Genomic DNA, 72,089 nt, shown 5'->3' with positions numbered 1-72,089 from the left:
AAGTTGCATGCAATATGACATAATTATGCACGGGACAAACTATTGAACGGGACAAACTTAAATTGACCTAAAAGTCAATTACAGGAAGTAGTTGGATACTATTCATGATATATACGTATGGTGAAGTTAAGCTTGGCACTGTGTTTAGGGTTCACAGTTACTATACCTCCGATCCGATGCATTTTATAGGTATAGATTAAACGTCCCCTATCATACGTATCACATACTAGTATCTGCTATAACTTGTACGAACTGAGAGTGAGGAGGCTCAGAAGTCAAAACATAATAAGTCTAAATATTGAAATTGCTGCCGTCTAAAAGTTCACAGGTTAGCAGCCTTTCTTGTTACTGTCTATGTGGTGCTTATATATAAACATTGTATCACTTCTCAGTAGCTAGATAGAGTTGTAGCTTTTCATCAAATTAAGCAGCAGCTTAAAGTGTTGCTTTGAAATGCAATGATTGCCACTTTATTTGAACTTAAAACAAAAGAGGTGTGCCTTCAGGGGTAGGGTTTGAACGGAGGAATTTAACATAGAAAGCAATGGGACCATGACTTAGTCGTGTCCTTCCTATAAATTTGCGAAAGAAACTCATTTTGTATTTTATCATTTAGCAGATTACTGTCAACAGTTTCAGAAAAGGTATCAATCAAAGGCATTGAAATTCTAGTTTGAACCACATTTTTGGTGTCTTAAGAAGAAAGTAGTTATAAAAGACAGAAAATACACGTCAAGTCTAAACAGTAAGTATACAATTAAGCTGTATTCTAGTATTTTAAAGTTGCATGCAATATGACATAATTATGCACGGGACAAACTATTGAACGGGACAAACTTAAATTGACCTAAAAGTCAATTACAGGAAGTAGTTGGATACTATTCATGATATATACGTATGGTGAAGTTAAGCTTGGCACTGTGTTTAGGGTTCACAGTTACTATACCTCCGATCCGATGCATTTTATAGGTATAGATTAAACGTCCCCTATCATACGTATCACATACTAGTATCTGCTATAACTTGTACGAACTGAGAGTGAGGAGGCTCAGAAGTCAAAACATAATAAGTCTAAATATTGAAATTGCTGCCGTCTAAAAGTTCACAGGTTAGCAGCCTTTCTTGTTACTGTCTATGTGGTGCTTATATATAAACATTGTATCACTTCTCAGTAGCTAGATAGAGTTGTAGCTTTTCATCAAATTAAGCAGCAGCTTAAAGTGTTGCTTTGAAATGCAATGATTGCCACTTTATTTGAACTTAAAACAAAAGAGGTGTGCCTTCAGGGGTAGGGTTTGAACGGAGGAATTTAACATAGAAAGCAATGGGACCATGAATTAGTCGTGTCCTTCCTATAAATTTGCGAAAGAAACTCATTTTGTATTTTATCATTTAGCAGATTACTGTCAACAGTTTCAGAAAAGGTATCAATCAAAGGCATTGAAATTCTAGTTTGAACCACATTTTTGGTGTCTTAAGAAGAAAGTAGTTATAAAAGACAGAAAATACACGTCAAGTCTAAACAGTAAGTATACAATTAAGCTGTATTCTAGTATTTTAAAGTTGCATGCAATATGACATAATTATGCACGGGACAAACTATTGAACGGGACAAACTTAAATTGACCTAAAAGTCAATTACAGGAAGTAGTTGGATACTATTCATGATATATACGTATGGTGAAGTTAAGCTTGGCACTGTGTTTAGGGTTCACAGTTACTATACCTCCGATCCGATGCATTTTATAGGTATAGATTAAACGTCCCCTATCATACGTATCACATACTAGTATCTGCTATAACTTGTACGAACTGAGAGTGAGGAGGCTCAGAAGTCAAAACATAATAAGTCTAAATATTGAAATTGCTGCCGTCTAAAAGTTCACAGGTTAGCAGCCTTTCTTGTTACTGTCTATGTGGTGCTTATATATAAACATTGTATCACTTCTCAGTAGCTAGATAGAGTTGTAGCTTTTCATCAAATTAAGCAGCAGCTTAAAGTGTTGCTTTGAAATGCAATGATTGCCACTTTATTTGAACTTAAAACAAAAGAGGTGTGCCTTCAGGGGTAGGGTTTGAACGGAGGATTTTAACATAGAAAGCAATGGGACCATGAATTAGTCGTGTCCTTCCTATAAATTTGCGAAAGAAACTCATTTTGTATTTTATCATTTAGCAGATTACTGTCAACAGTTTCAGAAAAGGTATCAATCAAAGGCATTGAAATTCTAGTTTGAACCACATTTTTGGTGTCTTAAGAAGAAAGTAGTTATAAAAGACAGAAAATACACGTCAAGTCTAAACAGTAAGTATACAATTAAGCTGTATTCTAGTATTTTAAAGTTGCATGCAATATGACATAATTATGCACGGGACAAACTATTGAACGGGACAAACTTAAATTGACCTAAAAGTCAATTACAGGAAGTAGTTGGATACTATTCATGATATATACGTATGGTGAAGTTAAGCTTGGCACTGTGTTTAGGGTTCACAGTTACTATACCTCCGATCCGATGCATTTTATAGGTATAGATTAAACGTCCCCTATCATACGTATCACATACTAGTATCTGCTATAACTTGTACGAACTGAGAGTGAGGAGGCTCAGAAGTCAAAACATAATAAGTCTAAATATTGAAATTGCTGCCGTCTAAAAGTTCACAGGTTAGCAGCCTTTCTTGTTACTGTCTATGTGGTGCTTATATATAAACATTGTATCACTTCTCAGTAGCTAGATAGAGTTGTAGCTTTTCATCAAATTAAGCAGCAGCTTAAAGTGTTGCTTTGAAATGCAATGATTGCCACTTTATTTGAACTTAAAACAAAAGAGGTGTGCCTTCAGGGGTAGGGTTTGAACGGAGGAATTTAACATAGAAAGCAATGGGACCATGAATTAGTCGTGTCCTTCCTATAAATTTGCGAAAGAAACTCATTTTGTATTTTATCATTTAGCAGATTACTGTCAACAGTTTCAGAAAAGGTATCAATCAAAGGCATTGAAATTCTAGTTTGAACCACATTTTTGGTGTCTTAAGAAGAAAGTAGTTATAAAAGACAGAAAATACACGTCAAGTCTAAACAGTAAGTATACAATTAATCTAGTATTTTAAAGTTGCATGCAATATGACATAATTATGCACGGGACAAACTATTGAACGGGACAAACTTAAATTGACCTAAAAGTCAATTACAGGAAGTAGTTGGATACTATTCATGATATATACGTATGGTGAAGTTAAGCTTGGCACTGTGTTTAGGGTTCACAGTTACTATACCTCCGATCCGATGCATTTTATAGGTATAGATTAAACGTCCCCTATCATACGTATCACATACTAGTATCTGCTATAACTTGTACGAACTGAGAGTGAGGAGGCTCAGAAGTCAAAACATAATAAGTCTAAATATTGAAATTGCTGCCGTCTAAAAGTTCACAGGTTAGCAGCCTTTCTTGTTACTGTCTATGTGGTGCTTATATATAAACATTGTATCACTTCTCAGTAGCTAGATAGAGTTGTAGCTTTTCATCAAATTAAGCAGCAGCTTAAAGTGTTGCTTTGAAATGCAATGATTGCCACTTTATTTGAACTTAAAACAAAAGAGGTGTGCCTTCAGGGGTAGGGTTTGAACGGAGGAATTTAACATAGAAAGCAATGGGACCATGAATTAGTCGTGTCCTTCCTATAAATTTGCGAAAGAAACTCATTTTGTATTTTATCATTTAGCAGATTACTGTCAACAGTTTCAGAAAAGGTATCAATCAAAGGCATTGAAATTCTAGTTTGAACCACATTTTTGGTGTCTTAAGAAGAAAGTAGTTATAAAAGACAGAAAATACACGTCAAGTCTAAACAGTAAGTATACAATTAAGCTGTATTCTAGTATTTTAAAGTTGCATGCAATATGACATAATTATGCACGGGACAAACTATTGAACGGGACAAACTTAAATTGACCTAAAAGTCAATTACAGGAAGTAGTTGGATACTATTCATGATATATACGTATGGTGAAGTTAAGCTTGGCACTGTGTTTAGGGTTCACAGTTACTATACCTCCGATCCGATGCATTTTATAGGTATAGATTAAACGTCCCCTATCATACGTATCACATACTAGTATCTGCTATAACTTGTACGAACTGAGAGTGAGGAGGCTCAGAAGTCAAAACATAATAAGTCTAAATATTGAAATTGCTGCCGTCTAAAAGTTCACAGGTTAGCAGCCTTTCTTGTTACTGTCTATGTGGTGCTTATATATAAACATTGTATCACTTCTCAGTAGCTAGATAGAGTTGTAGCTTTTCATCAAATTAAGCAGCAGCTTAAAGTGTTGCTTTGAAATGCAATGATTGCCACTTTATTTGAACTTAAAACAAAAGAGGTGTGCCTTCAGGGGTAGGGTTTGAACGGAGGAATTTAACATAGAAAGCAATGGGACCATGAATTAGTCGTGTCCTTCCTATAAATTTGCGAAAGAAACTCATTTTGTATTTTATCATTTAGCAGATTACTGTCAACAGTTTCAGAAAAGGTATCAATCAAAGGCATTGAAATTCTAGTTTGAACCACATTTTTGGTGTCTTAAGAAGAAAGTAGTTATAAAAGACAGAAAATACACGTCAAGTCTAAACAGTAAGTATACAATTAAGCTGTATTCTAGTATTTTAAAGTTGCATGCAATATGACATAATTATGCACGGGACAAACTATTGAACGGGACAAACTTAAATTGACCTAAAAGTCAATTACAGGAAGTAGTTGGATACTATTCATGATATATACGTATGGTGAAGTTAAGCTTGGCACTGTGTTTAGGGTTCACAGTTACTATACCTCCGATCCGATGCATTTTATAGGTATAGATTAAACGTCCCCTATCATACGTATCACATACTAGTATCTGCTATAACTTGTACGAACTGAGAGTGAGGAGGCTCAGAAGTCAAAACATAATAAGTCTAAATATTGAAATTGCTGCCGTCTAAAAGTTCACAGGTTAGCAGCCTTTCTTGTTACTGTCTATGTGGTGCTTATATATAAACATTGTATCACTTCTCAGTAGCTAGATAGAGTTGTAGCTTTTCATCAAATTAAGCAGCAGCTTAAAGTGTTGCTTTGAAATGCAATGATTGCCACTTTATTTGAACTTAAAACAAAAGAGGTGTGCCTTCAGGGGTAGGGTTTGAACGGAGGAATTTAACATAGAAAGCAATGGGACCATGAATTAGTCGTGTCCTTCCTATAAATTTGCGAAAGAAACTCATTTTGTATTTTATCATTTAGCAGATTACTGTCAACAGTTTCAGAAAAGGTATCAATCAAAGGCATTGAAATTCTAGTTTGAACCACATTTTTGGTGTCTTAAGAACAAAGTAGTTATAAAAGACAGAAAATACACGTCAAGTCTAAACAGTAAGTATACAATTAAGCTGTATTCTAGTATTTTAAAGTTGCATGCAATATGACATAATTATGCACGGGACAAACTATTGAACGGGACAAACTTAAATTGACCTAAAAGTCAATTACAGGAAGTAGTTGGATACTATTCATGATATATACGTATGGTGAAGTTAAGCTTGGCACTGTGTTTAGGGTTCACAGTTACTATACCTCCGATCCGATGCATTTTATAGGTATAGATTAAACGTCCCCTATCATACGTATCACATACTAGTATCTGCTATAACTTGTACGAACTGAGAGTGAGGAGGCTCAGAAGTCAAAACATAATAAGTCTAAATATTGAAATTGCTGCCGTCTAAAAGTTCACAGGTTAGCAGCCTTTCTTGTTACTGTCTATGTGGTGCTTATATATAAACATTGTATCACTTCTCAGTAGCTAGATAGAGTTGTAGCTTTTCATCAAATTAAGCAGCAGCTTAAAGTGTTGCTTTGAAATGCAATGATTGCCACTTTATTTGAACTTAAAACAAAAGAGGTGTGCCTTCAGGGGTAGGGTTTGAACGGAGGAATTTAACATAGAAAGCAATGGGACCATGAATTAGTCGTGTCCTTCCTATAAATTTGCGAAAGAAACTCATTTTGTATTTTATCATTTAGCAGATTACTGTCAACAGTTTCAGAAAAGGTATCAATCAAAGGCATTGAAATTCTAGTTTGAACCACATTTTTGGTGTCTTAAGAAGAAAGTAGTTATAAAAGACAGAAAATACACGTCAAGTCTAAACAGTAAGTATACAATTAAGCTGTATTCTAGTATTTTAAAGTTGCATGCAATATGACATAATTATGCACGGGACAAACTATTGAACGGGACAAACTTAAATTGACCTAAAAGTCAATTACAGGAAGTAGTTGGATACTATTCATGATATATAAGTATGGTGAAGTTAAGCTTGGCACTGTGTTTAGGGTTCACAGTTACTATACCTCCGATCCGATGCATTTTATAGGTATAGATTAAACGTCCCCTATCATACGTATCACATACTAGTATCTGCTATAACTTGTACGAACTGAGAGTGAGGAGGCTCAGAAGTCAAAACATAATAAGTCTAAATATTGAAATTGCTGCCGTCTAAAAGTTCACAGGTTAGCAGCCTTTCTTGTTACTGTCTATGTGGTGCTTATATATAAACATTGTATCACTTCTCAGTAGCTAGATAGAGTTGTAGCTTTTCATCAAATTAAGCAGCAGCTTAAAGTGTTGCTTTGAAATGCAATGATTGCCACTTTATTTGAACTTAAAACAAAAGAGGTGTGCCTTCAGGGGTAGGGTTTGAACGGAGGAATTTAACATAGAAAGCAATGGGACCATGAATTAGTCGTGTCCTTCCTATAAATTTGCGAAAGAAACTCATTTTGTATTTTATCATTTAGCAGATTACTGTCAACAGTTTCAGAAAAGGTATCAATCAAAGGCATTGAAATTCTAGTTTGAACCACATTTTTGGTGTCTTAAGAAGAAAGTAGTTATAAAAGACAGAAAATACACGTCAAGTCTAAACAGTAAGTATACAATTAAGCTGTATTCTAGTATTTTAAAGTTGCATGCAATATGACATAATTATGCACGGGACAAACTATTGAACGGGACAAACTTAAATTGACCTAAAAGTCAATTACAGGAAGTAGTTGGATACTATTCATGATATATACGTATGGTGAAGTTAAGCTTGGCACTGTGTTTAGGGTTCACAGTTACTATACCTCCGATCCGATGCATTTTATAGGTATAGATTAAACGTCCCCTATCATACGTATCACATACTAGTATCTGCTATAACTTGTACGAACTGAGAGTGAGGAGGCTCAGAAGTCAAAACATAATAAGTCTAAATATTGAAATTGCTGCCGTCTAAAAGTTCACAGGTTAGCAGCCTTTCTTGTTACTGTCTATGTGGTGCTTATATATAAACATTGTATCACTTCTCAGTAGCTAGATAGAGTTGTAGCTTTTCATCAAATTAAGCAGCAGCTTAAAGTGTTGCTTTGAAATGCAATGATTGCCACTTTATTTGAACTTAAAACAAAAGAGGTGTGCCTTCAGGGGTAGGGTTTGAACGGAGGAATTTAACATAGAAAGCAATGGGACCATGAATTAGTCGTGTCCTTCCTATAAATTTGCGAAAGAAACTCATTTTGTATTTTATCATTTAGCAGATTACTGTCAACAGTTTCAGAAAAGGTATCAATCAAAGGCATTGAAATTCTAGTTTGAACCACATTTTTGGTGTCTTAAGAAGAAAGTAGTTATAAAAGACAGAAAATACACGTCAAGTCTAAACAGTAAGTATACAATTAAGCTGTATTCTAGTATTTTAAAGTTGCATGCAATATGACATAATTATGCACGGGACAAACTATTGAACGGGACAAACTTAAATTGACCTAAAAGTCAATTACAGGAAGTAGTTGGATACTATTCATGATATATACGTATGGTGAAGTTAAGCTTGGCACTGTGTTTAGGGTTCACAGTTACTATACCTCCGATCCGATGCATTTTATAGGTATAGATTAAACGTCCCCTATCATACGTATCACATACTAGTATCTGCTATAACTTGTACGAACTGAGAGTGAGGAGGCTCAGAAGTCAAAACATAATAAGTCTAAATATTGAAATTGCTGCCGTCTAAAAGTTCACAGGTTAGCAGCCTTTCTTGTTACTGTCTATGTGGTGCTTATATATAAACATTGTATCACTTCTCAGTAGCTAGATAGAGTTGTAGCTTTTCATCAAATTAAGCAGCAGCTTAAAGTGTTGCTTTGAAATGCAATGATTGCCACTTTATTTGAACTTAAAACAAAAGAGGTGTGCCTTCAGGGGTAGGGTTTGAACGGAGGAATTTAACATAGAAAGCAATGGGACCATGAATTAGTCGTGTCCTTCCTATAAATTTGCGAAAGAAACTCATTTTGTATTTTATCATTTAGCAGATTACTGTCAACAGTTTCAGAAAAGGTATCAATCAAAGGCATTGAAATTCTAGTTTGAACCACATTTTTGGTGTCTTAAGAAGAAAGTAGTTATAAAAGACAGAAAATACACGTCAAGTCTAAACAGTAAGTATACAATTAAGCTGTATTCTAGTATTTTAAAGTTGCATGCAATATGACATAATTATGCACGGGACAAACTATTGAACGGGACAAACTTAAATTGACCTAAAAGTCAATTACAGGAAGTAGTTGGATACTATTCATGATATATACGTATGGTGAAGTTAAGCTTGGCACTGTGTTTAGGGTTCACAGTTACTATACCTCCGATCCGATGCATTTTATAGGTATAGATTAAACGTCCCCTATCATACGTATCACATACTAGTATCTGCTATAACTTGTACGAACTGAGAGTGAGGAGGCTCAGAAGTCAAAACATAATAAGTCTAAATATTGAAATTGCTGCCGTCTAAAAGTTCACAGGTTAGCAGCCTTTCTTGTTACTGTCTATGTGGTGCTTATATATAAACATTGTATCACTTCTCAGTAGCTAGATAGAGTTGTAGCTTTTCATCAAATTAAGCAGCAGCTTAAAGTGTTGCTTTGAAATGCAATGATTGCCACTTTATTTGAACTTAAAACAAAAGAGGTGTGCCTTCAGGGGTAGGGTTTGAACGGAGGAATTTAACATAGAAAGCAATGGGACCATGAATTAGTCGTGTCCTTCCTATAAATTTGCGAAAGAAACTCATTTTGTATTTTATCATTTAGCAGATTACTGTCAACAGTTTCAGAAAAGGTATCAATCAAAGGCATTGAAATTCTAGTTTGAACCACATTTTTGGTGTCTTAAGAAGAAAGTAGTTATAAAAGACAGAAAATACACGTCAAGTCTAAACAGTAAGTATACAATTAAGCTGTATTCTAGTATTTTAAAGTTGCATGCAATATGACATAATTATGCACGGGACAAACTATTGAACGGGACAAACTTAAATTGACCTAAAAGTCAATTACAGGAAGTAGTTGGATACTATTCATGATATATACGTATGGTGAAGTTAAGCTTGGCACTGTGTTTAGGGTTCACAGTTACTATACCTCCGATCCGATGCATTTTATAGGTATAGATTAAACGTCCCCTATCATACGTATCACATACTAGTATCTGCTATAACTTGTACGAACTGAGAGTGAGGAGGCTCAGAAGTCAAAACATAATAAGTCTAAATATTGAAATTGCTGCCGTCTAAAAGTTCACAGGTTAGCAGCCTTTCTTGTTACTGTCTATGTGGTGCTTATATATAAACATTGTATCACTTCTCAGTAGCTAGATAGAGTTGTAGCTTTTCATCAAATTAAGCAGCAGCTTAAAGTGTTGCTTTGAAATGCAATGATTGCCACTTTATTTGAACTTAAAACAAAAGAGGTGTGCCTTCAGGGGTAGGGTTTGAACGGAGGAATTTAACATAGAAAGCAATGGGACCATGAATTAGTCGTGTCCTTCCTATAAATTTGCGAAAGAAACTCATTTTGTATTTTATCATTTAGCAGATTACTGTCAACAGTTTCAGAAAAGGTATCAATCAAAGGCATTGAAATTCTAGTTTGAACCACATTTTTGGTGTCTTAAGAACAAAGTAGTTATAAAAGACAGAAAATACACGTCAAGTGTAAACAGTAAGTATACAATTAAGCTGTATTCTAGTATTTTAAAGTTGCATGCAATATGACATAATTATGCACGGGACAAACTATTGAACGGGACAAACTTAAATTGACCTAAAAGTCAATTACAGGAAGTAGTTGGATACTATTCATGATATATACGTATGGTGAAGTTAAGCTTGGCACTGTGTTTAGGGTTCACAGTTACTATACCTCCGATCCGATGCATTTTATAGGTATAGATTAAACGTCCCCTATCATACGTATCACATACTAGTATCTGCTATAACTTGTACGAACTGAGAGTGAGGAGGCTCAGAAGTCAAAACATAATAAGTCTAAATATTGAAATTGCTGCCGTCTAAAAGTTCACAGGTTAGCAGCCTTTCTTGTTACTGTCTATGTGGTGCTTATATATAAACATTGTATCACTTCTCAGTAGCTAGATAGAGTTGTAGCTTTTCATCAAATTAAGCAGCAGCTTAAAGTGTTGCTTTGAAATGCAATGATTGCCACTTTATTTGAACTTAAAACAAAAGAGGTGTGCCTTCAGGGGTAGGGTTTGAACGGAGGAATTTAACATAAAAAGCAATGGGACCATGAATTAGTCGTGTCCTTCCTATAAATTTGCGAAAGAAACTCATTTTGTATTTTATCATTTAGCAGATAACTGTCAACAGTTTCAGAAAAGGTATCAATCAAAGGCATTGAAATTCTAGTTTGAACCACATTTTTGGTGTCTTAAGAAGAAAGTAGTTATAAAAGACAGAAAATACACGTCAAGTCTAAACAGTAAGTATACAATTAAGCTGTATTCTAGTATTTTAAAGTTGCATGCAATATGACATAATTATGCACGGGACAAACTATTGAACGGGACAAACTTAAATTGACCTAAAAGTCAATTACAGGAAGTAGTTGGATACTATTCATGATATATACGTATGGTGAAGTTAAGCTTGGCACTGTGTTTAGGGTTCACAGTTACTATACCTCCGATCCGATGCATTTTATAGGTATAGATTAAACGTCCCCTATCATACGTATCACATACTAGTATCTGCTATAACTTGTACGAACTGAGAGTGAGGAGGCTCAGAAGTCAAAACATAATAAGTCTAAATATTGAAATTGCTGCCGTCTAAAAGTTCACAGGTTAGCAGCCTTTCTTGTTACTGTCTATGTGGTGCTTATATATAAACATTGTATCACTTCTCAGTAGCTAGATAGAGTTGTAGCTTTTCATCAAATTAAGCAGCAGCTTAAAGTGTTGCTTTGAAATGCAATGATTGCCACTTTATTTGAACTTAAAACAAAAGAGGTGTGCCTTCAGGGGTAGGGTTTGAACGGAGGAATTTAACATAGAAAGCAATGGGACCATGAATTAGTCGTGTCCTTCCTATAAATTTGCGAAAGAAACTCATTTTGTATTTTATCATTTAGCAGATTACTGTCAACAGTTTCAGAAAAGGTATCAATCAAAGGCATTGAAATTCTAGTTTGAACCACATTTTTGGTGTCTTAAGAACAAAGTAGTTATAAAAGACAGAAAATACACGTCAAGTCTAAACAGTAAGTATACAATTAAGCTGTATTCTAGTATTTTAAAGTTGCATGCAATATGACATAATTATGCACGGGACAAACTATTGAACGGGACAAACTTAAATTGACCTAAAAGTCAATTACAGGAAGTAGTTGGATACTATTCATGATATATACGTATGGTGAAGTTAAGCTTGGCACTGTGTTTAGGGTTCACAGTTACTATACCTCCGATCCGATGCATTTTATAGGTATAGATTAAACGTCCCCTATCATACGTATCACATACTAGTATCTGCTATAACTTGTACGAACTGAGAGTGAGGAGGCTCAGAAGTCAAAACATAATAAGTCTAAATATTGAAATTGCTGCCGTCTAAAAGTTCACAGGTTAGCAGCCTTTCTTGTTACTGTCTATGTGGTGCTTATATATAAACATTGTATCACTTCTCAGTAGCTAGATAGAGTTGTAGCTTTTCATCAAATTAAGCAGCAGCTTAAAGTGTTGCTTTGAAATGCAATGATTGCCACTTTATTTGAACTTAAAACAAAAGAGGTGTGCCTTCAGGGGTAGGGTTTGAACGGAGGAATTTAACATAGAAAGCAATGGGACCATGAATTAGTCGTGTCCTTCCTATAAATTTGCGAAAGAAACTCATTTTGTATTTTATCATTTAGCAGATTACTGTCAACAGTTTCAGAAAAGGTATCAATCAAAGGCATTGAAATTCTAGTTTGAACCACATTTTTGGTGTCTTAAGAACAAAGTAGTTATAAAAGACAGAAAATACACGTCAAGTCTAAACAGTAAGTATACAATTAAGCTGTATTCTAGTATTTTAAAGTTGCATGCAATATGACATAATTATGCACGGGACAAACTATTGAACGGGACAAACTTAAATTGACCTAAAAGTCAATTACAGGAAGTAGTTGGATACTATTCATGATATATACGTATGGTGAAGTTAAGCTTGGCACTGTGTTTAGGGTTCACAGTTACTATACCTCCGATCCGATGCATTTTATAGGTATAGATTAAACGTCCCCTATCATACGTATCACATACTAGTATCTGCTATAACTTGTACGAACTGAGAGTGAGGAGGCTCAGAAGTCAAAACATAATAAGTCTAAATATTGAAATTGCTGCCGTCTAAAAGTTCACAGGTTAGCAGCCTTTCTTGTTACTGTCTATGTGGTGCTTATATATAAACATTGTATCACTTCTCAGTAGCTAGATAGAGTTGTAGCTTTTCATCAAATTAAGCAGCAGCTTAAAGTGTTGCTTTGAAATGCAATGATTGCCACTTTATTTGAACTTAAAACAAAAGAGGTGTGCCTTCAGGGGTAGGGTTTGAACGGAGGAATTTAACATAGAAAGCAATGGGACCATGAATTAGTCGTGTCCTTCCTATAAATTTGCGAAAGAAACTCATTTTGTATTTTATCATTTAGCAGATTACTGTCAACAGTTTCAGAAAAGGTATCAATCAAAGGCATTGAAATTCTAGTTTGAACCACATTTTTGGTGTCTTAAGAAGAAAGTAGTTATAAAAGACAGAAAATACACGTCAAGTCTAAACAGTAAGTATACAATTAAGCTGTATTCTAGTATTTTAAAGTTGCATGCAATATGACATAATTATGCACGGGACAAACTATTGAACGGGACAAACTTAAATTGACCTAAAAGTCAATTACAGGAAGTAGTTGGATACTATTCATGATATATACGTATGGTGAAGTTAAGCTTGGCACTGTGTTTAGGGTTCACAGTTACTATACCTCCGATCCGATGCATTTTATAGGTATAGATGAAACGTCCCCTATCATACGTATCACATACTAGTATCTGCTATAACTTGTACGAACTGAGAGTGAGGAGGCTCAGAAGTCAAAACATAATAAGTCTAAATATTGAAATTGCTGCCGTCTAAAAGTTCACAGGTTAGCAGCCTTTCTTGTTACTGTCTATGTGGTGCTTATATATAAACATTGTATCACTTCTCAGTAGCTAGATAGAGTTGTAGCTTTTCATCAAATTAAGCAGCAGCTTAAAGTGTTGCTTTGAAATGCAATGATTGCCACTTTATTTGAACTTAAAACAAAAGAGGTGTGCCTTCAGGGGTAGGGTTTGAACGGAGGAATTTAACATAGAAAGCAATGGGACCATGAATTAGTCGTGTCCTTCCTATAAATTTGCGAAAGAAACTCATTTTGTATTTTATCATTTAGCAGATTACTGTCAACAGTTTCAGAAAAGGTATCAATCAAAGGCATTGAAATTCTAGTTTGAACCACATTTTTGGTGTCTTAAGAAGAAAGTAGTTATAAAAGACAGAAAATACACGTCAAGTCTAAACAGTAAGTATACAATTAAGCTGTATTCTAGTATTTTAAAGTTGCATGCAATATGACATAATTATGCACGGGACAAACTATTGAACGGGACAAACTTAAATTGACCTAAAAGTCAATTACAGGAAGTAGTTGGATACTATTCATGATATATACGTATGGTGAAGTTAAGCTTGGCACTGTGTTTAGGGTTCACAGTTACTATACCTCCGATCCGATGCATTTTATAGGTATAGATTAAACGTCCCCTATCATACGTATCACATACTAGTATCTGCTATAACTTGTACGAACTGAGAGTGAGGAGGCTCAGAAGTCAAAACATAATAAGTCTAAATATTGAAATTGCTGCCGTCTAAAAGTTCACAGGTTAGCAGCCTTTCTTGTTACTGTCTATGTGGTGCTTATATATAAACATTGTATCACTTCTCAGTAGCTAGATAGAGTTGTAGCTTTTCATCAAATTAAGCAGCAGCTTAAAGTGTTGCTTTGAAATGCAATGATTGCCACTTTATTTGAACTTAAAACAAAAGAGGTGTGCCTTCAGGGGTAGGGTTTGAACGGAGGAATTTAACATAGAAAGCAATGGGACCATGAATTAGTCGTGTCCTTCCTATAAATTTGCGAAAGAAACTCATTTTGTATTTTATCATTTAGCAGATTACTGTCAACAGTTTCAGAAAAGGTATCAATCAAAGGCATTGAAATTCTAGTTTGAACCACATTTTTGGTGTCTTAAGAAGAAAGTAGTTATAAAAGACAGAAAATACACGTCAAGTCTAAACAGTAAGTATACAATTAAGCTGTATTCTAGTATTTTAAAGTTGCATGCAATATGACATAATTATGCACGGGACAAACTATTGAACGGGACAAACTTAAATTGACCTAAAAGTCAATTACAGGAAGTAGTTGGATACTATTCATGATATATACGTATGGTGAAGTTAAGCTTGGCACTGTGTTTAGGGTTCACAGTTACTATACCTCCGATCCGATGCATTTTATAGGTATAGATTAAACGTCCCCTATCATACGTATCACATACTAGTATCTGCTATAACTTGTACGAACTGAGAGTGAGGAGGCTCAGAAGTCAAAACATAATAAGTCTAAATATTGAAATTGCTGCCGTCTAAAAGTTCACAGGTTAGCAGCCTTTCTTGTTACTGTCTATGTGGTGCTTATATATAAACATTGTATCACTTCTCAGTAGCTAGATAGAGTTGTAGCTTTTCATCAAATTAAGCAGCAGCTTAAAGTGTTGCTTTGAAATGCAATGATTGCCACTTTATTTGAACTTAAAACAAAAGAGGTGTGCCTTCAGGGGTAGGGTTTGAACGGAGGAATTTAACATAGAAAGCAATGGGACCATGAATTAGTCGTGTCCTTCCTATAAATTTGCGAAAGAAACTCATTTTGTATTTTATCATTTAGCAGATTACTGTCAACAGTTTCAGAAAAGGTATCAATCAAAGGCATTGAAATTCTAGTTTGAACCACATTTTTGGTGTCTTAAGAAGAAAGTAGTTATAAAAGACAGAAAATACACGTCAAGTCTAAACAGTAAGTATACAATTAAGCTGTATTCTAGTATTTTAAAGTTGCATGCAATATGACATAATTATGCACGGGACAAACTATTGAACGGGACAAACTTAAATTGACCTAAAAGTCAATTACAGGAAGTAGTTGGATACTATTCATGATATATACGTATGGTGAAGTTAAGCTTGGCACTGTGTTTAGGGTTCACAGTTACTATACCTCCGATCCGATGCATTTTATAGGTATAGATTAAACGTCCCCTATCATACGTATCACATACTAGTATCTGCTATAACTTGTACGAACTGAGAGTGAGGAGGCTCAGAAGTCAAAACATAATAAGTCTAAATATTGAAATTGCTGCCGTCTAAAAGTTCATAGGTTAGCAGCCTTTCTTGTTACTGTCTATGTGGTGCTTATATATAAACATTGTATCACTTCTCAGTAGCTAGATAGAGTTGTAGCTTTTCATCAAATTAAGCAGCAGCTTAAAGTGTTGCTTTGAAATGCAATGATTGCCACTTTATTTGAACTTAAAACAAAAGAGGTGTGCCTTCAGGGGTAGGGTTTGAACGGAGGAATTTAACATAGAAAGCAATGGGACCATGAATTAGTCGTGTCCTTCCTATAAATTTGCGAAAGAAACTCATTTTGTATTTTATCATTTAGCAGATTACTGTCAACAGTTTCAGAAAAGGTATCAATCAAAGGCATTGAAATTCTAGTTTGAACCACATTTTTGGTGTCTTAAGAAGAAAGTAGTTATAAAAGACAGAAAATACACGTCAAGTCTAAACAGAAAGTATACAATTAAGCTGTATTCTAGTATTTTAAAGTTGCATGCAATATGACATAATTATGCACGGGACAAACTATTGAACGGGACAAACTTAAATTGACCTAAAAGTCAATTACAGGAAGTAGTTGGATACTATTCATGATATATACGTATGGTGAAGTTAAGCTTGGCACTGTGTTTAGGGTTCACAGTTACTATACCTCCGATCCGATGCATTTTATAGGTATAGATTAAACGTCCCCTATCATACGTATCACATACTAGTATCTGCTATAACTTGTACGAACTGAGAGTGAGGAGGCTCAGAAGTCAAAACATAATAAGTCTAAATATTGAAATTGCTGCCGTCTAAAAGTTCACAGGTTAGCAGCCTTTCTTGTTACTGTCTATGTGGTGCTTATATATAAACATTGTATCACTTCTCAGTAGCTAGATAGAGTTGTAGCTTTTCATCAAATTAAGCAGCAGCTTAAAGTGTTGCTTTGAAATGCAATGATTGCCACTTTATTTGAACTTAAAACAAAAGAGGTGTGCCTTCAGGGGTAGGGTTTGAACGGAGGAATTTAACATAGAAAGCAATGGGACCATGAATTAGTCGTGTCCTTCCTATAAATTTGCGAAAGAAACTCATTTTGTATTTTATCATTTAGCAGATTACTGTCAACAGTTTCAGAAAAGGTATCAATCAAAGGCATTGAAATTCTAGTTTGAACCACATTTTTGGTGTCTTAAGAACAAAGTAGTTATAAAAGACAGAAAATACACGTCAAGTCTAAACAGTAAGTATACAATTAAGCTGTATTCTAGTATTTTAAAGTTGCATGCAATATGACATAATTATGCACGGGACAAACTATTGAACGGGACAAACTTAAATTGACCTAAAAGTCAATTACAGGAAGTAGTTGGATACTATTCATGATATATACGTATGGTGAAGTTAAGCTTGGCACTGTGTTTAGGGTTCACAGTTACTATACCTCCGATCCGATGCATTTTATAGGTATAGATTAAACGTCCCCTATCATACGTATCACATACTAGTATCTGCTATAACTTGTACGAACTGAGAGTGAGGAGGCTCAGAAGTCAAAACATAATAAGTCTAAATATTGAAATTGCTGCCGTCTAAAAGTTCACAGGTTAGCAGCCTTTCTTGTTACTGTCTATGTGGTGCTTATATATAAACATTGTATCACTTCTCAGTAGCTAGATAGAGTTGTAGCTTTTCATCAAATTAAGCAGCAGCTTAAAGTGTTGCTTTGAAATGCAATGATTGCCACTTTATTTGAACTTAAAACAAAAGAGGTGTGCCTTCAGGGGTAGGGTTTGAACGGAGGAATTTAACATAGAAAGCAATGGGACCATGAATTAGTCATGTCCTTCCTATAAATTTGCGAAAGAAACTCATTTTGTATTTTATCATTTAGCAGATTACTGTCAACAGTTTCAGAAAAGGTATCAATCAAAGGCATTGAAATTCTAGTTTGAACCACATTTTTGGTGTCTTAAGAACAAAGTAGTTATAAAAGACAGAAAATACACGTCAAGTCTAAACAGTAAGTATACAATTAAGCTGTATTCTAGTATTTTAAAGTTGCATGCAATATGACATAATTATGCACGGGACAAACTATTGAACGGGACAAACTTAAATTGACCTAAAAGTCAATTACAGGAAGTAGTTGGATACTATTCATGATATATACGTATGGTGAAGTTAAGCTTGGCACTGTGTTTAGGGTTCACAGTTACTATACCTCCGATCCGATGCATTTTATAGGTATAGATTAAACGTCCCCTATCATACGTATCACATACTAGTATCTGCTATAACTTGTACGAACTGAGAGTGAGGAGGCTCAGAAGTCAAAACATAATAAGTCTAAATATTGAAATTGCTGCCGTCTAAAAGTTCACAGGTTAGCAGCCTTTCTTGTTACTGTCTATGTGGTGCTTATATATAAACATTGTATCACTTCTCAGTAGCTAGATAGAGTTGTAGCTTTTCATCAAATTAAGCAGCAGCTTAAAGTGTTGCTTTGAAATGCAATGATTGCCACTTTATTTGAACTTAAAACAAAAGAGGTGTGCCTTCAGGGGTAGGGTTTGAACGGAGGAATTTAACATAGAAAGCAATGGGACCATGAATTAGTCGTGTCCTTCCTATAAATTTGCGAAAGAAACTCATTTTGTATTTTATCATTTAGCAGATTACTGTCAACAGTTTCAGAAAAGGTATCAATCAAAGGCATTGAAATTCTAGTTTGAACCACATTTTTGGTGTCTTAAGAACAAAGTAGTTATAAAAGACAGAAAATACACGTCAAGTCTAAACAGTAAGTATACAATTAAGCTGTATTCTAGTATTTTAAAGTTGCATGCAATATGACATAATTATGCACGGGACAAACTATTGAACGGGACAAACTTAAATTGACCTAAAAGTCAATTACAGGAAGTAGTTGGATACTATTCATGATATATACGTATGGTGAAGTTAAGCTTGGCACTGTGTTTAGGGTTCACAGTTACTATACCTCCGATCCGATGCATTTTATAGGTATAGATTAAACGTCCCCTATCATACGTATCACATACTAGTATCTGCTATAACTTGTACGAACTGAGAGTGAGGAGGCTCAGAAGTCAAAACATAATAAGTCTAAATATTGAAATTGCTGCCGTCTAAAAGTTCACAGGTTAGCAGCCTTTCTTGTTACTGTCTATGTGGTGCTTATATATAAACATTGTATCACTTCTCAGTAGCTAGATAGAGTTGTAGCTTTTCATCAAATTAAGCAGCAGCTTAAAGTGTTGCTTTGAAATGCAATGATTGCCACTTTATTTGAACTTAAAACAAAAGAGGTGTGCCTTCAGGGGTAGGGTTTGAACGGAGGAATTTAACATAGAAAGCAATGGGACCATGAATTAGTCGTGTCCTTCCTATAAATTTGCGAAAGAAACTCATTTTGTATTTTATCATTTAGCAGATTACTGTCAACAGTTTCAGAAAAGGTATCAATCAAAGGCATTGACATTCTAGTTTGAACCACATTTTTGGTGTCTTAAGAAGAAAGTAGTTATAAAAGACAGAAAATACACGTCAAGTCTAAACAGTAAGTATACAATTAAGCTGTATTCTAGTATTTTAAAGTTGCATGCAATATGACATAATTATGCACGGGACAAACTATTGAACGGGACAAACTTAAATTGACCTAAAAGTCAATTACAGGAAGTAGTTGGATACTATTCATGATATATACGTATGGTGAAGTTAAGCTTGGCACTGTGTTTAGGGTTCACAGTTACTATACCTCCGATCCGATGCATTTTATAGGTATAGATTAAACGTCCCCTATCATACGTATCACATACTAGTATCTGCTATAACTTGTACGAACTGAGAGTGAGGAGGCTCAGAAGTCAAAACATAATAAGTCTAAATATTGAAATTGCTGCCGTCTAAAAGTTCACAGGTTAGCAGCCTTTCTTGTTACTGTCTATGTGGTGCTTATATATAAACATTGTATCACTTCTCAGTAGCTAGATAGAGTTGTAGCTTTTCATCAAATTAAGCAGCAGCTTAAAGTGTTGCTTTGAAATGCAATGATTGCCACTTTATTTGAACTTAAAACAAAAGAGGTGTGCCTTCAGGGGTAGGGTTTGAACGGAGGAATTTAACATAGAAAGCAATGGGACCATGAATTAGTCGTGTCCTTCCTATAAATTTGCGAAAGAAACTCATTTTGTATTTTATCATTTAGCAGATTACTGTCAACAGTTTCAGAAAAGGTATCAATCAAAGGCATTGAAATTCTAGTTTGAACCACATTTTTGGTGTCTTAAGAAGAAAGTAGTTATAAAAGACAGAAAATACACGTCAAGTCTAAACAGTAAGTATACAATTAAGCTGTATTCTAGTATTTTAAAGTTGCATGCAATATGACATAATTATGCACGGGACAAACTATTGAACGGGACAAACTTAAATTGACCTAAAAGTCAATTACAGGAAGTAGTTGGATACTATTCATGATATATACGTATGGTGAAGTTAAGCTTGGCACTGTGTTTAGGGTTCACAGTTACTATACCTCCGATCCGATGCATTTTATAGGTATAGATTAAACGTCCCCTATCATACGTATCACATACTAGTATCTGCTATAACTTGTACGAACTGAGAGTGAGGAGGCTCAGAAGTCAAAACATAATAAGTCTAAATATTGAAATTGCTGCCGTCTAAAAGTTCACAGGTTAGCAGCCTTTCTTGTTACTGTCTATGTGGTGCTTATATATAAACATTGTATCACTTCTCAGTAGCTAGATAGAGTTGTAGCTTTTCATCAAATTAAGCAGCAGCTTAAAGTGTTGCTTTGAAATGCAATGATTGCCACTTTATTTGAACTTAAAATAAAAGAGGTGTGCCTTCAGGGGTAGGGTTTGAACGGAGGAATTTAACATAGAAAGCAATGGGACCATGAATTAGTCGTGTCCTTCCTATAAATTTGCGAAAGAAACTCATTTTGTATTTTATCATTTAGCAGATTACTGTCAACAGTTTCAGAAAAGGTATCAATCAAAGGCATTGAAATTCTAGTTTGAACCACATTTTTGGTGTCTTAAGAAGAAAGTAGTTATAAAAGACAGAAAATACACGTCAAGTCTAAACAGTAAGTATACAATTAAGCTGTATTCTAGTATTTTAAAGTTGCATGCAATATGACATAATTATGCACGGGACAAACTATTGAACGGGACAAACTTAAATTGACCTAAAAGTCAATTACAGGAAGTAGTTGGATACTATTCATGATATATACGTATGGTGAAGTTAAGCTTGGCACTGTGTTTAGGGTTCACAGTTACTATACCTCCGATCCGATGCATTTTATAGGTATAGATTAAACGTCCCCTATCATACGTATCACATACTAGTATCTGCTATAACTTGTACGAACTGAGAGTGAGGAGGCTCAGAAGTCAAAACATAATAAGTCTAAATATTGAAATTGCTGCCGTCTAAAAGTTCACAGGTTAGCAGCCTTTCTTGTTACTGTCTATGTGGTGCTTATATATAAACATTGTATCACTTCTCAGTAGCTAGATAGAGTTGTAGCTTTTCATCAAATTAAGCAGCAGCTTAAAGTGTTGCTTTGAAATGCAATGATTGCCACTTTATTTGAACTTAAAACAAAAGAGGTGTGCCTTCAGGGGTAGGGTTTGAACGGAGGAATTTAACATAGAAAGCAATGGGACCATGAATTAGTCGTGTCCTTCCTATAAATTTGCGAAAGAAACTCATTTTGTATTTTATCATTTAGCAGATTACTGTCAACAGTTTCAGAAAAGGTATCAATCAAAGGCATTGAAATTCTAGTTTGAACCACATTTTTGGTGTCTTAAGAAGAAAGTAGTTATAAAAGACAGAAAATACACGTCAAGTCTAAACAGTAAGTATACAATTAAGCTGTATTCTAGTATTTTAAAGTTGCATGCAATATGACATAATTATGCACGGGACAAACTATTGAACGGGACAAACTTAAATTGACCTAAAAGTCAATTACAGGAAGTAGTTGGATACTATTCATGATATATACGTATGGTGAAGTTAAGCTTGGCACTGTGTTTAGGGTTCACAGTTACTATACCTCCGATCCGATGCATTTTATAGGTATAGATTAAACGTCCCCTATCATACGTATCACATACTAGTATCTGCTATAACTTGTACGAACTGAGAGTGAGGAGGCTCAGAAGTCAAAACATAATAAGTCTAAATATTGAAATTGCTGCCGTCTAAAAGTTCACAGGTTAGCAGCCTTTCTTGTTACTGTCTATGTGGTGCTTATATATAAACATTGTATCACTTCTCAGTAGCTAGATAGAGTTGTAGCTTTTCATCAAATTAAGCAGCAGCTTAAAGTGTTGCTTTGAAATGCAATGATTGCCACTTTATTTGAACTTAAAACAAAAGAGGTGTGCCTTCAGGGGTAGGGTTTGAACGGAGGAATTTAACATAGAAAGCAATGGGACCATGAATTAGTCGTGTCCTTCCTATAAATTTGCGAAAGAAACTCATTTTGTATTTTATCATTTAGCAGATTACTGTCAACAGTTTCAGAAAAGGTATCAATCAAAGGCATTGAAATTCTAGTTTGAACCACATTTTTGGTGTCTTAAGAACAAAGTAGTTATAAAAGACAGAAAATACACGTCAAGTCTAAACAGTAAGTATACAATTAAGCTGTATTCTAGTATTTTAAAGTTGCATGCAATATGACATAATTATGCACGGGACAAACTATTGAACGGGACAAACTTAAATTGACCTAAAAGTCAATTACAGGAAGTAGTTGGATACTATTCATGATATATACGTATGGTGAAGTTAAGCTTGGCACTGTGTTTAGGGTTCACAGTTACTATACCTCCGATCCGATGCATTTTATAGGTATAGATTAAACGTCCCCTATCATACGTATCACATACTAGTATCTGCTATAACTTGTACGAACTGAGAGTGAGGAGGCTCAGAAGTCAAAACATAATAAGTCTAAATATTGAAATTGCTGCCGTCTAAAAGTTCACAGGTTAGCAGCCTTTCTTGTTACTGTCTATGTGGTGCTTATATATAAACATTGTATCACTTCTCAGTAGCTAGATAGAGTTGTAGCTTTTCATCAAATTAAGCAGCAGCTTAAAGTGTTGCTTTGAAATGCAATGATTGCCACTTTATTTGAACTTAAAACAAAAGAGGTGTGCCTTCAGGGGTAGGGTTTGAACGGAGGAATTTAACATAGAAAGCAATGGGACCATGAATTAGTCGTGTCCTTCCTATAAATTTGCGAAAGAAACTCATTTTGTATTTTATCATTTAGCAGATTACTGTCAACAGTTTCAGAAAAGGTATCAATCAAAGGCATTGACATTCTAGTTTGAACCACATTTTTGGTGTCTTAAGAAGAAAGTAGTTATAAAAGACAGAAAATACACGTCAAGTCTAAACAGTAAGTATACAATTAAGCTGTATTCTAGTATTTTAAAGTTGCATGCAATATGACATAATTATGCACGGGACAAACTATTGAACGGGACAAACTTAAATTGACCTAAAAGTCAATTACAGGAAGTAGTTGGATACTATTCATGATATATACGTATGGTGAAGTTAAGCTTGGCACTGTGTTTAGGGTTCACAGTTACTATACCTCCGATCCGATGCATTTTATAGGTATAGATTAAACGTCCCCTATCATACGTATCACATACTAGTATCTGCTATAACTTGTACGAACTGAGAGTGAGGAGGCTCAGAAGTCAAAACATAATAAGTCTAAATATTGAAATTGCTGCCGTCTAAAAGTTCACAGGTTAGCAGCCTTTCTTGTTACTGTCTATGTGGTGCTTATATATAAACATTGTATCACTTCTCAGTAGCTAGATAGAGTTGTAGCTTTTCATCAAATTAAGCAGCAGCTTAAAGTGTTGCTTTGAAATGCAATGATTGCCACTTTATTTGAACTTAAAACAAAAGAGGTGTGCCTTCAGGGGTAGGGTTTGAACGGAGGAATTTAACATAGAAAGCAATGGGACCATGAATTAGTCGTGTCCTTCCTATAAATTTGCGAAAGAAACTCATTTTGTATTTTATCATTTAGCAGATTACTGTCAACAGTTTCAGAAAAGGTATCAATCAAAGGCATTGAAATTCTAGTTTGAACCACATTTTTGGTGTCTTAAGAAGAAAGTAGTTATAAAAGACAGAAAATACACGTCAAGTCTAAACAGTAAGTATACAATTAAGCTGTATTCTAGTATTTTAAAGTTGCATGCAATATGACATAATTATGCACGGGACAAACTATTGAACGGGACAAACTTAAATTGACCTAAAAGTCAATTACAGGAAGTAGTTGGATACTATTCATGATATATACGTATGGTGAAGTTAAGCTTGGCACTGTGTTTAGGGTTCACAGTTACTATACCTCCGATCCGATGCATTTTATAGGTATAGATTAAACGTCCCCTATCATACGTATCACATACTAGTATCTGCTATAACTTGTACGAACTGAGAGTGAGGAGGCTCAGAAGTCAAAACATAATAAGTCTAAATATTGAAATTGCTGCCGTCTAAAAGTTCACAGGTTAGCAGCCTTTCTTGTTACTGTCTATGTGGTGCTTATATATAAACATTGTATCACTTCTCAGTAGCTAGATAGAGTTGTAGCTTTTCATCAAATTAAGCAGCAGCTTAAAGTGTTGCTTTGAAATGCAATGATTGCCACTTTATTTGAACTTAAAATAAAAGAGGTGTGCCTTCAGGGGTAGGGTTTGAACGGAGGAATTTAACATAGAAAGCAATGGGACCATGAATTAGTCGTGTCCTTCCTATAAATTTGCGAAAGAAACTCATTTTGTATTTTATCATTTAGCAGATTACTGTCAACAGTTTCAGAAAAGGTATCAATCAAAGGCATTGAAATTCTAGTTTGAACCACATTTTTGGTGTCTTAAGAAGAAAGTAGTTATAAAAGACAGAAAATACACGTCAAGTCTAAACAGTAAGTATACAATTAAGCTGTATTCTAGTATTTTAAAGTTGCATGCAATATGACATAATTATGCACGGGACAAACTATTGAACGGGACAAACTTAAATTGACCTAAAAGTCAATTACAGGAAGTAGTTGGATACTATTCATGATATATACGTATGGTGAAGTTAAGCTTGGCACTGTGTTTAGGGTTCACAGTTACTATACCTCCGATCCGATGCATTTTATAGGTATAGATTAAACGTCCCCTATCATACGTATCACATACTAGTATCTGCTATAACTTGTACGAACTGAGAGTGAGGAGGCTCAGAAGTCAAAACATAATAAGTCTAAATATTGAAATTGCTGCCGTCTAAAAGTTCACAGGTTAGCAGCCTTTCTTGTTACTGTCTATGTGGTGCTTATATATAAACATTGTATCACTTCTCAGTAGCTAGATAGAGTTGTAGCTTTTCATCAAATTAAGCAGCAGCTTAAAGTGTTGCTTTGAAATGCAATGATTGCCACTTTATTTGAACTTAAAACAAAAGAGGTGTGCCTTCAGGGGTAGGGTTTGAACGGAGGAATTTAACATAGAAAGCAATGGGACCATGAATTAGTCGTGTCCTTCCTATAAATTTGCGAAAGAAACTCATTTTGTATTTTATCATTTAGCAGATTACTGTCAACAGTTTCAGAAAAGGTATCAATCAAAGGCATTGAAATTCTAGTTTGAACCACATTTTTGGTGTCTTAAGAAGAAAGTAGTTATAAAAGACAGAAAATACACGTCAAGTCTAAACAGTAAGTATACAATTAAGCTGTATTCTAGTATTTTAAAGTTGCATGCAATATGACATAATTATGCACGGGACAAACTATTGAACGGGACAAACTTAAATTGACCTAAAAGTCAATTACAGGAAGTAGTTGGATACTATTCATGATATATACGTATGGTGAAGTTAAGCTTGGCACTGTGTTTAGGGTTCACAGTTACTATACCTCCGATCCGATGCATTTTATAGGTATAGATTAAACGTCCCCTATCATACGTATCACATACTAGTATCTGCTATAACTTGTACGAACTGAGAGTGAGGAGGCTCAGAAGTCAAAACATAATAAGTCTAAATATTGAAATTGCTGCCGTCTAAAAGTTCACAGGTTAGCAGCCTTTCTTGTTACTGTCTATGTGGTGCTTATATGTAAACATTGTATCACTTCTCAGTAGCTAGATAGAGTTGTAGCTTTTCATCAAATTAAGCAGCAGCTTAAAGTGTTGCTTTGAAATGCAATGATTGCCACTTTATTTGAACTTAAAACAAAAGAGGTGTGCCTTCAGGGGTAGGGTTTGAACGGAGGAATTTAACATAGAAAGCAATGGGACCATGAATTAGTCGTGTCCTTCCTATAAATTTGCGAAAGAAACTCATTTTGTATTTTATCATTTAGCAGATTACTGTCAACAGTTTCAGAAAAGGTATCAATCAAAGGCATTGAAATTCTAGTTTGAACCACATTTTTGGTGTCTTAAGAAGAAAGTAGTTATAAAAGACAGAAAATACACGTCAAGTCTAAACAGTAAGTATACAATTAAGCTGTATTCTAGTATTTTAAAGTTGCATGCAATATGACATAATTATGCACGGGACAAACTATTGAACGGGACAAACTTAAATTGACCTAAAAGTCAATTACAGGAAGTAGTTGGATACTATTCATGATATATACGTATGGTGAAGTTAAGCTTGGCACTGTGTTTAGGGTTCACAGTTACTATACCTCCGATCCGATGCATTTTATAGGTATAGATTAAACGTCCCCTATCATACGTATCACATACTAGTATCTGCTATAACTTGTACGAACTGAGAGTGAGGAGGCTCAGAAGTCAAAACATAATAAGTCTAAATATTGAAATTGCTGCCGTCTAAAAGTTCACAGGTTAGCAGCCTTTCTTGTTACTGTCTATGTGGTGCTTATATATAAACATTGTATCACTTCTCAGTAGCTAGATAGAGTTGTAGCTTTTCATCAAATTAAGCAGCAGCTTAAAGTGTTGCTTTGAAATGCAATGATTGCCACTTTATTTGAACTTAAAACAAAAGAGGTGTGCCTTCAGGGGTAGGGTTTGAACGGAGGAATTTAACATAGAAAGCAATGGGACCATGAATTAGTCGTGTCCTTCCTATAAATTTGCGAAAGAAACTCATTTTGTATTTTATCATTTAGCAGATTACTGTCAACAGTTTCAGAAAAGGTATCAATCAAAGGCATTGAAATTCTAGTTTGAACCACATTTTTGGTGTCTTAAGAAGAAAGTAGTTATAAAAGACAGAAAATACACGTCAAGTCTAAACAGTAAGTATACAATTAAGCTGTATTCTAGTATTTTAAAGTTGCATGCAATATGACATAATTATGCACGGGACAAACTATTGAACGGGACAAACTTAAATTGACCTAAAAGTCAATTACAGGAAGTAGTTGGATACTATTCATGATATATACGTATGGTGAAGTTAAGCTTGGCACTGTGTTTAGGGTTCACAGTTACTATACCTCCGATCCGATGCATTTTATAGGTATAGATTAAACGTCCCCTATCATACGTATCACATACTAGTATCTGCTATAACTTGTACGAACTGAGAGTGAGGAGGCTCAGAAGTCAAAACATAATAAGTCTAAATATTGAAATTGCTGCCGTCTAAAAGTTCACAGGTTAGCAGCCTTTCTTGTTACTGTCTATGTGGTGCTTATATATAAACATTGTATCACTTCTCAGTAGCTAGATAGAGTTGTAGCTTTTCATCAAATTAAGCAGCAGCTTAAAGTGTTGCTTTGAAATGCAATGATTGCCACTTTATTTGAACTTAAAACAAAAGAGGTGTGCCTTCAGGGGTAGGGTTTGAACGGAGGAATTTAACATAGAAAGCAATGGGACCATGAATTAGTCGTGTCCTTCCTATAAATTTGCGAAAGAAACTCATTTTGTATTTTATCATTTAGCAGATTACTGTCAACAGTTTCAGAAAAGGTATCAATCAAAGGCATTGAAATTCTAGTTTGAACCACATTTTTGGTGTCTTAAGAAGAAAGTAGTTATAAAAGACAGAAAATACACGTCAAGTCTAAACAGTAAGTATACAATTAAGCTGTATTCTAGTATTTTAAAGTTGCATGCAATATGACATAATTATGCACGGGACAAACTATTGAACGGGACAAACTTAAATTGACCTAAAAGTCAATTACAGGAAGTAGTTGGATACTATTCATGATATATACGTATGGTGAAGTTAAGCTTGGCACTGTGTTTAGGGTTCACAGTTACTATACCTCCGATCCGATGCATTTTATAGGTATAGATTAAACGTCCCCTATCATACGTATCACATACTAGTATCTGCTATAACTTGTACGAACTGAGAGTGAGGAGGCTCAGAAGTCAAAACATAATAAGTCTAAATATTGAAATTGCTGCCGTCTAAAAGTTCACAGGTTAGCAGCCTTTCTTGTTACTGTCTATGTGGTGCTTATATATAAACATTGTATCACTTCTCAGTAGCTAGATAGAGTTGTAGCTTTTCATCAAATTAAGCAGCAGCTTAAAGTGTTGCTTTGAAATGCAATGATTGCCACTTTATTTGAACTTAAAACAAAAGAGGTGTGCCTTCAGGGGTAGGGTTTGAACGGAGGAATTTAACATAGAAAGCAATGGGACCATGAATTAGTCGTGTCCTTCCTATAAATTTGCGAAAGAAACTCATTTTGTATTTTATCATTTAGCAGATTACTGTCAACAGTTTCAGAAAAGGTATCAATCAAAGGCATTGAAATTCTAGTTTGAACCACATTTTTGGTGTCTTAAGAAGAAAGTAGTTATAAAAGACAGAAAATACACGTCAAGTCTAAACAGTAAGTATACAATTAAGCTGTATTCTAGTATTTTAAAGTTGCATGCAATATGACATAATTATGCACGGGACAAACTATTGAACGGGACAAACTTAAATTGACCTAAAAGTCAATTACAGGAAGTAGTTGGATACTATTCATGATATATACGTATGGTGAAGTTAAGCTTGGCACTGTGTTTAGGGTTCACAGTTACTATACCTCCGATCCGATGCATTTTATAGGTATAGATTAAACGTCCCCTATCATACGTATCACATACTAGTATCTGCTATAACTTGTACGAACTGAGAGTGAGGAGGCTCAGAAGTCAAAACATAATAAGTCTAAATATTGAAATTGCTGCCGTCTAAAAGTTCACAGGTTAGCAGCCTTTCTTGTTACTGTCTATGTGGTGCTTATATATAAACATTGTATCACTTCTCAGTAGCTAGATAGAGTTGTAGCTTTTCATCAAATTAAGCAGCAGCTTAAAGTGTTGCTTTGAAATGCAATGATTGCCACTTTATTTGAACTTAAAACAAAAGAGGTGTGCCTTCAGGGGTAGGGTTTGAACGGAGGAATTTAACATAGAAAGCAATGGGACCATGAATTAGTCGTGTCCTTCCTATAAATTTGCGAAAGAAACTCATTTTGTATTTTATCATTTAGCAGATTACTGTCAACAGTTTCAGAAAAGGTATCAATCAAAGGCATTGAAATTCTAGTTTGAACCACATTTTTGGTGTCTTAAGAAGAAAGTAGTTATAAAAGACAGAAAATACACGTCAAGTCTAAACAGTAAGTATACAATTAAGCTGTATTCTAGTATTTTAAAGTTGCATGCAATATGACATAATTATGCACGGGACAAACTATTGAACGGGACAAACTTAAATTGACCTAAAAGTCAATTACAGGAAGTAGTTGGATACTATTCATGATATATACGTATGGTGAAGTTAAGCTTGGCACTGTGTTTAGGGTTCACAGTTACTATACCTCCGATCCGATGCATTTTATAGGTATAGATTAGACGTCCCCTATCATACGTATCACATACTAGTATCTGCTATAACTTGTACGAACTGAGAGTGAGGAGGCTCAGAAGTCAAAACATAATAAGTCTAAATATTGAAATTGCTGCCGTCTAAAAGTTCACAGGTTAGCAGCCTTTCTTGTTACTGTCTATGTGGTGCTTATATATAAACATTGTATCACTTCTCAGTAGCTAGATAGAGTTGTAGCTTTTCATCAAATTAAGCAGCAGCTTAAAGTGTTGCTTTGAAATGCAATGATTGCCACTTTATTTGAACTTAAAACAAAAGAGGTGTGCCTTCAGGGGTAGGGTTTGAACGGAGGAATTTAACATAGAAAGCAATGGGACCATGAATTAGTCGTGTCCTTCCTATAAATTTGCGAAAGAAACTCATTTTGTATTTTATCATTTAGCAGATTACTGTCAACAGTTTCAGAAAAGGTATCAATCAAAGGCATTGAAATTCTAGTTTGAACCACATTTTTGGTGTCTTAAGAAGAAAGTAGTTATAAAAGACAGAAAATACACGTCAAGTCTAAACAGTAAGTATACAATTAAGCTGTATTCTAGTATTTTAAAGTTGCATGCAATATGACATAATTATGCACGGGACAAACTATTGAACGGGACAAACTTAAATTGACTTAAAAGTCAATTACAGGAAGTAGTTGGATACTATTCATGATATATACGTATGGTGAAGTTAAGCTTGGCACTGTGTTTAGGGTTCACAGTTACTATACCTCCGATCCGATGCATTTTATAGGTATAGATTAAACGTCCCCTATCATACGTATCACATACTAGTATCTGCTATAACTTGTACGAACTGAGAGTGAGGAGGCTCAGAAGTCAAAACATAATAAGTCTAAATATTGAAATTGCTGCCGTCTAAAAGTTCACAGGTTAGCAGCCTTTCTTGTTACTGTCTATGTGGTGCTTATATATAAACATTGTATCACTTCTCAGTAGCTAGATAGAGTTGTAGCTTTTCATCAAATTAAGCAGCAGCTTAAAGTGTTGCTTTGAAATGCAATGATTGCCACTTTATTTGAACTTAAAACAAAAGAGGTGTGCCTTCAGGGGTAGGGTTTGAACGGAGGAATTTAACATAGAAAGCAATGGGACCATGAATTAGTCGTGTCCTTCCTATAAATTTGCGAAAGAAACTCATTTTGTATTTTATCATTTAGCAGATTACTGTCAACAGTTTCAGAAAAGGTATCAATCAAAGGCATTGAAATTCTAGTTTGAACCACATTTTTGGTGTCTTAAGAAGAAAGTAGTTATAAAAGACAGAAAATACACGTCAAGTCTAAACAGTAAGTATACAATTAAGCTGCATTCTAGTATTTTAAAGTTGCATGCAATATGACATAATTATGCACGGGACAAACTATTGAACGGGACAAACTTAAATTGACCTAAAAGTCAATTACAGGAAGTAGTTGGATACTATTCATGATATATACGTATGGTGAAGTTAAGCTTGGCACTGTGTTTAGGGTTCACAGTTACTATACCTCCGATCCGATGCATTTTATAGGTATAGATTAGACGTCCCCTATCATACGTATCACATACTAGTATCTGCTATAACTTGTACGAACTGAGAGTGAGGAGGCTCAGAAGTCAAAACATAATAAGTCTAAATATTGAAATTGCTGCCGTCTAAAAGTTCACAGGTTAGCAGCCTTTCTTGTTACTGTCTATGTGGTGCTTATATATAAACATTGTATCACTTCTCAGTAGCTAGATAGAGTTGTAGCTTTTCATCAAATTAAGCAGCAGCTTAAAGTGTTGCTTTGAAATGCAATGATTGCCACTTTATTTGAACTTAAAACAAAAGAGGTGTGCCTTCAGGGGTAGGGTTTGAACGGAGGAATTTAACATAGAAAGCAATGGGACCATGAATTAGTCGTGTCCTTCCTATAAATTTGCGAAAGAAACTCATTTTGTATTTTATCATTTAGCAGATTACTGTCAACAGTTTCAGAAAAGGTATCAATCAAAGGCATTGAAATTCTAGTTTGAACCACATTTTTGGTGTCTTAAGAAGAAAGTAGTTATAAAAGACAGAAAATACACGTCAAGTCTAAACAGTAAGTATACAATTAAGCTGTATTCTAGTATTTTAAAGTTGCATGCAATATGACATAATTATGCACGGGACAAACTATTGAACGGGACAAACTTAAATTGACCTAAAAGTCAATTACAGGAAGTAGTTGGATACTATTCATGATATATACGTATGGTGAAGTTAAGCTTGGCACTGTGTTTAGGGTTCACAGTTACTATACCTCCGATCCGATGCATTTTATAGGTATAGATTAAACGTCCCCTATCATACGTATCACATACTAGTATCTGCTATAACTTGTACGAACTGAGAGTGAGGAGGCTCAGAAGTCAAAACATAATAAGTCTAAATATTGAAATTGCTGCCGTCTAAAAGTTCACAGGTTAGCAGCCTTTCTTGTTACTGTCTATGTGGTGCTTATATATAAACATTGTATCACTTCTCAGTAGCTAGATAGAGTTGTAGCTTTTCATCAAATTAAGCAGCAGCTTAAAGTGTTGCTTTGAAATGCAATGATTGCCACTTTATTTGAACTTAAAACAAAAGAGGTGTGCCTTCAGGGGTAGGGTTTGAACGGAGGAATTTAACATAGAAAGCAATGGGACCATGAATTAGTCGTGTCCTTCCTATAAATTTGCGAAAGAAACTCATTTTGTATTTTATCATTTAGCAGATTACTGTCAACAGTTTCAGAAAAGGTATCAATCAAAGGCATTGAAATTCTAGTTTGAACCACATTTTTGGTGTCTTAAGAAGAAAGTAGTTATAAAAGACAGAAAATACACGTCAAGTCTAAACAGTAAGTATACAATTAAGCTGTATTCTAGTATTTTAAAGTTGCATGCAATATGACATAATTATGCACGGGACAAACTATTGAACGGGACAAACTTAAATTGACCTAAAAGTCAATTACAGGAAGTAGTTGGATACTATTCATGATATATACGTATGGTGAAGTTAAGCTTGGCACTGTGTTTAGGGTTCACAGTTACTATACCTCAGATCCGATGCATTTTATAGGTATATATTAGACGTCCCCTATCATACGTATCACATACTAGTATCTGCTATAACTTGTACGAACTGAGAGTGAGGAGGCTCAGAAGTCAAAACATAATAAGTCTAAATATTGAAATTGCTGCCGTCTAAAAGTTCACAGGTTAGCAGCCTTTCTTGTTACTGTCTATGTGGTGCTTATATATAAACATTGTATCACTTCTCAGTAGCTAGATAGAGTTGTAGCTTTTCATCAAATTAAGCAGCAGCTTAAAGTGTTGCTTTGAAATGCAATGATTGCCACTTTATTTGAACTTAAAACAAAAGAGGTGTGCCTTCAGGGGTAGGGTTTGAACGGAGGAATTTAACATAGAAAGCAATGGGACCATGAATTAGTCGTGTCCTTCCTATAAATTTGCGAAAGAAACTCATTTTGTATTTTATCATTTAGCAGATTACTGTCAACAGTTTCAGAAAAGGTATCAATCAAAGGCATTGAAATTCTAGTTTGAACCACATTTTTTGTGTCTTAAGAAGAAAGTAGTTATAAAAGACAGAAAATACACGTCAAGTCTAAACAGTAAGTATACAATTAAGCTGTATTCTAGTATTTTAAAGTTGCATGCAATATGACATAATTATGCACGGGACAAACTATTGAACGGGACAAACTTAAATTGACCTAAAAGTCAATTACAGGAAGTAGTTGGATACTATTCATGATATATACGTATGGTGAAGTTAAGCTTGGCACTGTGTTTAGGGTTCACAGTTACTATACCTCCGATCCGATGCATTTTATAGGTATAGATTAAACGTCCCCTATCATACGTATCACATACTAGTATCTGCTATAACTTGTACGAACTGAGAGTGAGGAGGCTCAGAAGTCAAAACATAATAAGTCTAAATATTGAAATTGCTGCCGTCTAAAAGTTCACAGGTTAGCAGCCTTTCTTGTTACTGTCTATGTGGTGCTTATATATAAACATTGTATCACTTCTCAGTAGCTAGATAGAGTTGTAGCTTTTCATCAAATTAAGCAGCAGCTTAAAGTGTTGCTTTGAAATGCAATGATTGCCACTTTATTTGAACTTAAAACAAAAGAGGTGTGCCTTCAGGGGTAGGGTTTGAACGGAGGAATTTAACATAGAAAGCAATGGGACCATGAATTAGTCGTGTCCTTCCTATAAATTTGCGAAAGAAACTCATTTTGTATTTTATCATTTAGCAGATTACTGTCAACAGTTTCAGAAAAGGTATCAATCAAAGGCATTGAAATTCTAGTTTGAACCACATTTTTGGTGTCTTAAGAAGAAAGTAGTTATAAAAGACAGAAAATACACGTCAAGTCTAAACAGTAAGTATACAATTAAGCTGTATTCTAGTATTTTAAAGTTGCATGCAATATGACATAATTATGCACGGGACAAACTATTGAACGGGACAAACTTAAATTGACCTAAAAGTCAATTACAGGAAGTAGTTGGATACTATTCATGATATATACGTATGGTGAAGTTAAGCTTGGCACTGTGTTTAGGGTTCACAGTTACTATACCTCCGATCCGATGCATTTTATAGGTATAGATTAAACGTCCCCTATCATACGTATCACATACTAGTATCTGCTATAACTTGTACGAACTGAGAGTGAGGAGGCTCAGAAGTCAAAACATAATAAGTCTAAATATTGAAATTGCTGCCGTCTAAAAGTTCACAGGTTAGCAGCCTTTCTTGTTACTGTCTATGTGGTGCTTATATATAAACATTGTATCACTTCTCAGTAGCTAGATAGAGTTGTAGCTTTTCATCAAATTAAGCAGCAGCTTAAAGTGTTGCTTTGAAATGCAATGATTGCCACTTTATTTGAACTTAAAACAAAAGAGGTGTGCCTTCAGGGGTAGGGTTTGAACGGAGGAATTTAACATAGAAAGCAATGGGACCATGAATTAGTCGTGTCCTTCCTATAAATTTGCGAAAGAAACTCATTTTGTATTTTATCATTTAGCAGATTACTGTCAACAGTTTCAGAAAAGGTATCAATCAAAGGCATTGAAATTCTAGTTTGAACCACATTTTTGGTGTCTTAAGAAGAAAGTAGTTATAAAAGACAGAAAATACACGTCAAGTCTAAACAGTAAGTATACAATTAAGCTGTATTCTAGTATTTTAAAGTTGCATGCAATATGACATAATTATGCACGGGACAAACTATTGAACGGGACAAACTTAAATTGACCTAAAAGTCAATTACAGGAAGTAGTTGGATACTATTCATGATATATACGTATGGTGAAGTTAAGCTTGGCACTGTGTTTAGGGTTCACAGTTACTATACCTCCGATCCGATGCATTTTATAGGTATAGATTAAACGTCCCCTATCATACGTATCACATACTAGTATCTGCTATAACTTGTACGAACTGAGAGTGAGGAGGCTCAGAAGTCAAAACATAATAAGTCTAAATATTGAAATTGCTGCCGTCTAAAAGTTCACAGGTTAGCAGCCTTTCTTGTTACTGTCTATGTGGTGCTTATATATAAACATTGTATCACTTCTCAGTAGCTAGATAGAGTTGTAGCTTTTCATCAAATTAAGCAGCAGCTTAAAGTGTTGCTTTGAAATGCAATGATTGCCACTTTATTTGAACTTAAAACAAAAGAGGTGTGCCTTCAGGGGTAGGGTTTGAACGGAGGAATTTAACATAGAAAGCAATGGGACCATGAATTAGTCGTGTCCTTCCTATAAATTTGCGAAAGAAACTCATTTTGTATTTTATCATTTAGCAGATTACTGTCAACAGTTTCAGAAAAGGTATCAATCAAAGGCATTGAAATTCTAGTTTGAACCACATTTTTGGTGTCTTAAGAAGAAAGTAGTTATAAAAGACAGAAAATACACGTCAAGTCTAAACAGTAAGTATACAATTAAGCTGTATTCTAGTATTTTAAAGTTGCATGCAATATGACATAATTATGCACGGGACAAACTATTGAACGGGACAAACTTAAATTGACCTAAAAGTCAATTACAGGAAGTAGTTGGATACTATTCATGATATATACGTATGGTGAAGTTAAGCTTGGCACTGTGTTTAGGGTTCACAGTTACTATACCTCCGATCCGATGCATTTTATAGGTATAGATTAAACGTCCCCTATCATACGTATCACATACTAGTATCTGCTATAACTTGTACGAACTGAGAGTGAGGAGGCTCAGAAGTCAAAACATAATAAGTCTAAATATTGAAATTGCTGCCGTCTAAAAGTTCACAGGTTAGCAGCCTTTCTTGTTACTGTCTATGTGGTGCTTATATATAAACATTGTATCACTTCTCAGTAGCTAGATAGAGTTGTAGCTTTTCATCAAATTAAGCAGCAGCTTAAAGTGTTGCTTTGAAATGCAATGATTGCCACTTTATTTGAACTTAAAACAAAAGAGGTGTGCCTTCAGGGGTAGGGTTTGAACGGAGGAATTTAACATAGAAAGCAATGGGACCATGAATTAGTCGTGTCCTTCCTATAAATTTGCGAAAGAAACTCATTTTGTATTTTATCATTTAGCAGATTACTGTCAACAGTTTCAGAAAAGGTATCAATCAAAGGCATTGAAATTCTAGTTTGAACCACATTTTTGGTGTCTTAAGAAGAAAGTAGTTATAAAAGACAGAAAATACACGTCAAGTCTAAACAGTAAGTATACAATTAAGCTGTATTCTAGTATTTTAAAGTTGCATGCAATATGACATAATTATGCACGGGACAAACTATTGAACGGGACAAACTTAAATTGACCTAAAAGTCAATTACAGGAAGTAGTTGGATACTATTCATGATATATACGTATGGTGAAGTTAAGCTTGGCACTGTGTTTAGGGTTCACAGTTACTATACCTCCGATCCGATGCATTTTATAGGTATAGATTAAACGTCCCCTATCATACGTATCACATACTAGTATCTGCTATAACTTGTACGAACTGAGAGTGAGGAGGCTCAGAAGTCAAAACATAATAAGTCTAAATATTGAAATTGCTGCCGTCTAAAAGTTCACAGGTTAGCAGCCTTTCTTGTTACTGTCTATGTGGTGCTTATATATAAACATTGTATCACTTCTCAGTAGCTAGATAGAGTTGTAGCTTTTCATCAAATTAAGCAGCAGCTTAAAGTGTTGCTTTGAAATGCAATGATTGCCACTTTATTTGAACTTAAAACAAAAGAGGTGTGCCTTCAGGGGTAGGGTTTGAACGGAGGAATTTAACATAGAAAGCAATGGGACCATGAATTAGTCGTGTCCTTCCTATAAATTTGCGAAAGAAACTCATTTTGTATTTTATCATTTAGCAGATTACTGTCAACAGTTTCAGAAAAGGTATCAATCAAAGGCATTGAAATTCTAGTTTGAACCACATTTTTGGTGTCTTAAGAAGAAAGTAGTTATAAAAGACAGAAAATACACGTCAAGTCTAAACAGTAAGTATACAATTAAGCTGTATTCTAGTATTTTAAAGTTGCATGCAATATGACATAATTATGCACGGGACAAACTATTGAACGGGACAAACTTAAATTGACCTAAAAGTCAATTACAGGAAGTAGTTGGATACTATTCATGATATATACGTATGGTGAAGTTAAGCTTGGCACTGTGTTTAGGGTTCACAGTTACTATACCTCCGATCCGATGCATTTTATAGGTATAGATTAAACGTCCCCTATCATACGTATCACATACTAGTATCTGCTATAACTTGTACGAACTGAGAGTGAGGAGGCTCAGAAGTCAAAACATAATAAGTCTAAATATTGAAATTGCTGCCGTCTAAAAGTTCACAGGTTAGCAGCCTTTCTTGTTACTGTCTATGTGGTGCTTATATATAAACATTGTATCACTTCTCAGTAGCTAGATAGAGTTGTAGCTTTTCATCAAATTAAGCAGCAGCTTAAAGTGTTGCTTTGAAATGCAATGATTGCCACTTTATTTGAACTTAAAACAAAAGAGGTGTGCCTTCAGGGGTAGGGTTTGAACGGAGGAATTTAACATAGAAAGCAATGGGACCATGAATTAGTCGTGTCCTTCCTATAAATTTGCGAAAGAAACTCATTTTGTATTTTATCATTTAGCAGATTACTGTCAACAGTTTCAGAAAAGGTATCAATCAAAGGCATTGAAATTCTAGTTTGAACCACATTTTTGGTGTCTTAAGAAGAAAGTAGTTATAAAAGACAGAAAATACACGTCAAGTCTAAACAGTAAGTATACAATTAAGCTGTATTCTAGTATTTTAAAGTTGCATGCAATATGACATAATTATGCACGGGACAAACTATTGAACGGGACAAACTTAAATTGACCTAAAAGTCAATTACAGGAAGTAGTTGGATACTATTCATGATATATACGTATGGTGAAGTTAAGCTTGGCACTGTGTTTAGGGTTCACAGTTACTATACCTCCGATCCGATGCATTTTATAGGTATAGATTAAACGTCCCCTATCATACGTATCACATACTAGTATCTGCTATAACTTGTACGAACTGAGAGTGAGGAGGCTCAGAAGTCAAAACATAATAAGTCTAAATATTGAAATTGCTGCCGTCTAAAAGTTCACAGGTTAGCAGCCTTTCTTGTTACTGTCTATGTGGTGCTTATATATAAACATTGTATCACTTCTCAGTAGCTAGATAGAGTTGTAGCTTTTCATCAAATTAAGCAGCAGCTTAAAGTGTTGCTTTGAAATGCAATGATTGCCACTTTATTTGAACTTAAAACAAAAGAGGTGTGCCTTCAGGGGTAGGGTTTGAACGGAGGAATTTAACATAGAAAGCAATGGGACCATGAATTAGTCGTGTCCTTCCTATAAATTTGCGAAAGAAACTCATTTTGTATTTTATCATTTAGCAGATTACTGTCAACAGTTTCAGAAAAGGTATCAATCAAAGGCATTGAAATTCTAGTTTGAACCACATTTTTGGTGTCTTAAGAAGAAAGTAGTTATAAAAGACAGAAAATACACGTCAAGTCTAAACAGTAAGTATACAATTAAGCTGTATTCTAGTATTTTAAAGTTGCATGCAATATGACATAATTATGCACGGGACAAACTATTGAACGGGACAAACTTAAATTGACCTAAAAGTCAATTACAGGAAGTAGTTGGATACTATTCATGATATATACGTATGGTGAAGTTAAGCTTGGCACTGTGTTTAGGGTTCACAGTTACTATACCTCCGATCCGATGCATTTTATAGGTATAGATTAAACGTCCCCTATCATACGTATCACATACTAGTATCTGCTATAACTTGTACGAACTGAGAGTGAGGAGGCTCAGAAGTCAAAACATAATAAGTCTAAATATTGAAATTGCTGCCGTCTAAAAGTTCACAGGTTAGCAGCCTTTCTTGTTACTGTCTATGTGGTGCTTATATATAAACATTGTATCACTTCTCAGTAGCTAGATAGAGTTGTAGCTTTTCATCAAATTAAGCAGCAGCTTAAAGTGTTGCTTTGAAATGCAATGATTGCCACTTTATTTGAACTTAAAACAAAAGAGGTGTGCCTTCAGGGGTAGGGTTTGAACGGAGGAATTTAACATAGAAAGCAATGGGACCATGAATTAGTCGTGTCCTTCCTATAAATTTGCGAAAGAAACTCATTTTGTATTTTATCATTTAGCAGATTACTGTCAACAGTTTCAGAAAAGGTATCAATCAAAGGCATTGAAATTCTAGTTTGAACCACATTTTTGGTGTCTTAAGAAGAAAGTAGTTATAAAAGACAGAAAATACACGTCAAGTCTAAACAGTAAGTATACAATTAAGCTGTATTCTAGTATTTTAAAGTTGCATGCAATATGACATAATTATGCACGGGACAAACTATTGAACGGGACAAACTTAAATTGACCTAAAAGTCAATTACAGGAAGTAGTTGGATACTATTCATGATATATACGTATGGTGAAGTTAAGCTTGGCACTGTGTTTAGGGTTCACAGTTACTATACCTCCGATCCGATGCATTTTATAGGTATAGATTAAACGTCCCCTATCATACGTATCACATACTAGTATCTGCTATAACTTGTACGAACTGAGAGTGAGGAGGCTCAGAAGTCAAAACATAATAAGTCTAAATATTGAAATTGCTGCCGTCTAAAAGTTCACAGGTTAGCAGCCTTTCTTGTTACTGTCTATGTGGTGCTTATATATAAACATTGTATCACTTCTCAGTAGCTAGATAGAGTTGTAGCTTTTCATCAAATTAAGCAGCAGCTTAAAGTGTTGCTTTGAAATGCAATGATTGCCACTTTATTTGAACTTAAAACAAAAGAGGTGTGCCTTCAGGGGTAGGGTTTGAACGGAGGAATTTAACATAGAAAGCAATGGGACCATGAATTAGTCGTGTCCTTCCTATAAATTTGCGAAAGAAACTCATTTTGTATTTTATCATTTAGCAGATTACTGTCAACAGTTTCAGAAAAGGTATCAATCAAAGGCATTGAAATTCTAGTTTGAACCACATTTTTTGGTGTCTTAAGAAGAAAGTAGTTATAAAAGACAGAAAATACACGTCAAGTCTAAACAGTAAGTATACAATTAAGCTGTATTCTAGTATTTTAAAGTTGCATGCAATATGACATAATTATGCACGGGACAAACTATTGAACGGGGCAAACTTAAATTGACCTAAAAGTCAATTACAGGAAGTAGTTGGATACTATTCATGATATATACGTATGGTGAAGTTAAGCTTGGCACTGTGTTTAGGGTTCACAGTTACTATACCTCCGATCCGATGCATTTTATAGGTATAGATTAAACGTCCCCTATCATACGTATCACATACTAGTATCTGCTATAACTTGTACGAACTGAGAGTGAGGAGGCTCAGAAGTCAAAACATAATAAGTCTAAATATTGAAATTGCTGCCGTCTAAAAGTTCACAGGTTAGCAGCCTTTCTTGTTACTGTCTATGTGGTGCTTATATATAAACATTGTATCACTTCTCAGTAGCTAGATAGAGTTGTAGCTTTTCATCAAATTAAGCAGCAGCTTAAAGTGTTGCTTTGAAATGCAATGATTGCCACTTTATTTGAACTTAAAACAAAAGAGGTGTGCCTTCAGGGGTAGGGTTTGAACGGAGGAATTTAACATAGAAAGCAATGGGACCATGAATTAGTCGTGTCCTTCCTATAAATTTGCGAAAGAAACTCATTTTGTATTTTATCATTTAGCAGATTACTGTCAACAGTTTCAGAAAAGGTATCAATCAAAGGCATTGAAATTCTAGTTTGAACCACATTTTTGGTGTCTTAAGAAGAAAGTAGTTATAAAAGACAGAAAATACACGTCAAGTCTAAACAGTAAGTATACAATTAAGCTGTATTCTAGTATTTTAAAGTTGCATGCAATATGACATAATTATGCACGGGACAAACTATTGAACGGGACAAACTTAAATTGACCTAAAAGTCAATTACAGGAAGTAGTTGGATACTATTCATGATATATACGTATGGTGAAGTTAAGCTTGGCACTGTGTTTAGGGTTCACAGTTACTATACCTCCGATCCGATGCATTTTATAGGTATAGATTAAACGTCCCCTATCATACGTATCACATACTAGTATCTGCTATAACTTGTACGAACTGAGAGTGAGGAGGCTCAGAAGTCAAAACATAATAAGTCTAAATATTGAAATTGCTGCCGTCTAAAAGTTCACAGGTTAGCAGCCTTTCTTGTTACTGTCTATGTGGTGCTTATATATAAACATTGTATCACTTCTCAGTAGCTAGATAGAGTTGTAGCTTTTCATCAAATTAAGCAGCAGCTTAAAGTGTTGCTTTGAAATGCAATGATTGCCACTTTATTTGAACTTAAAACAAAAGAGGTGTGCCTTCAGGGGTAGGGTTTGAACGGAGGAATTTAACATAGAAAGCAATGGGACCATGAATTAGTCGTGTCCTTCCTATAAATTTGCGAAAGAAACTCATTTTGTATTTTATCATTTAGCAGATTACTGTCAACAGTTTCAGAAAAGGTATCAATCAAAGGCATTGAAATTCTAGTTTGAACCACATTTTTGGTGTCTTAAGAAGAAAGTAGTTATAAAAGACAGAAAATACACGTCAAGTCTAAACAGTAAGTATACAATTAAGCTGTATTCTAGTATTTTAAAGTTGCATGCAATATGACATAATTATGCACGGGACAAACTATTGAACGGGACAAACTTAAATTGACCTAAAAGTCAATTACAGGAAGTAGTTGGATACTATTCATGATATATACGTATGGTGAAGTTAAGCTTGGCACTGTGTTTAGGGTTCACAGTTACTATACCTCCGATCCGATGCATTTTATAGGTATAGATTAAACGTTCCCTATCATACGTATCACATACTAGTATCTGCTATAACTTGTACGAACTGAGAGTGAGGAGGCTCAGAAGTCAAAACATAATAAGTCTAAATATTGAAATTGCTGCCGTCTAAAAGTTCACAGGTTAGCAGCCTTTCTTGTTACTGTCTATGTGGTGCTTATATATAAACATTGTATCACTTCTCAGTAGCTAGATAGAGTTGTAGCTTTTCATCAAATTAAGCAGCAGCTTAAAGTGTTGCTTTGAAATGCAATGATTGCCACTTTATTTGAACTTAAAACAAAAGAGGTGTGCCTTCAGGGGTAGGGTTTGAACGGAGGAATTTAACATAGAAAGCAATGGGACCATGAATTAGTCGTGTCCTTCCTATAAATTTGCGAAAGAAACTCATTTTGTATTTTATCATTTAGCAGATTACTGTCAACAGTTTCAGAAAAGGTATCAATCAAAGGCATTGAAATTCTAGTTTGAACCACATTTTTGGTGTCTTAAGAAGAAAGTAGTTATAAAAGACAGAAAATACACGTCAAGTCTAAACAGTAAGTATACAATTAAGCTGTATTCTAGTATTTTAAAGTTGCATGCAATATGACATAATTATGCACGGGACAAACTATTGAACGGGACAAACTTAAATTGACCTAAAAGTCAATTACAGGAAGTAGTTGGATACTATTCATGATATATACGGATGGTGAAGTTAAGCTTGGCACTGTGTTTAGGGTTCACAGTTACTATACCTCCGATCCGATGCATTTTATAGGTATAGATTAAACGTCCCCTATCATACGTATCACATACTAGTATCTGCTATAACTTGTACGAACTGAGAGTGAGGAGGCTCAGAAGTCAAAACATAATAAGTCTAAATATTGAAATTGCTGCCGTCTAAAAGTTCACAGGTTAGCAGCCTTTCTTGTTACTGTCTATGTGGTGCTTATATATAAACATTGTATCACTTCTCAGTAGCTAGATAGAGTTGTAGCTTTTCATCAAATTAAGCAGCAGCTTAAAGTGTTGCTTTGAAATGCAATGATTGCCACTTTATTTGAACTTAAAACAAAAGAGGTGTGCCTTCAGGGGTAGGGTTTGAACGGAGGAATTTAACATAGAAAGCAATGGGACCATGAATTAGTCGTGTCCTTCCTATAAATTTGCGAAAGAAACTCATTTTGTATTTTATCATTTAGCAGATTACTGTCAACAGTTTCAGAAAAGGTATCAATCAAAGGCATTGAAATTCTAGTTTGAACCACATTTTTGGTGTCTTAAGAAGAAAGTAGTTATAAAAGACAGAAAATACACGTCAAGTCTAAACAGTAAGTATACAATTAAGCTGTATTCTAGTATTTTAAAGTTGCATGCAATATGACATAATTATGCACGGGACAAACTATTGAACGGGACAAACTTAAATTGACCTAAAAGTCAATTACAGGAAGTAGTTGGATACTATTCATGATATATACGTATGGTGAAGTTAAGCTTGGCACTGTGTTTAGGGTTCACAGTTACTATACCTCCGATCCGATGCATTTTATAGGTATAGATTAAACGTCCCCTATCATACGTATCACATACTAGTATCTGCTATAACTTGTACGAACTGAGAGTGAGGAGGCTCAGAAGTCAAAACATAATAAGTCTAAATATTGAAATTGCTGCCGTCTAAAAGTTCACAGGTTAGCAGCCTTTCTTGTTACTGTCTATGTGGTGCTTATATATAAACATTGTATCACTTCTCAGTAGCTAGATAGAGTTGTAGCTTTTCATCAAATTAAGCAGCAGCTTAAAGTGTTGCTTTGAAATGCAATGATTGCCACTTTATTTGAACTTAAAACAAAAGAGGTGTGCCTTCAGGGGTAGGGTTTGAACGGAGGAATTTAACATAGAAAGCAATGGGACCATGAATTAGTCGTGTCCTTCCTATAAATTTGCGAAAGAAACTCATTTTGTATTTTATCATTTAGCAGATTACTGTCAACAGTTTCAGAAAAGGTATCAATCAAAGGCATTGAAATTCTAGTTTGAACCACATTTTTGGTGTCTTAAGAAGAAAGTAGTTATAAAAGACAGAAAATACACGTCAAGTCTAAACAGTAAGTATACAATTAAGCTGTATTCTAGTATTTTAAAGTTGCATGCAATATGACATAATTATGCACGGGACAAACTATTGAACGGGACAAACTTAAATTGACCTAAAAGTCAATTACAGGAAGTAGTTGGATACTATTCATGATATATACGTATGGTGAAGTTAAGCTTGGCACTGTGTTTAGGGTTCACAGTTACTATACCTCCGATCCGATGCATTTTATAGGTATAGATTAAACGTCCCCTATCATACGTATCACATACTAGTATCTGCTATAACTTGTACGAACTGAGAGTGAGGAGGCTCAGAAGTCAAAACATAATAAGTCTAAATATTGAAATTGCTGCCGTCTAAAAGTTCACAGGTTAGCAGCCTTTCTTGTTACTGTCTATGTGGTGCTTATATATAAACATTGTATCACTTCTCAGTAGCTAGATAGAGTTGTAGCTTTTCATCAAATTAAGCAGCAGCTTAAAGTGTTGCTTTGAAATGCAATGATTGCCACTTTATTTGAACTTAAAACAAAAGAGGTGTGCCTTCAGGGGTAGGGTTTGAACGGAGGAATTTAACATAGAAAGCAATGGGACCATGAATTAGTCGTGTCCTTCCTATAAATTTGCGAAAGAAACTCATTTTGTATTTTATCATTTAGCAGATTACTGTCAACAGTTTCAGAAAAGGTATCAATCAAAGGCATTGAAATTCTAGTTTGAACCACATTTTTGGTGTCTTAAGAAGAAAGTAGTTATAAAAGACAGAAAATACACGTCAAGTCTAAACAGTAAGTATACAATTAAGCTGTATTCTAGTATTTTAAAGTTGCATGCAATATGACATAATTATGCACGGGACAAACTATTGAACGGGACAAACTTAAATTGACCTAAAAGTCAATTACAGGAAGTAGTTGGATACTATTCATGATATATACGTATGGTGAAGTTAAGCTTGGCACTGTGTTTAGGGTTCACAGTTACTATACCTCCGATCCGATGCATTTTATAGGTATAGATTAAACGTCCCCTATCATACGTATCACATACTAGTATCTGCTATAACTTGTACGAACTGAGAGTGAGGAGGCTCAGAAGTCAAAACATAATAAGTCTAAATATTGAAATTGCTGCCGTCTAAAAGTTCACAGGTTAGCAGCCTTTCTTGTTACTGTCTATGTGGTGCTTATATATAAACATTGTATCACTTCTCAGTAGCTAGATAGAGTTGTAGCTTTTCATCAAATTAAGCAGCAGCTTAAAGTGTTGCTTTGAAATGCAATGATTGCCACTTTATTTGAACTTAAAACAAAAGAGGTGTGCCTTCAGGGGTAGGGTTTGAACGGAGGAATTTAACATAGAAAGCAATGGGACCATGAATTAGTCGTGTCCTTCCTATAAATTTGCGAAAGAAACTCATTTTGTATTTTATCATTTAGCAGATTACTGTCAACAGTTTCAGAAAAGGTATCAATCAAAGGCATTGAAATTCTAGTTTGAACCACATTTTTAGTGTCTTAAGAAGAAAGTAGTTATAAAAGACAGAAAATACACGTCAAGTCTAAACAGTAAGTATACAATTAAGCTGTATTCTAGTATTTTAAAGTTGCATGCAATATGACATAATTATGCACGGGACAAACTATTGAACGGGACAAACTTAAATTGACCTAAAAGTCAATTACAGGAAGTAGTTGGATACTATTCATGATATATACGTATGGTGAAGTTAAGCTTGGCACTGTGTTTAGGGTTCACAGTTACTATACCTCCGATCCGATGCATTGTATAGGTATAGATTAAACGTCCCCTATCATACGTATCACATACTAGTATCTGCTATAACTTGTACGAACTGAGAGTGAGGAGGCTCAGAAGTCAAAACATAATAAGTCTAAATATTGAAATTGCTGCCGTCTAAAAGTTCACAGGTTAGCAGCCTTTCTTGTTACTGTCTATGTGGTGCTTATATATAAACATTGTATCACTTCTCAGTAGCTAGATAGAGTTGTAGCTTTTCATCAAATTAAGCAGCAGCTTAAAGTGTTGCTTTGAAATGCAATGATTGCCACTTTATTTGAACTTAAAACAAAAGAGGTGTGCCTTCAGGGGTAGGGTTTGAACGGAGGAATTTAACATAGAAAGCAATGGGACCATGAATTAGTCGTGTCCTTCCTATAAATTTGCGAAAGAAACTCATTTTGTATTTTATCATTTAGCAGATTACTGTCAACAGTTTCAGAAAAGGTATCAATCAAAGGCATTGAAATTCTAGTTTGAACCACATTTTTGGTGTCTTAAGAAGAAAGTAGTTATAAAAGACAGAAAATACACGTCAAGTCTAAACAGTAAGTATACAATTAAGCTGTATTCTAGTATTTTAAAGTTGCATGCAATATGACATAATTATGCACGGGACAAACTATTGAACGGGACAAACTTAAATTGACCTAAAAGTCAATTACAGGAAGTAGTTGGATACTATTCATGATATATACGTATGGTGAAGTTAAGCTTGGCACTGTGTTTAGGGTTCACAGTTACTATACCTCCGATCCGATGCATTTTATAGGTATAGATTAAACGTCCCCTATCATACGTATCACATACTAGTATCTGCTATAACTTGTACGAACTGAGAGTGAGGAGGCTCAGAAGTCAAAACATAATTAGTCTAAATATTGAAATTGCTGCCGTCTAAAAGTTCACAGGTTAGCAGCCTTTCTTGTTACTGTCTATGTGGTGCTTATATATAAACATTGTATCACTTCTCAGTAGCTAGATAGAGTTGTAGCTTTTCATCAAATTAAGCAGCAGCTTAAAGTGTTGCTTTGAAATGCAATGATTGCCACTTTATTTGAACTTAAAACAAAAGAGGTGTGCCTTCAGGGGTAGGGTTTGAACGGAGGAATTTAACATAGAAAGCAATGGGACCATGAATTAGTCGTGTCCTTCCTATAAATTTGCGAAAGAAACTCATTTTGTATTTTATCATTTAGCAGATTACTGTCAACAGTTTCAGAAAAGGTATCAATCAAAGGCATTGAAATTCTAGTTTGAACCACATTTTTGGTGTCTTAAGAAGAAAGTAGTTATAAAAGACAGAAAATACACGTCAAGTCTAAACAGTAAGTATACAATTAAGCTGTATTCTAGTATTTTAAAGTTGCATGCAATATGACATAATTATGCACGGGACAAACTATTGAACGGGACAAACTTAAATTGACCTAAAAGTCAATTACAGGAAGTAGTTGGATACTATTCATGATATATACGTATGGTGAAGTTAAGCTTGGCACTGTGTTTAGGGTTCACAGTTACTATACCTCCGATCCGATGCATTTTATAGGTATAGATTAAACGTCCCCTATCATACGTATCACATACTAGTATCTGCTATAACTTGTACGAACTGAGAGTGAGGAGGCTCAGAAGTCAAAACATAATAAGTCTAAATATTGAAATTGCTGCCGTCTAAAAGTTCACAGGTTAGCAGCCTTTCTTGTTACTGTCTATGTGGTGCTTATATATAAACATTGTATCACTTCTCAGTAGCTAGATAGAGTTGTAGCTTTTCATCAAATTAAGCAGCAGCTTAAAGTGTTGCTTTGAAATGCAATGATTGCCACTTTATTTGAACTTAAAACAAAAGAGGTGTGCCTTCAGGGGTAGGGTTTGAACGGAGGAATTTAACATAGAAAGCAATGGGACCATGAATTAGTCGTGTCCTTCCTATAAATTTGCGAAAGAAACTCATTTTGTATTTTATCATTTAGCAGATTACTGTCAACAGTTTCAGAAAAGGTATCAATCAAAGGCATTGAAATTCTAGTTTGAACCACATTTTTGGTGTCTTAAGAAGAAAGTAGTTATAAAAGACAGAAAATACACGTCAAGTCTAAACAGTAAGTATACAATTAAGCTGTATTCTAGTATTTTAAAGTTGCATGCAATATGACATAATTATGCACGGGACAAACTATTGAACGGGACAAACTTAAATTGACCTAAAAGTCAATTACAGGAAGTAGTTGGATACTATTCATGATATATACGTATGGTGAAGTTAAGCTTGGCACTGTGTTTAGGGTTCACAGTTACTATACCTCCGATCCGATGCATTTTATAGGTATAGATTAAACGTCCCCTATCATACGTATCACATACTAGTATCTGCTATAACTTGTACGAACTGAGAGTGAGGAGGCTCAGAAGTCAAAACATAATAAGTCTAAATATTGAAATTGCTGCCGTCTAAAAGTTCACAGGTTAGCAGCCTTTCTTGTTACTGTCTATGTGGTGCTTATATATAAACATTGTATCACTTCTCAGTAGCTAGATAGAGTTGTAGCTTTTCATCAAATTAAGCAGCAGCTTAAAGTGTTGCTTTGAAATGCAATGATTGCCACTTTATTTGAACTTAAAACAAAAGAGGTGTGCCTTCAGGGGTAGGGTTTGAACGGAGGAATTTAACATAGAAAGCAATGGGACCATGAATTAGTCGTGTCCTTCCTATAAATTTGCGAAAGAAACTCATTTTGTATTTTATCATTTAGCAGATTACTGTCAACAGTTTCAGAAAAGGTATCAATCAAAGGCATTGAAATTCTAGTTTGAACCACATTTTTGGTGTCTTAAGAAGAAAGTAGTTATAAAAGACAGAAAATACACGTCAAGTCTAAACAGTAAGTATACAATTAAGCTGTATTCTAGTATTTTAAAGTTGCATGCAATATGACATAATTATGCACGGGACAAACTATTGAACGGGACAAACTTAAATTGACCTAAAAGTCAATTACAGGAAGTAGTTGGATACTATTCATGATATATACGTATGGTGAAGTTAAGCTTGGCACTGTGTTTAGGGTTCACAGTTACTATACCTCCGATCCGATGCATTTTATAGGTATAGATTAAACGTCCCCTATCATACGTATCACATACTAGTATCTGCTATAACTTGTACGAACTGAGAGTGAGGAGGCTCAGAAGTCAAAACATAATAAGTCTAAATATTGAAATTGCTGCCGTCTAAAAGTTCACAGGTTAGCAGCCTTTCTTGTTACTGTCTATGTGGTGCTTATATATAAACATTGTATCACTTCTCAGTAGCTAGATAGAGTTGTAGCTTTTCATCAAATTAAGCAGCAGCTTAAAGTGTTGCTTTGAAATGCAATGATTGCCACTTTATTTGAACTTAAAACAAAAGAGGTGTGCCTTCAGGGGTAGGGTTTGAACGGAGGAATTTAACATAGAAAGCAATGGGACCATGAATTAGTCGTGTCCTTCCTATAAATTTGCGAAAGAAACTCATTTTGTATTTTATCATTTAGCAGATTACTGTCAACAGTTTCAGAAAAGGTATCAATCAAAGGCATTGAAATTCTAGTTTGAACCACATTTTTGGTGTCTTAAGAAGAAAGTAGTTATAAAAGACAGAAAATACACGTCAAGTCTAAACAGTAAGTATACAATTAAGCTGTATTCTAGTATTTTAAAGTTGCATGCAATATGACATAATTATGCACGGGACAAACTATTGAACGGGACAAACTTAAATTGACCTAAAAGTCAATTACAGGAAGTAGTTGGATACTATTCATGATATATACGTATGGTGAAGTTAAGCTTGGCACTGTGTTTAGGGTTCACAGTTACTATACCTCCGATCCGATGCATTTTATAGGTATAGATTAAACGTCCCCTATCATACGTATCACATACTAGTATCTGCTATAACTTGTACGAACTGAGAGTGAGGAGGCTCAGAAGTCAAAACATAATAAGTCTAAATATTGAAATTGCTGCCGTCTAAAAGTTCACAGGTTAGCAGCCTTTCTTGTTACTGTCTATGTGGTGCTTATATATAAACATTGTATCACTTCTCAGTAGCTAGATAGAGTTGTAGCTTTTCATCAAATTAAGCAGCAGCTTAAAGTGTTGCTTTGAAATGCAATGATTGCCACTTTATTTGAACTTAAAACAAAAGAGGTGTGCCTTCAGGGGTAGGGTTTGAACGGAGGAATTTAACATAGAAAGCAATGGGACCATGAATTAGTCGTGTCCTTCCTATAAATTTGCGAAAGAAACTCATTTTGTATTTTATCATTTAGCAGATTACTGTCAACAGTTTCAGAAAAGGTATCAATCAAAGGCATTGAAATTCTAGTTTGAACCACATTTTTGGTGTCTTAAGAAGAAAGTAGTTATAAAAGACAGAAAATACACGTCAAGTCTAAACAGTAAGTATACAATTAAGCTGTATTCTAGTATTTTAAAGTTGCATGCAATATGACATAATTATGCACGGGACAAACTATTGAACGGGACAAACTTAAATTGACCTAAAAGTCAATTACAGGAAGTAGTTGGATACTATTCATGATATATACGTATGGTGAAGTTAAGCTTGGCACTGTGTTTAGGGTTCACAGTTACTATACCTCCGATCCGATGCATTTTATAGGTATAGATTAAACGTCCCCTATCATACGTATCACATACTAGTATCTGCTATAACTTGTACGAACTGAGAGTGAGGAGGCTCAGAAGTCAAAACATAATAAGTCTAAATATTGAAATTGCTGCCGTCTAAAAGTTCACAGGTTAGCAGCCTTTCTTGTTACTGTCTATGTGGTGCTTATATATAAACATTGTATCACTTCTCAGTAGCTAGATAGAGTTGTAGCTTTTCATCAAATTAAGCAGCAGCTTAAAGTGTTGCTTTGAAATGCAATGATTGCCACTTTATTTGAACTTAAAACAAAAGAGGTGTGCCTTCAGGGGTAGGGTTTGAACGGAGGAATTTAACATAGAAAGCAATGGGACCATGAATTAGTCGTGTCCTTCCTATAAATTTGCGAAAGAAACTCATTTTGTATTTTATCATTTAGCAGATTACTGTCAACAGTTTCAGAAAAGGTATCAATCAAAGGCATTGAAATTCTAGTTTGAACCACATTTTTGGTGTCTTAAGAAGAAAGTAGTTATAAAAGACAGAAAATACACGTCAAGTCTAAACAGTAAGTATACAATTAAGCTGTATTCTAGTATTTTAAAGTTGCATGCAATATGACATAATTATGCACGGGACAAACTATTGAACGGGACAAACTTAAATTGACCTAAAAGTCAATTACAGGAAGTAGTTGGATACTATTCATGATATATACGTATGGTGAAGTTAAGCTTGGCACTGTGTTTAGGGTTCACAGTTACTATACCTCCGATCCGATGCATTTTATAGGTATAGATTAAACGTCCCCTATCATACGTATCACATACTAGTATCTGCTATAACTTGTACGAACTGAGAGTGAGGAGGCTCAGAAGTCAAAACATAATAAGTCTAAATATTGAAATTGCTGCCGTCTAAAAGTTCACAGGTTAGCAGCCTTTCTTGTTACTGTCTATGTGGTGCTTATATATAAACATTGTATCACTTCTCAGTAGCTAGATAGAGTTGTAGCTTTTCATCAAATTAAGCAGCAGCTTAAAGTGTTGCTTTGAAATGCAATGATTGCCACTTTATTTGAACTTAAAACAAAAGAGGTGTGCCTTCAGGGGTAGGGTTTGAACGGAGGAATTTAACATAGAAAGCAATGGGACCATGAATTAGTCGTGTCCTTCCTATAAATTTGCGAAAGAAACTCATTTTGTATTTTATCATTTAGCAGATTACTGTCAACAGTTTCAGAAAAGGTATCAATCAAAGGCATTGAAATTCTAGTTTGAACCACATTTTTGGTGTCTTAAGAAGAAAGTAGTTATAAAAGACAGAAAATACACGTCAAGTCTAAACAGTAAGTATACAATTAAGCTGTATTCTAGTATTTTAAAGTTGCATGCAATATGACATAATTATGCACGGGACAAACTATTGAACGGGACAAACTTAAATTGACCTAAAAGTCAATTACAGGAAGTAGTTGGATACTATTCATGATATATACGTATGGTGAAGTTAAGCTTGGCACTGTGTTTAGGGTTCACAGTTACTATACCTCCGATCCGATGCATTTTATAGGTATAGATTAAACGTCCCCTATCATACGTATCACATACTAGTATCTGCTATAACTTGTACGAACTGAGAGTGAGGAGGCTCAGAAGTCAAAACATAATAAGTCTAAATATTGAAATTGCTGCCGTCTAAAAGTTCACAGGTTAGCAGCCTTTCTTGTTACTGTCTATGTGGTGCTTATATATAAACATTGTATCACTTCTCAGTAGCTAGATAGAGTTGTAGCTTGTCATCAAATTAAGCAGCAGCTTAAAGTGTTGCTTTGAAATGCAATGATTGCCACTTTATTTGAACTTAAAACAAAAGAGGTGTGCCTTCAGGGGTAGGGTTTGAACGGAGGAATTTAACATAGAAAGCAATGGGACCATGAATTAGTCGTGTCCTTCCTATAAATTTGCGAAAGAAACTCATTTTGTATTTTATCATTTAGCAGATTACTGTCAACAGTTTCAGAAAAGGTATCAATCAAAGGCATTGAAATTCTAGTTTGAACCACATTTTTGGTGTCTTAAGAAGAAAGTAGTTATAAAAGACAGAAAATACACGTCAAGTCTAAACAGTAAGTATACAATTAAGCTGTATTCTAGTATTTTAAAGTTGCATGCAATATGACATAATTATGCACGGGACAAACTATTGAACGGGACAAACTTAAATTGACCTAAAAGTCAATTACAGGAAGTAGTTGGATACTATTCATGATATATACGTATGGTGAAGTTAAGCTTGGCACTGTGTTTAGGGTTCACAGTTACTATACCTCCGATCCGATGCATTTTATAGGTATAGATTAAACGTCCCCTATCATACGTATCACATACTAGTATCTGCTATAACTTGTACGAACTGAGAGTGAGGAGGCTCAGAAGTCAAAACATAATAAGTCTAAATATTGAAATTGCTGCCGTCTAAAAGTTCACAGGTTAGCAGCCTTTCTTGTTACTGTCTATGTGGTGCTTATATATAAACATTGTATCACTTCTCAGTAGCTAGATAGAGTTGTAGCTTTTCATCAAATTAAGCAGCAGCTTAAAGTGTTGCTTTGAAATGCAATGATTGCCACTTTATTTGAACTTAAAACAAAAGAGGTGTGCCTTCAGGGGTAGGGTTTGAACGGAGGAATTTAACATAGAAAGCAATGGGACCATGAATTAGTCGTGTCCTTCCTATAAATTTGCGAAAGAAACTCATTTTGTATTTTATCATTTAGCAGATTACTGTCAACAGTTTCAGAAAAGGTATCAATCAAAGGCATTGAAATTCTAGTTTGAACCACATTTTTGGTGTCTTAAGAAGAAAGTAGTTATAAAAGACAGAAAATACACGTCAAGTCTAAACAGTAAGTATACAATTAAGCTGTATTCTAGTATTTTAAAGGTGCATGCAATATGACATAATTATGCACGGGACAAACTATTGAACGGGACAAACTTAAATTGACCTAAAAGTCAATTACAGGAAGTAGTTGGATACTATTCATGATATATACGTATGGTGAAGTTAAGCTTGGCACTGTGTTTAGGGTTCACTGTTACTATACCTCCGATCCGATGCATTTTATAGGTATAGATTAAACGTCCCCTATCATACGTATCACATACTAGTATCTGCTATAACTTGTACGAACTGAGAGTGAGGAGGCTCAGAAGTCAAAACATAATAAGTCTAAATATTGAAATTGCTGCCGTCTAAAAGTTCACAGGTTAGCAGCCTTTCTTGTTACTGTCTATGTGGTGCTTATATATAAACATTGTATCACTTCTCAGTAGCTAGATAGAGTTGTAGCTTTTCATCAAATTAAGCAGCAGCTTAAAGTGTTGCTTTGAAATGCAATGATTGCCACTTTATTTGAACTTAAAACAAAAGAGGTGTGCCTTCAGGGGTAGGGTTTGAACGGAGGAATTTAACATAGAAAGCAATGGGACCATGAATTAGTCGTGTCCTTCCTATAAATTTGCGAAAGAAACTCATTTTGTATTTTATCATTTAGCAGATTACTGTCAACAGTTTCAGAAAAGGTATCAATCAAAGGCATTGAAATTCTAGTTTGAACCACATTTTTGGTGTCTTAAGAAGAAAGTAGTTATAAAAGACAGAAAATACACGTCAAGTCTAAACAGTAAGTATACAATTAAGCTGTATTCTAGTATTTTAAAGTTGCATGCAATATGACATAATTATGCACGGGACAAACTATTGAACGGGACAAACTTAAATTGACCTAAAAGTCAATTACAGGAAGTAGTTGGATACTATTCATGATATATACGTATGGTGAAGTTAAGCTTGGCACTGTGTTTAGGGTTCACAGTTACTATACCTCCGATCCGATGCATTTTATAGGTATAGATTAAACGTCCCCTATCATACGTATCACATACTAGTATCTGCTATAACTTGTACGAACTGAGAGTGAGGAGGCTCAGAAGTCAAAACATAATAAGTCTAAATATTGAAATTGCTGCCGTCTAAAAGTTCACAGGTTAGCAGCCTTTCTTGTTACTGTCTATGTGGTGCTTATATATAAACATTGTATCACTTCTCAGTAGCTAGATAGAGTTGTAGCTTTTCATCAAATTAAGCAGCAGCTTAAAGTGTTGCTTTGAAATGCAATGATTGCCACTTTATTTGAACTTAAAACAAAAGAGGTGTGCCTTCAGGGGTAGGGTTTGAACGGAGGAATTTAACATAGAAAGCAATGGGACCATGAATTAGTCGTGTCCTTCCTATAAATTTGCGAAAGAAACTCATTTTGTATTTTATCATTTAGCAGATTACTGTCAACAGTTTCAGAAAAGGTATCAATCAAAGGCATTGAAATTCTAGTTTGAACCACATTTTTGGTGTCTTAAGAAGAAAGTAGTTATAAAAGACAGAAAATACACGTCAAGTCTAAACAGTAAGTATACAATTAAGCTGTATTCTAGTATTTTAAAGTTGCATGCAATATGACATAATTATGCACGGGACAAACTATTGAACGGGACAAACTTAAATTGACCTAAAAGTCAATTACAGGAAGTAGTTGGATACTATTCATGATATATACGTATGGTGAAGTTAAGCTTGGCACTGTGTTTAGGGTTCACAGTTACTATACCTCCGATCCGATGCATTTTATAGGTATAGATTAAACGTCCCCTATCATACGTATCACATACTAGTATCTGCTATAACTTGTACGAACTGAGAGTGAGGAGGCTCAGAAGTCAAAACATAATAAGTCTAAATATTGAAATTGCTGCCGTCTAAAAGTTCACAGGTTAGCAGCCTTTCTTGTTACTGTCTATGTGGTGCTTATATATAAACATTGTATCACTTCTCAGTAGCTAGATAGAGTTGTAGCTTTTCATCAAATTAAGCAGCAGCTTAAAGTGTTGCTTTGAAATGCAATGATTGCCACTTTATTTGAACTTAAAACAAAAGAGGTGTGCCTTCAGGGGTAGGGTTTGAACTAAGGAATTTAACATAGAAAGCAATGGGACCATGAATTAGTCGTGTCCTTCCTATAAATTTGCGAAAGAAACTCATTTTGTATTTTATCATTTAGCAGATTACTGTCAACAGTTTCAGAAAAGGTATCAATCAAAGGCATTGAAATTCTAGTTTGAACCACATTTTTGGTGTCTTAAGAAGAAAGTAGTTATAAAAGACAGAAAATACACGTCAAGTCTAAACAGTAAGTATACAATTAAGCTGTATTCTAGTATTTTAAAGTTGCATGCAATATGACATAATTATGCACGGGACAAACTATTGAACGGGACAAACTTAAATTGACCTAAAAGTCAATTACAGGAAGTAGTTGGATACTATTCATGATATATACGTATGGTGAAGTTAAGCTTGGCACTGTGTTTAGGGTTCACAGTTACTATACCTCCGATCCGATGCATTTTATAGGTATAGATTAAACGTCCCCTATCATACGTATCACATACTAGTATCTGCTATAACTTGTACGAACTGAGAGTGAGGAGGCTCAGAAGTCAAAACATAATAAGTCTAAATATTGAAATTGCTGCCGTCTAAAAGTTCACAGGTTAGCAGCCTTTCTTGTTACTGTCTATGTGGTGCTTATATATAAACATTGTATCACTTCTCAGTAGCTAGATAGAGTTGTAGCTTTTCATCAAATTAAGCAGCAGCTTAAAGTGTTGCTTTGAAATGCAATGATTGCCACTTTATTTGAACTTAAAACAAAAGAGGTGTGCCTTCAGGGGTAGGGTTTGAACGGAGGAATTTAACATAGAAAGCAATGGGACCATGAATTAGTCGTGTCCTTCCTATAAATTTGCGAAAGAAACTCATTTTGTATTTTATCATTTAGCAGATTACTGTCAACAGTTTCAGAAAAGGTATCAATCAAAGGCATTGAAATTCTAGTTTGAACCACATTTTTGGTGTCTTAAGAAGAAAGTAGTTATAAAAGACAGAAAATACACGTCAAGTCTAAACAGTAAGTATACAATTAAGCTGTATTCTAGTATTTTAAAGTTGCATGCAATATGACATAATTATGCACGGGACAAACTATTGAACGGGACAAACTTAAATTGACCTAAAAGTCAATTACAGGAAGTAGTTGGATACTATTCATGATATATACGTATGGTGAAGTTAAGCTTGGCACTGTGTTTAGGGTTCACAGTTACTATACCTCCGATCCGATGCATTTTATAGGTATAGATTAAACGTCCCCTATCATACGTATCACATACTAGTATCTGCTATAACTTGTACGAACTGAGAGTGAGGAGGCTCAGAAGTCAAAACATAATAAGTCTAAATATTGAAATTGCTGCCGTCTAAAAGTTCACAGGTTAGCAGCCTTTCTTGTTACTGTCTATGTGGTGCTTATATATAAACATTGTATCACTTCTCAGTAGCTAGATAGAGTTGTAGCTTTTCATCAAATTAAGCAGCAGCTTAAAGTGTTGCTTTGAAATGCAATGATTGCCACTTTATTTGAACTTAAAACAAAAGAGGTGTGCCTTCAGGGGTAGGGTTTGAACGGAGGAATTTAACATAGAAAGCAATGGGACCATGAATTAGTCGTGTCCTTCCTATAAATTTGCGAAAGAAACTCATTTTGTATTTTATCATTTAGCAGATTACTGTCAACAGTTTCAGAAAAGGTATCAATCAAAGGCATTGAAATTCTAGTTTGAACCACATTTTTGGTGTCTTAAGAAGAAAGTTGTTATAAAAGACAGAAAATACACGTCAAGTCTAAACAGTAAGTATACAATTAAGCTGTATTCTAGTATTTTAAAGTTCCATGCAATATGACATAATTATGCACGGGACAAACTATTGAACGGGACAAACTTAAATTGACCTAAAAGTCAATTACAGGAAGTAGTTGGATACTATTCATGATATATACGTATGGTGAAGTTAAGCTTGGCACTGTGTTTAGGGTTCACAGTTACTATACCTCCGATCCGATGCATTTTATAGGTATAGATTAAACGTCCCCTATCATACGTATCACATACTAGTATCTGCTATAACTTGTACGAACTGAGAGTGAGGAGGCTCAGAAGTCAAAACATAATAAGTCTAAATATTGAAATTGCTGCCGTCTAAAAGTTCACAGGTTAGCAGCCTTTCTTGTTACTGTCTATGTGGTGCTTATATATAAACATTGTATCACTTCTCAGTAGCTAGATAGAGTTGTAGCTTTTCATCAAATTAAGCAGCAGCTTAAAGTGTTGCTTTGAAATGCAATGATTGCCACTTTATTTGAACTTAAAACAAAAGAGGTGTGCCTTCAGGGGTAGGGTTTGAACGGAGGAATTTAACATAGAAAGCAATGGGACCATGAATTAGTCGTGTCCTTCCTATAAATTTGCGAAAGAAACTCATTTTGTATTTTATCATTTAGCAGATTACTGTCAACAGTTTCAGAAAAGGTATCAATCAAAGGCATTGAAATTCTAGTTTGAACCACATTTTTGGTGTCTTAAGAAGAAAGTAGTTATAAAAGACAGAAAATACACGTCAAGTCTAAACAGTAAGTATACAATTAAGCTGTATTCTAGTATTTTAAAGTTGCATGCAATATGACATAATTATGCACGGGACAAACTATTGAACGGGACAAACTTAAATTGACCTAAAAGTCAATTACAGGAAGTAGTTGGATACTATTCATGATATATACGTATGGTGAAGTTAAGCTTGGCACTGTGTTTAGGGTTCACAGTTACTATACCTCCGATCCGATGCATTTTATAGGTATAGATTAAACGTCCCCTATCATACGTATCACATACTAGTATCTGCTATAACTTGTACGAACTGAGAGTGAGGAGGCTCAGAAGTCAAAACATAATAAGTCTAAATATTGAAATTGCTGCCGTCTAAAAGTTCACAGGTTAGCAGCCTTTCTTGTTACTGTCTATGTGGTGCTTATATATAAACATTGTATCACTTCTCAGTAGCTAGATAGAGTTGTAGCTTTTCATCAAATTAAGCAGCAGCTTAAAGTGTTGCTTTGAAATGCAATGATTGCCACTTTATTTGAACTTAAAACAAAAGAGGTGTGCCTTCAGGGGTAGGGTTTGAACGGAGGAATTTAACATAGAAAGCAATGGGACCATGAATTAGTCGTGTCCTTCCTATAAATTTGCGAAAGAAACTCATTTTGTATTTTATCATTTAGCAGATTACTGTCAACAGTTTCAGAAAAGGTATCAATCAAAGGCATTGAAATTCTAGTTTGAACCACATTTTTGGTGTCTTAAGAAGAAAGTTGTTATAAAAGACAGAAAATACACGTCAAGTCTAAACAGTAAGTATACAATTAAGCTGTATTCTAGTATTTTAAAGTTGCATGCAATATGACATAATTATGCACGGGACAAACTATTGATCGGGACAAACTTAAATTGACCTAAAAGTCAATTACAGGAAGTAGTTGGATACTATTCATGATATATACGTATGGTGAAGTTAAGCTTGGCACTGTGTTTAGGGTTCACAGTTACTATACCTCCGATCCGATGCATTTTATAGGTATAGATTAAACGTTCCCTATCATACGTATCACATACTAGTATCTGCTATAACTTGTACGAACTGAGAGTGAGGAGGCTCAGAAGTCAAAACATAATAAGTCTAAATATTGAAATTGCTGCCGTCTAAAAGTTCACAGGTTAGCAGCCTTTCTTGTTACTGTCTATGTGGTGCTTATATATAAACATTGTATCACTTCTCAGTAGCTAGATAGAGTTGTAGCTTTTCATCAAATTAAGCAGCAGCTTAAAGTGTTGCTTTGAAATGCAATGATTGCCACTTTATTTGAACTTAAAACAAAAGAGGTGTGCCTTCAGGGGTAGGGTTTGAACGGAGGAATTTAACATAGAAAGCAATGGGACCATGAATTAGTCGTGTCCTTCCTATAAATTTGCGAAAGAAACTCATTTTGTATTTTATCATTTAGCAGATTACTGTCAACAGTTTCAGAAAAGGTATCAATCAAAGGCATTGAAATTCTAGTTTGAACCACATTTTTGGTGTCTTAAGAAGAAAGTAGTTATAAAAGACAGAAAATACACGTCAAGTCTAAACAGTAAGTATACAATTAAGCTGTATTCTAGTATTTTAAAGTTGCATGCAATATGACATAATTATGCACGGGACAAACTATTGAACGGGACAAACTTAAATTGACCTAAAAGTCAATTACAGGAAGTAGTTGGATACTATTCATGATATATACGTATGGTGAAGTTAAGCTTGGCACTGTGTTTAGGGTTCACAGTTACTATACCTCCGATCCGATGCATTTTATAGGTATAGATTAAACGTCCCCTATCATACGTATCACATACTAGTATCTGCTATAACTTGTACGAACTGAGAGTGAGGAGGCTCAGAAGTCAAAACATAATAAGTCTAAATATTGAAATTGCTGCCGTCTAAAAGTTCACAGGTTAGCAGCCTTTCTTGTTACTGTCTATGTGGTGCTTATATATAAACATTGTATCACTTCTCAGTAGCTAGATAGAGTTGTAGCTTTTCATCAAATTAAGCAGCAGCTTAAAGTGTTGCTTTGAAATGCAATGATTGCCACTTTATTTGAACTTAAAACAAAAGAGGTGTGCCTTCAGGGGTAGGGTTTGAACGGAGGAATTTAACATAGAAAGCAATGGGACCATGAATTAGTCGTGTCCTTCCTATAAATTTGCGAAAGAAACTCATTTTGTATTTTATCATTTAGCAGATTACTGTCAACAGTTTCAGAAAAGGTATCAATCAAAGGCATTGAAATTCTAGTTTGAACCACATTTTTGGTGTCTTAAGAAGAAAGTAGTTATAAAAGACAGAAAATACACGTCAAGTCTAAACAGTAAGTATACAATTAAGCTGTATTCTAGTATTTTAAAGTTGCATGCAATATGACATAATTATGCACGGGACAAACTATTGAACGGGACAAACTTAAATTGACCTAAAAGTCAATTACAGGAAGTAGTTGGATACTATTCATGATATATACGTATGGTGAAGTTAAGCTTGGCACTGTGTTTAGGGTTCACAGTTACTATACCTCCGATCCGATGCATTTTATAGGTATAGATTAAACGTCTCCTATCATACGTATCACATACTAGTATCTGCTATAACTTGTACGAACTGAGAGTGAGGAGGCTCAGAAGTCAAAACATAATAAGTCTAAATATTGAAATTGCTGCCGTCTAAAAGTTCACAGGTTAGCAGCCTTTCTTGTTACTGTCTATGTGGTGCTTATATATAAACATTGTATCACTTCTCAGTAGCTAGATAGAGTTGTAGCTTTTCATCAAATTAAGCAGCAGCTTAAAGTGTTGCTTTGAAATGCAATGATTGCCACTTTATTTGAACTTAAAACAAAAGAGGTGTGCCTTCAGGGGTAGGGTTTGAACGGAGGAATTTAACATAGAAAGCAATGGGACCATGAATTAGTCGTGTCCTTCCTATAAATTTGCGAAAGAAACTCATTTTGTATTTTATCATTTAGCAGATTACTGTCAACAGTTTCAGAAAAGGTATCAATCAAAGGCATTGAAATTCTAGTTTGAACCACATTTTTGGTGTCTTAAGAAGAAAGTAGTTATAAAAGACAGAAAATACACGTCAAGTCTAAACAGTAAGTATACAATTAAGCTGTATTCTAGTATTTTAAAGTTGCATGCAATATGACATAATTATGCACGGGACAAACTATTGAACGGGACAAACTTAAATTGACCTAAAAGTCAATTACAGGAAGTAGTTGGATACTATTCATGATATATACGTATGGTGAAGTTAAGCTTGGCACTGTGTTTAGGGTTCACAGTTACTATACCTCCGATCCGATGCATTTTATAGGTATAGATTAAACGTCCCCTATCATACGTATCACATACTAGTATCTGCTATAACTTGTACGAACTGAGAGTGAGGAGGCTCAGAAGTCAAAACATAATAAGTCTAAATATTGAAATTGCTGCCGTCTAAAAGTTCACAGGTTAGCAGCCTTTCTTGTTACTGTCTATGTGGTGCTTATATATAAACATTGTATCACTTCTCAGTAGCTAGATAGAGTTGTAGCTTTTCATCAAATTAAGCAGCAGCTTAAAGTGTTGCTTTGAAATGCAATGATTGCCACTTTATTTGAACTTAAAACAAAAGAGGTGTGCCTTCAGGGGTAGGGTTTGAACGGAGGAATTTAACATAGAAAGCAATGGGACCATGAATTAGTCGTGTCCTTCCTATAAATTTGCGAAAGAAACTCATTTTGTATTTTATCATTTAGCAGATTACTGTCAACAGTTTCAGAAAAGGTATCAATCAAAGGCATTGAAATTCTAGTTTGAACCACATTTTTGGTGTCTTAAGAAGAAAGTAGTTATAAAAGACAGAAAATACACGTCAAGTCTAAACAGTAAGTATACAATTAAGCTGTATTCTAGTATTTTAAAGTTGCATGCAATATGACATAATTATGCACGGGACAAACTATTGAACGGGACAAACTTAAATTGACCTAAAAGTCAATTACAGGAAGTAGTTGGATACTATTCATGATATATACGTATGGTGAAGTTAAGCTTGGCACTGTGTTTAGGGTTCACAGTTACTATACCTCCGATCCGATGCATTTTATAGGTATAGATTAAACGTCCCCTATCATACGTATCACATACTAGTATCTGCTATAACTTGTACGAACTGAGAGTGAGGAGGCTCAGAAGTCAAAACATAATAAGTCTAAATATTGAAATTGCTGCCGTCTAAAAGTTCACAGGTTAGCAGCCTTTCTTGTTACTGTCTATGTGGTGCTTATATATAAACATTGTATCACTTCTCAGTAGCTAGATAGAGTTGTAGCTTTTCATCAAATTAAGCAGCAGCTTAAAGTGTTGCTTTGAAATGCAATGATTGCCACTTTATTTGAACTTAAAACAAAAGAGGTGTGCCTTCAGGGGTAGGGTTTGAACGGAGGAATTTAACATAGAAAGCAATGGGACCATGAATTAGTCGTGTCCTTCCTATAAATTTGCGAAAGAAACTCATTTTGTATTTTATCATTTAGCAGATTACTGTCAACAGTTTCAGAAAAGGTATCAATCAAAGGCATTGAAATTCTAGTTTGAACCACATTTTTGGTGTCTTAAGAAGAAAGTAGTTATAAAAGACAGAAAATACACGTCAAGTCTAAACAGTAAGTATACAATTAAGCTGTATTCTAGTATTTTAAAGTTGCATGCAATATGACATAATTATGCACGGGACAAACTATTGAACGGGACAAACTTAAATTGACCTAAAAGTCAATTACAGGAAGTAGTTGGATACTATTCATGATATATACGTATGGTGAAGTTAAGCTTGGCACTGTGTTTAGGGTTCACAGTTACTATACCTCCGATCCGATGCATTTTATAGGTATAGATTAAACGTCCCCTATCATACGTATCACATACTAGTATCTGCTATAACTTGTACGAACTGAGAGTGAGGAGGCTCAGAAGTCAAAACATAATAAGTCTAAATATTGAAATTGCTGCCGTCTAAAAGTTCACAGGTTAGCAGCCTTTCTTGTTACTGTCTATGTGGTGCTTATATATAAACATTGTATCACTTCTCAGTAGCTAGATAGAGTTGTAGCTTTTCATCAAATTAAGCAGCAGCTTAAAGTGTTGCTTTGAAATGCAATGATTGCCACTTTATTTGAACTTAAAACAAAAGAGGTGTGCCTTCAGGGGTAGGGTTTGAACGGAGGAATTTAACATAGAAAGCAATGGGACCATGAATTAGTCGTGTCCTTCCTATAAATTTGCGAAAGAAACTCATTTTGTATTTTATCATTTAGCAGATTACTGTCAACAGTTTCAGAAAAGGTATCAATCAAAGGCATTGAAATTCTAGTTTGAACCACATTTTTGGTGTCTTAAGAAGAAAGTAGTTATAAAAGACAGAAAATACACGTCAAGTCTAAACAGTAAGTATACAATTAAGCTGTATTCTAGTATTTTAAAGTTGCATGCAATATGACATAATTATGCACGGGACAAACTATTGAACGGGACAAACTTAAATTGACCTAAAAGTCAATTACAGGAAGTAGTTGGATACTATTCATGATATATACGTATGGTGAAGTTAAGCTTGGCACTGTGTTTAGGGTTCACAGTTACTATACCTCCGATCCGATGCATTTTATAGGTATAGATTAAACGTCCCCTATCATACGTATCACATACTAGTATCTGCTATAACTTGTACGAACTGAGAGTGAGGAGGCTCAGAAGTCAAAACATAATAAGTCTAAATATTGAAATTGCTGCCGTCTAAAAGTTCACAGGTTAGCAGCCTTTCTTGTTACTGTCTATGTGGTGCTTATATATAAACATTGTATCACTTCTCAGTAGCTAGATAGAGTTGTAGCTTTTCATCAAATTAAGCAGCAGCTTAAAGTGTTGCTTTGAAATGCAATGATTGCCACTTTATTTGAACTTAAAACAAAAGAGGTGTGCCTTCAGGGGTAGGGTTTGAACGGAGGAATTTAACATAGAAAGCAATGGGACCATGAATTAGTCGTGTCCTTCCTATAAATTTGCGAAAGAAACTCATTTTGTATTTTATCATTTAGCAGATTACTGTCAACAGTTTCAGAAAAGGTATCAATCAAAGGCATTGAAATTCTAGTTTGAACCACATTTTTGGTGTCTTAAGAAGAAAGTAGTTATAAAAGACAGAAAATACACGTCAAGTCTAAACAGTAAGTATACAATTAAGCTGTATTCTAGTATTTTAAAGTTGCATGCAATATGACATAATTATGCACGGGACAAACTATTGAACGGGACAAACTTAAATTGACCTAAAAGTCAATTACAGGAAGTAGTTGGATACTATTCATGATATATACGTATGGTGAAGTTAAGCTTGGCACTGTGTTTAGGGTTCACAGTTACTATACCTCCGATCCGATGCATTTTATAGGTATAGATTAAACGTCCCCTATCATACGTATCACATACTAGTATCTGCTATAACTTGTACGAACTGAGAGTGAGGAGGCTCAGAAGTCAAAACATAATAAGTCTAAATATTGAAATTGCTGCCGTCTAAAAGTTCACAGGTTAGCAGCCTTTCTTGTTACTGTCTATGTGGTGCTTATATATAAACATTGTATCACTTCTCAGTAGCTAGATAGAGTTGTAGCTTTTCATCAAATTAAGCAGCAGCTTAAAGTGTTGCTTTGAAATGCAATGATTGCCACTTTATTTGAACTTAAAACAAAAGAGGTGTGCCTTCAGGGGTAGGGTTTGAACGGAGGAATTTAACATAGAAAGCAATGGGACCATGAATTAGTCGTGTCCTTCCTATAAATTTGCGAAAGAAACTCATTTTGTATTTTATCATTTAGCAGATTACTGTCAACAGTTTCAGAAAAGGTATCAATCAAAGGCATTGAAATTCTAGTTTGAACCACATTTTTGGTGTCTTAAGAAGAAAGTAGTTATAAAAGACAGAAAATACACGTCAAGTCTAAACAGTAAGTATACAATTAAGCTGTATTCTAGTATTTTAAAGTTGCATGCAATATGACATAATTATGCACGGGACAAACTATTGAACGGGACAAACTTAAATCGACCTAAAAGTCAATTACAGGAAGTAGTTGGATACTATTCATGATATATACGTATGGTGAAGTTAAGCTTGGCACTGTGTTTAGGGTTCACAGTTACTATACCTCCGATCCGATGCATTTTATAGGTATAGATTAAACGTCCCCTATCATACGTATCACATACTAGTATCTGCTATAACTTGTACGAACTGAGAGTGAGGAGGCTCAGAAGTCAAAACATAATAAGTCTAAATATTGAAATTGCTGCCGTCTAAAAGTTCACAGGTTAGCAGCCTTTCTTGTTACTGTCTATGTGGTGCTTATATATAAACATTGTATCACTTCTCAGTAGCTAGATAGAGTTGTAGCTTTTCATCAAATTAAGCAGCAGCTTAAAGTGTTGCTTTGAAATGCAATGATTGCCACTTTATTTGAACTTAAAACAAAAGAGGTGTGCCTTCAGGGGTAGGGTTTGAACGGAGGAATTTAACATAGAAAGCAATGGGACCATGAATTAGTCGTGTCCTTCCTATAAATTTGCGAAAGAAACTCATTTTGTATTTTATCATTTAGCAGATTACTGTCAACAGTTTCAGAAAAGGTATCAATCAAAGGCATTGAAATTCTAGTTTGAACCACATTTTTGGTGTCTTAAGAAGAAAGTAGTTATAAAAGACAGAAAATACACGTCAAGTCTAAACAGTAAGTATACAATTAAGCTGTATTCTAGTATTTTAAAGTTGCATGCAATATGACATAATTATGCACGGGACAAACTATTGAACGGGACAAACTTAAATTGACCTAAAAGTCAATTACAGGAAGTAGTTGGATACTATTCATGATATATACGTATGGTGAAGTTAAGCTTGGCACTGTGTTTAGGGTTCACAGTTACTATACCTCCGATCCGATGCATTTTATAGGTATAGATTAAACGTCCCCTATCATACGTATCACATACTAGTATCTGCTATAACTTGTACGAACTGAGAGTGAGGAGGCTCAGAAGTCAAAACATAATAAGTCTAAATATTGAAATTGCTGCCGTCTAAAAGTTCACAGGTTAGCAGCCTTTCTTGTTACTGTCTATGTGGTGCTTATATATAAACATTGTATCACTTCTCAGTAGCTAGATAGAGTTGTAGCTTTTCATCAAATTAAGCAGCAGCTTAAAGTGTTGCTTTGAAATGCAATGATTGCCCCTTTATTTGAACTTAAAACAAAAGAGGTGTGCCTTCAGGGGTAGGGTTTGAACGGAGGAATTTAACATAGAAAGCAATGGGACCATGAATTAGTCGTGTCCTTCCTATAAATTTGCGAAAGAAACTCATTTTGTATTTTATCATTTAGCAGATTACTGTCAACAGTTTCAGAAAAGGTATCAATCAAAGGCATTGAAATTCTAGTTTGAACCACATTTTTGGTGTCTTAAGAAGAAAGTAGTTATAAAAGACAGAAAATACACGTCAAGTCTAAACAGTAAGTATACAATTAAGCTGTATTCTAGTATTTTAAAGTTGCATGCAATATGACATAATTATGCACGGGACAAACTATTGAACGGGACAAACTTAAATTGACCTAAAAGTCAATTACAGGAAGTAGTTGGATACTATTCATGATATATACGTATGGTGAAGTTAAGCTTGGCACTGTGTTTAGGGTTCACTGTTACTATACCTCCGATCCGATGCATTTTATAGGTATAGATTAAACGTCCCCTATCATACGTATCACATACTAGTATCTGCTATAACTTGTACGAACTGAGAGTGAGGAGGCTCAGAAGTCAAAACATAATAAGTCTAAATATTGAAATTGCTGCCGTCTAAAAGTTCACAGGTTAGCAGCCTTTCTTGTTACTGTCTATGTGGTGCTTATATATAAACATTGTATCACTTCTCAGTAGCTAGATAGAGTTGTAGCTTTTCATCAAATTAAGCAGCAGCTTAAAGTGTTGCTTTGAAATGCAATGATTGCCACTTTATTTGAACTTAAAACAAAAGAGGTGTGCCTTCAGGGGTAGGGTTTGAACGGAGGAATTTAACATAGAAAGCAATGGGACCATGAATTAGTCGTGTCCTTCCTATAAATTTGCGAAAGAAACTCATTTTGTATTTTATCATTTAGCAGATTACTGTCAACAGTTTCAGAAAAGGTATCAATCAAAGGCATTGAAATTCTAGTTTGAACCACATTTTTGGTGTCTTAAGAAGAAAGTAGTTATAAAAGACAGAAAATACACGTCAAGTCTAAACAGTAAGTATACAATTAAGCTGTATTCTAGTATTTTAAAGTTGCATGCAATATGACATAATTATGCACGGGACAAACTATTGAACGGGACAAACTTAAATTGACCTAAAAGTCAATTACAGGAAGTAGTTGGATACTATTCATGATATATACGTATGGTGAAGTTAAGCTTGGCACTGTGTTTAGGGTTCACTGTTACTATACCTCCGATCCGATGCATTTTATAGGTATAGATTAAACGTCCCCTATCATACGTATCACATACTAGTATCTGCTATAACTTGTACGAACTGAGAGTGAGGAGGCTCAGAAGTCAAAACATAATAAGTCTAAATATTGAAATTGCTGCCGTCTAAAAGTTCACAGGTTAGCAGCCTTTCTTGTTACTGTCTATGTGGTGCTTATATATAAACATTGTATCACTTCTCAGTAGCTAGATAGAGTTGTAGCTTTTCATCAAATTAAGCAGCAGCTTAAAGTGTTGCTTTGAAATGCAATGATTGCCACTTTATTTGAACTTAAAACAAAAGAGGTGTGCCTTCAGGGGTAGGGTTTGAACGGAGGAATTTAACATAGAAAGCAATGGGACCATGAATTAGTCGTGTCCTTCCTATAAATTTGCGAAAGAAACTCATTTTGTATTTTATCATTTAGCAGATTACTGTCAACAGTTTCAGAAAAGGTATCAATCAAAGGCATTGAAATTCTAGTTTGAACCACATTTTTGGTGTCTTAAGAAGAAAGTAGTTATAAAAGACAGAAAATACACGTCAAGTCTAAACAGTAAGTATACAATTAAGCTGTATTCTAGTATTTTAAAGTTGCATGCAATATGACATAATTATGCACGGGACAAACTATTGAACGGGACAAACTTAAATTGACCTAAAAGTCAATTACAGGAAGTAGTTGGATACTATTCATGATATATACGTATGGTGAAGTTAAGCTTGGCACTGTGTTTAGGGTTCACAGTTACTATACCTCCGATCCGATGCATTTTATAGGTATAGATTAAACGTCCCCTATCATACGTATCACATACTAGTATCTGCTATAACTTGTACGAACTGAGAGTGAGGAGGCTCAGAAGTCAAAACATAATAAGTCTAAATATTGAAATTGCTGCCGTCTAAAAGTTCACAGGTTAGCAGCCTTTCTTGTTACTGTCTATGTGGTGCTTATATATAAACATTGTATCACTTCTCAGTAGCTAGATAGAGTTGTAGCTTTTCATCAAATTAAGCAGCAGCTTAAAGTGTTGCTTTGAAATGCAATGATTGCCACTTTATTTGAACTTAAAACAAAAGAGGTGTGCCTTCAGGGGTAGGGTTTGAACGGAGGAATTTAACATAGAAAGCAATGGGACCATGAATTAGTCGTGTCCTTCCTATAAATTTGCGAAAGAAACTCATTTTGTATTTTATCATTTAGCAGATTACTGTCAACAGTTTCAGAAAAGGTATCAATCAAAGGCATTGAAATTCTAGTTTGAACCACATTTTTGGTGTCTTAAGAAGAAAGTAGTTATAAAAGACAGAAAATACACGTCAAGTCTAAACAGTAAGTATACAATTAAGCTGTATTCTAGTATTTTAAAGTTGCATGCAATATGACATAATTATGCACGGGACAAACTATTGAACGGGACAAACTTAAATTGACCTAAAAGTCAATTACAGGAAGTAGTTGGATACTATTCATGATATATACGTATGGTGAAGTTAAGCTTGGCACTGTGTTTAGGGTTCACAGTTACTATACCTCCGATCCGATGCATTTTATAGGTATAGATTAAACGTCCCCTATCATACGTATCACATACTAGTATCTGCTATAACTTGTACGAACTGAGAGTGAGGAGGCTCAGAAGTCAAAACATAATAAGTCTAAATATTGAAATTGCTGCCGTCTAAAAGTTCACAGGTTAGCAGCCTTTCTTGTTACTGTCTATGTGGTGCTTATATATAAACATTGTATCACTTCTCAGTAGCTAGATAGAGTTGTAGCTTTTCATCAAATTAAGCAGCAGCTTAAAGTGTTGCTTTGAAATGCAATGATTGCCACTTTATTTGAACTTAAAACAAAAGAGGTGTGCCTTCAGGGGTAGGGTTTGAACGGAGGAATTTAACATAGAAAGCAATGGGACCATGAATTAGTCGTGTCCTTCCTATAAATTTGCGAAAGAAACTCATTTTGTATTTTATCATTTAGCAGATTACTGTCAACAGTTTCAGAAAAGGTATCAATCAAAGGCATTGAAATTCTAGTTTGAACCACATTTTTGGTGTCTTAAGAAGAAAGTAGTTATAAAAGACAGAAAATACACGTCAAGTCTAAACAGTAAGTATACAATTAAGCTGTATTCTAGTATTTTAAAGTTGCATGCAATATGACATAATTATGCACGGGACAAACTATTGAACGGGACAAACTTAAATTGACCTAAAAGTCAATTACAGGAAGTAGTTGGATACTATTCATGATATATACGTATGGTGAAGTTAAGCTTGGCACTGTGTTTAGGGTTCACAGTTACTATACCTCCGATCCGATGCATTTTATAGGTATAGATTAAACGTCCCCTATCATACGTATCACATACTAGTATCTGCTATAACTTGTACGAACTGAGAGTGAGGAGGCTCAGAAGTCAAAACATAATAAGTCTAAATATTGAAATTGCTGCCGTCTAAAAGTTCACAGGTTAGCAGCCTTTCTTGTTACTGTCTATGTGGTGCTTATATATAAACATTGTATCACTTCTCAGTAGCTAGATAGAGTTGTAGCTTTTCATCAAATTAAGCAGCAGCTTAAAGTGTTGCTTTGAAATGCAATGATTGCCACTTTATTTGAACTTAAAACAAAAGAGGTGTGCCTTCAGGGGTAGGGTTTGAACGGAGGAATTTAACATAGAAAGCAATGGGACCATGAATTAGTCGTGTCCTTCCTATAAATTTGCGAAAGAAACTCATTTTGTATTTTATCATTTAGCAGATTACTGTCAACAGTTTCAGAAAAGGTATCAATCAAAGGCATTGAAATTCTAGTTTGAACCACATTTTTGGTGTCTTAAGAAGAAAGTAGTTATAAAAGACAGAAAATACACGTCAAGTCTAAACAGTAAGTATACAATTAAGCTGTATTCTAGTATTTTAAAGTTGCATGCAATATGACATAATTATGCACGGGACAAACTATTGAACGGGACAAACTTAAATTGACCTAAAAGTCAATTACAGGAAGTAGTTGGATACTATTCATGATATATACGTATGGTGAAGTTAAGCTTGGCACTGTGTTTAGGGTTCACAGTTACTATACCTCCGATCCGATGCATTTTATAGGTATAGATTAAACGTTCCCTATCATACGTATCACATACTAGTATCTGCTATAACTTGTACGAACTGAGAGTGAGGAGGCTCAGAAGTCAAAACATAATAAGTCTAAATATTGAAATTGCTGCCGTCTAAAAGTTCACAGGTTAGCAGCCTTTCTTGTTACTGTCTATGTGGTGCTTATATATAAACATTGTATCACTTCTCAGTAGCTAGATAGAGTTGTAGCTTTTCATCAAATTAAGCAGCAGCTTAAAGTGTTGCTTTGAAATGCAATGATTGCCACTTTATTTGAACTTAAAACAAAAGAGGTGTGCCTTCAGGGGTAGGGTTTGAACGGAGGAATTTAACATAGAAAGCAATGGGACCATGAATTAGTCGTGTCCTTCCTATAAATTTGCGAAAGAAACTCATTTTGTATTTTATCATTTAGCAGATTACTGTCAACAGTTTCAGAAAAGGTATCAATCAAAGGCATTGAAATTCTAGTTTGAACCACATTTTTGGTGTCTTAAGAAGAAAGTAGTTATAAAAGACAGAAAATACACGTCAAGTCTAAACAGTAAGTATACAATTAAGCTGTATTCTAGTATTTTAAAGTTGCATGCAATATGACATAATTATGCACGGGACAAACTATTGAACGGGACAAACTTAAATTGACCTAAAAGTCAATTACAGGAAGTAGTTGGATACTATTCATGATATATACGTATGGTGAAGTTAAGCTTGGCACTGTGTTTAGGGTTCACAGTTACTATACCTCCGATCCGATGCATTTTATAGGTATAGATTAAACGTCCCCTATCATACGTATCACATACTAGTATCTGCTATAACTTGTACGAACTGAGAGTGAGGAGGCTCAGAAGTCAAAACATAATAAGTCTAAATATTGAAATTGCTGCCGTCTAAAAGTTCACAGGTTAGCA

The sequence above is a fragment of the Mytilus trossulus genome, chromosome 9 (genome assembly GCF_036588685.1).
Source record: "Mytilus trossulus isolate FHL-02 chromosome 9, PNRI_Mtr1.1.1.hap1, whole genome shotgun sequence".
NCBI lineage: Eukaryota > Metazoa > Mollusca > Bivalvia > Mytilida > Mytilidae > Mytilus > Mytilus trossulus.
The sequence above is the reverse complement of the archived record's forward strand: the minus strand, read 5'-3'. Positions refer to the sequence as shown.